At 37.4% G+C, this 56,119-nt stretch overlaps 1 protein-coding gene across 5 annotated transcripts; it reads left to right on the forward strand.

The window, feature by feature from the left end:
• The first annotated feature begins 429 nt into the window (after positions 1–429).
• On the forward strand, positions 430–52,455 carry RPGR (retinitis pigmentosa GTPase regulator). Of its 5 annotated transcripts, none has more exons than XM_044763547.2 (18): positions 430–693; positions 2,435–2,560; positions 3,024–3,116; positions 4,548–4,610; positions 6,661–6,819; positions 8,175–8,324; positions 11,238–11,396; positions 15,695–15,850; positions 18,851–18,975; positions 19,977–20,162; positions 21,085–21,256; positions 26,099–26,199; positions 26,536–26,601; positions 29,206–30,144; positions 40,050–40,217; positions 41,691–41,748; positions 43,150–43,238; positions 51,646–52,455. In XM_044763547.2, the coding sequence occupies exons 1-18, from the start codon at positions 666–668 to the stop codon at positions 51,850–51,852; spliced, it is 3,045 nt and encodes a 1,014-aa protein (XP_044619482.1). In that variant the 5' UTR covers positions 430–665; the 3' UTR covers positions 51,853–52,455. The 5 variants fall into 5 exon arrangements, with proteins under 5 accessions (XP_044619482.1, XP_044619483.1, XP_044619486.1 ...); XM_044763548.2 differs by having other exon boundaries at positions 40,050–40,196; XM_044763551.2 differs by lacking the exon at positions 29,206–30,144.
• Positions 52,456–56,119: the final 3,664 nt, after the last annotated feature.

Below are 56,119 nucleotides of genomic sequence, written 5' to 3' on the forward strand. Positions count from 1 at the left end.
CCTTACAGGGCTGTAGTAGGACTCATTCATTCAATAAATATTTAATGAGCATCTAGCATATTGCCAGGTGTTGGTTTAGATGTTGCGGATACAAATGTGATTTACACGTTTAGCAGAGTACCTACCTCATTTAGAATTATAGATGGTCACTATTACTAGGATTATCACAGTTGTGTGTCTACGTTTGCCTGTGCCAAACAACTTGAGTGCCAGAGTATGTGGCATTTGTGACGTTTGTCACTATTCGGACCCAGTCTCTGCCGGGCCGGGACAGCCACCAATGTACGCGTGCGCATTAAGGGGCATCACGGCTCCGCCTGGCCGCCCCTCCCCTCCGGGCCACCAGAGGGCGCGCGGCTTCCAACGCTCCGCTCGCTGCGTCTGCGCCTGCGCCGCGCCTGCCGCCCGGCCTCCCCTCCCCCCACCTGCGCGCGCCCCGCCCCGCCCCCCCCACCCCCCGCGCGCACTAACGCTCCGCCTCCGTTGCCCCTAGCGGCCGTTTGTTGACGTGCTGAAACGCGGTCGTCGCCGACGCCGGAGTGTAGCTTTGAGGGCCGAGGGGGCTTTCGCGGCCCGCGTCGGGGCTGAGGCGCTGCCTTAGGCCCCGCCGATTCGACCCGGCTGTCTTCCCGGCCCAGGCGCAGGTTTCCTTCGCCGTCTTCGGCATGGAGGAACACGAGAAGGTGGTGCCCGGTGAGTCGCGGCGGTGGCGGCGGGCCGGGAGGGAGGGTCCGCGGGCGGGCGGGCGGCCAGGCCCCGCCTCCGGGCCAGCCCCGTCTAGGGACAGGCTCGGGCCGAGGCCGCCGGGCTGAGGCTGGAGCTCGGGCCGCGCCCCCGCGAAAGACTGAGGGGAGAGAGGGGAAGGGGGACAAGAAGGGAGGGGGTGCCTTTCTTCTTCATTTTAAATAAACTTTCGATGAACTTTCTCGAAGGCAGGGGCGGTTTTTACCTCCCTTTAAACTCCCCAAAGTGCCCCCTTCGAAGTCCCTAGTTATGTACTGAAGGCCGTAAAGAGTGGGTGCCCGGGGCGCGTGAGGTAAAAGAAGGTGGGGAACCGACTTGCAGAAAAGGCGAGAAGAGGGTCGGTTAGCGACGGTTAAGACTCTCCCCTGCGCTCCAGAAATACGTTTGACATTGTGACCCGGTACCGCCTCCATACTGTGTAACAGAAATAGACATTTCACGAAGCAGTAACTAACTCTAGCTACTTGGGATGCGCTCAGATCTTTTCTATAGTATGTTCCTTTAGAAATGGTAATCTTGACCCACTAAATTGATTTTCTGACCCGCTAATGGGTCTCGCCCAACGGTCGTGGATTAGAGCAGAATCATGCGTTCGCTGAAATACCTGTTCCGTTTTCTGCCATGCTCTTGGCTCAAACATGATTAGATTCCTGCCTCCTGGAGTTCAAAGCTTAGTGAGAGATATAAGAAAGTAAACAACGTGAAAATGCGGTTGATAGTTGATTCGGGGTCGGGGTGGGGAGGTGTGGCGGGGGTGGGCCCAGAGCAGAGACGCCAAACACTGGCTTGGGGTGAGGTTATCAGGGAAGGCTTCCTGTGGAGGAGCAGGACAAAACAGTTAAAATTATTCATTCTAGAAAAGTTCAGAGCCTCTTCTGGCCTCCTGGATCTCAATTATCAGTTTGAACTGACATGCCTCACAATTGTTCTCAAAAGTTTTCCATAGTGACTAGTTTTTTGCACCTTAATATTTGTTATTAATACTTATGTTTGCTGTGTTTTCCCTTCTCCTAACCCATTCCTTTATTTACGCGTGATCATCCTCCTTGAGATTTCCTCAAAAGCTGGCTCTGGTCTCCTGTTTGGTGATGGGGGTGGGGGGAGAGTTTAAATGGTTATTGGGAACTGGCCGGGGTTTTGGTATCTCTCCAAAATGGTATGGGACCAAAACAGTTTGTGAATACTACTCAGATCAAGTAGTATTTAATGACTTAATCTAAGAATGTTGAGTCTCCGCATCCTGCATCCTCATGGTGCTAATGATGAAACTCACTACTGTGCTGTTTCTGTATGTGGAGTAAAGCCCTCAGTCAGGGGCTAGACCCTGAGGTGTTAACCTGCGGGAGTGGGCACTGATTCTAACAGCTCATTCAAGGGAGCAGATGGTCTCCCTGGTGACAGCAGCACTATTGATAATCAAGGACTTCCTTCCTTGTGATAATATGAAATATATTATCTTACTTTACTCTGGTAAATGAATAATACGTGTTTATTAGATTTCATTAATCTAGAAAGAAGTCTGAGCAGTAAGACTGAATTAAGATGGAAGAAGGAAGGCGTAAACGGTGCTAGAGCAGAGACAAAGGTGTCACGAGACATGGAATCTGTATAGATAAGTGACTTGAAAAAATATTTGAGTAACAGGCAACATGGTAAAAGTTGTAAAATAGAAACTGTTGTATATTTGCAGATTCGGGTGCTGTGTTTACACTTGGAAAAACTAGATTTGCTGAAAATATTCCCAGCAAATTCTGGTTTAAAAATGATATACCTATATGTCTTGCATGTGGAGATGAACATACTGCTGTTGTTACAGGTTAGTATTAAAATCCTAAACGATGTTAGTAATACTTAAAGAATCCTAAATATTGTAGATGTACTGTGTTTGAAACATGTTGAAAATATACAGAAAGTGTTTTCTTTACTTTGCCAGAGAATTCTTGACAAATTGATTTATCAAGAGAGTCTCTTAAATTTTAAGTTCCCTTAGTAAATATACTAGTTCCCTTAGTAAATATAAATTGTTTTCTATACACCTTACTTTCTTGGAGTAAATCTATTTTAATATATCTGTGTAACAAAAAAAACCTGTCCTTGTATAATCTTAGAAACTTTTTACACCTAACAGAATCTGGCTACACATGGATGGACAAGGTAGCTTGTTTCAACATGGAAAACCAATGACAGCTTTTAAGTATAGTTTTTTTATTGCTTTGTGATGGCTTCATCTCACATTATGTTGAAAATGCTTCAATTTATTATTTTTTTCTTCCCACCAGGAAATAATAAACTGTACATGTTTGGCAGTAACAACTGGGGCCAGTTAGGATTAGGATCAGAATCACCTGTGAGCAAGCCAACATGTATCAAAGGTTTGGGGTCTTTTCTTTATCACTTTAAATACTTAAACTATATAAAGTACTTTTATATTAATTGTGTGGTTCTTTATTATCATATTATAAATAATAAATCCTTCAGTTCTTTATTTGCTGATATTTACTTGAATATTATTGACATTTAACTCTATTGTTTATGATATTCAAAACTACTTTTATGTTAGAGAGTAAAAATCACACTGATTTTAAACTCAGACACCACAAAGGAGGTAATGGTTCTATGGTATTGCACTTGGACATCCTTTTTTTGTTGTTGGCCTGTTTGTAAACCTTCTTAAATATTACTGTTATTGTATATCAAAGAACAAACAATATAATATGTTAGAATTTTGAGCTCTGTGTCATTTATTAGACTTGTGGACATCATGCTTCTGTGTAGTTGCTAGTTTTATAAAACACATTTTGCCTTGCTGTAATGTAGTGAGTAGATGTGCTGAACAAAACATTGGGACTAGGGGTTGATTAGTACTAGTGTTCTTACAAGAACAACGGGACAAAATATTTTAAATCAGAACTATCCCAGAAAATATGGGATGTACAGTACCTTTACAAAGCTTTCTCACTATTATGTGCGAAACTTCTGTTTGGTTGTGACCTATGAACATCAACTAAACTTGAATGGCGATGGAGATTCCTTAGGATGTAGCAAGAACAGTGTTTTTTTATTTTCCTAGCCAAACCCTTAATTTCAGCTCAGAATTTCAGTGTAATTTATCATGTCCATGCTAATTATAGATGTTGTTATGGAACTTTTGAAGTATTTCACTTGGTCAAAAAGTATTTATTGAGCACAGTCTACTAATCCCTTGGGTTTATTCACAGCTCCTATGATCCTTACTCTCCAGTATCTAATAGGTGAGCTAACTGGATTGTCTAGACTATGGGATCCCTGAGACCAGGGACTCTGTCTTAGTGATCTTTGCAGCCCCTTTGCTAAACACTTAGGAGATGTTCTGTGAATGTTTCCTGAATATGTAAATGCATGAATGAAGAACTTTAACATAGATGTATGCCTATGAATACTGGCCTTACAGTGTTTCACTGCATAAAGTAGCAGACTAGGAAAAAAATCAGATTGATGAGGAGGCAGCATAACAATGCAGTGGATCTCAGCACATATCAATTACCTCTGGAGTTTTTAAAAATATATAGATGCCTATGTCTTACTTCAGGTCTACTGACGTAGATTCTCCAGGGGTGGGGCTGAACTATCTATATTTTTCTCAAAGCTGCACTGCTTATGATGCATCACTAGTTCTGAAAACTTTTGATTTATTAGTTGAGCATTGACTTTGAGGTCTGACAGGACTGGATTTAAATCTCAGTGCTACCACCTAGTTAATATTTGACCTGATTATCATTTTCATAACCATAAAATATTTTAATTGTCATATTTTATATTTTTAGCTTTAAAACCTGAAAAAGTGAAATTTGCTGCCTGTGGAAGGACCCACACCATAGTGGCAACAGGTATAGTACTCAATCTGTATGACTTTCTGCCACATTTGAAGACTGAGGTCTCACTCCACTAACATTTGCGGCTTTGTCAAATTGATAGAAATAGTACCTTGGCGATGGTAAGATTAGGATTTTTAAAAATGTAAATGGTTAGAACACTTGTTTTCCTTTGAAAATATGCAGACAAATGTTAAATGGCTGAAGAAAAAGCTTCTTTTCTTGGATTATGTTGAGGGACAGCATCTCCTTATCTGTGCTCACACCTCTTGATCTTACTCTTCCCTCTTCTTTTCTGAGGATAAGTGGAAGCCACCCCCAGAAGGCTATTGATGTGGATTAGCACAGTTCCAATCAAAATCCAAATAGGTTTTGTGTGTGTAGAAATTGACAAGGTGATTCTAGAGATTATATGGAAAAGCAAGGGATTCAGAATAGCCAAAACAGTTGTGAAACTAACAAAATTGGAGGACTAGTACTGTCTGATTTCAAGACCTACTGAAAAGCTGCAGTAATCAAGACTGTGTGCTCTTCAGCAAAAAGACAGACAAAGACTAATGGAACAGACTAGAGTCCAGAAGTAGACCCACACGTGTATGCCCAACTACTGTTTGACACAGCTGCCAAAGCAATTCAATGGAGAAAAAGTAGTCTTTTCAACAAATGGTGCTGGAGCAGTTAGACATCCAGGCCCTGACCACCAAGCACTCTTCCCCACTTCCTTTGCCACACACACAGCTGCTTCTGGCTTCAGGCTGTTCTCACTGCCTGGGCTCCTCTTCTCCTTTCTGCCCTCACTCCTACTTTTTCCTTGCTGAAATGTCTCCTCTTTGTATTCAGTTTCTTTTCTTTTAGGATCCAAGATGTGTCTTACTTCTTCCTTGGAGCTTTTTCTTCTATTCAACTTTTTACTAAACTTTTTACTACTTTTTGTTCTAAAACTATTCAACTTTTTACTCATGTAGTTCTGTGAACTGCTTTAGCATTCCACCAACTGTGGTTTGCTCTGTATGTGTTAAATTGTGCGGTCCAATTCCTCATGGCTTGTAGTATCTTCCATTTGAAAGCTAGTCTTGTTTCCTCAGTTAGGTTTCATTTTTTTCTAAAGTGTTTACTTATTCAAGTTGATTTTGCCCTCAGTTTCCCCTATAATTTAGCTAGGCTTTAACTTCATGTGCATTTTTATGACAGATATAACTAATTTTTAATATGTGTGTATTTATTAAAATATTCATTACTTTAGAACCTACTGGCAATGTTTATTATCTAAGTATGATATACTTCTTATTTGATTAAGAAAGTACTTAACAAATGTCTATATAGTGCTTACAGTGAGCCAAATGCTGTTCTAAGAATTTATAACGTTAACTAATTTAATCATCATAACAATTATATGAAGTAGGCACTATTATTATCCCTGTTTTACAGATGAGGAAAATGAGACACTGGGAGGTTAAGTACAGCTCATTCAAGGTCACACAGCTGATAAGTGGCAAGCCAGAATTTGCACCCAGGAAGTCTGGCTCTGGAGTCCTCTCTCCTAAACACAATGCTATACTGCCTTCCTATTTAGCTAGAAAATTAAAATAATTATACAACATAGAATTTTTGTGTTTCTAATTATGTTCTTCTTGAATTTGCCTTATTTTACTTATTAGTTACCTATTGTATCTTAGTTTTAATGGGTATTGAATTTAAAATTAATGAACCACATCTCTTTTTAAATAGTTTGATTTGGATTATAAACTAATTTGGAAATTACTTTCATCTTTTTTGCTCTGAATTAATAAAGTGCTGCATGAGCAAGAAAATATATTCCACACATTCTGTAGATTCCAATTGCTACTTAAACTCTAGCGTGTTTTATAAAAATCTCACAAAAATGTATAGCCTTGCTTGTTTTGCTTTATTTTTGACACTGAAATGAAATTGTTCATCAAATTATAGGATAATGCCAGCTTTCAACTTTCTTCGCTGTTAATAGAGGAAATACCTGGTATACACTGGCCTGTCTCATAAAGATGGTGACTACAGTATACTGATGTTTTCTTTTTTCTGTGTGCAGAAGGAGGCAAAGTATATGCAACTGGAGGAAATAGTGAGGGACAGCTGGGACTTGGCGATGATGAAGATAGAAATACCTTTCATCGAATTAAATTTTTTACATCCCAGCATAAGATTAAACAGCTCTCTGCTGGATCTAGTAGTTCAGCTGCATTAACTGGTGAGACTTTTCTCTATCTCAAGCTGGGACACATCTCTTTCCTTTAGACTAGGGTATACCAACTCAGGAAATTGAAGATGGCGTTGATGTTTAGTTTTCTTTCATTGACTATGTGTTTTCAGAAGACATTTAAAATAGAACTTTAAATCATGACATATACTTCAATTTTATTCTTATTTAGAGTTAGAGGTAAACATACATTTAGAAGGTAATTTTTAAATAAATTCTGACTTACACTGTCCATCTATTCCTTTAGATATTCTTAAATATTATCTTCACCGTGTGTTCTGAAAGTTATGCTTACTTTAATGAAGTTGCTATCAGAAACACCATAGCAATCTGTTGGATATATGTTGTTAAAATATAATTTATAATGGTCTTCACATCTCTCTACCCTCTCTATCAAAAGCCCATATCAGTAATTTCTTTAAAATTTGGAGCCAAGGTAAAGCTGGTCTCACTGAAGAAGCTGCTGGTGTGCTTCTTTGTTCCAGTCGGGAGAGCTGTGTAACTTTCGGTGTTGCTCTAGCTGTCGGGAGAGCCAGAGTTGGAGCTACAGCTCTCTCCCTTAAGTTCTGTCAGCCATACAGTTAGCATTTTCACATCCTTTTTTGGGTTCTTATTTTTAATTTTCCTTTTATTTGCCTTATCATTAAACCACTTCAAAGATTAAAAATTTTAAATTAATTAAAAGATGTAAGTCTTGATAATTTCTTTCTAAAATATTTTTCCTAATTTGACTTTTTCTGACATTGAAACTCTTATCAGAAAGAACATAAGTTAGCCTATTTTTGAGATGATATATATTTTAATTACCTCCTGTTCTCTGAAGCTAAATTATGTGTTTTCAAGAGTAAATTGTCAAAAAAAAGCTAGTGAGAGGCGTTTATGTTTTTCTTCCTTTAAAGCATCGTTTCCACGGTGTTCCCAGAGCAAGGTCTTCTAGGCTGTTTTGGCCTGGAACTTGCCCAGGAGATGTCCAGTGTGACTCATGCTGTCCTTCAGTTCAGTTGCAGGCAGCCTGCTCGAAAGGAGGAAACCATTTTCTGTTTAGAGACATTACAATAAGAAAAGGTTATCATAGGAAAAGATATTCTGTCTTTGCTATTGAGATAAAAATATGGACATGACTAAAGTGATTTACATCAAGGTATTCTCTGTCCTTTATCATTATCGAAGCATTTCATAATAGAAATTGAACTCTTAAGTAGCTAGCTGGTATAAATGACTTAGTAATACTTTTCTTTCAAGACGCACAATTTTTCTAAATTAAAAAATAGTCTGTTGGAAATATAATAACTTGATAGCCCTGCCACTTTTTAAAAGCTTTTTTCCTCTTTGTGTTTTCTTTATAGAAGATGGAGAGCTTTTTATGTGGGGTGACAATTCTGAAGGACAAATTGGTTTAAAAAATATAGATAATGTGTGCGTCCCTCATCAAGTGACCATTGGGAAACCTATCTCCTGGGTCTCTTGTGGATATTACCATTCAGCTTTTATAACAAGTAAGGCAGAACATTTTGGATTCATCATGTTATCTCCCATTTCTAAGTTATTACTAAATTAATAATAAAATGTTATAAGATTCTACAGTTCTATAGAAATAATGCCATAATGGTCCATGTAATGAAATAATTTTGGTCTGCTTTAGGTCACAACATTTCTTCATTTCAATGAGAGTTTAGAATTTCCACCTCTCTGACATGTCACCTTTTTTAGTGAATATTAAGTCTGTTAGAAAAACAAAATTTATATGTTAAAAACCCTTCTAAATTTTGGTTCTCAAACTTCTTAGACTCTTTGGCATTAAAAACAAGACCTATGGGCTACTTTCTCCTGGATCCACTTGCCTCGGTACTTTGACCTACTCTACTCTTGTCCTGCTAATTTGCTTTTACTGTTTCTGTAAGTCATAGACTTTAATTGTGGGAACAGGGATGAAGATTAGATGGAAAAGGAAGAGAATTCAGTATGGGATATAATTTCCTTTGTTGGGACTTTTCTCAACATCTCCAATTTCTCCCTTTCCTGGAGTCACTGGCAACCTTTTCTACATTAGTTAAGATATTTGAAATGTTGTACTCTTAACTGTTATAGTGTACATCTACACTAGTAACAATAGGAGAAGTATGATCATGGCTTTTTATCTCATTGATGGTTTTTCTAACAGTAAAAACACCTAGGGGAAGTAGCTTTGTGGCCCCTCTTAGATATCTCTGTAAATCTTTGTTTTATATATTTACTCCTTATTCTGTACACCTCAGATTCAGGTTTAGAAAGTGCTGATTGACCCATTCCAGTGCTCCTAGCTTTACCAATGAATTGGTAGCAGCTTGGTACCAAGAGAAGGCATACTCCGACTTGGCTGGTATTGTTCACCACTGTATCACTTTGTGCCTTGAACAAACTGATAATCAGTATTGTCAAATGAGGGAGTAGGTGAATGAATGATCAGTTGGTTGTGTTCCTTGGAGCAATAGCACCCTACCAACTTATTGACAACTTTCAGGCTGCTGGGGTTGGTGTGGTCTGTGCTTACTTTGTTTATAAAACAAAAAAGACAAAAACACAAATGGAAGAATAAAAAAACCAAAAAAGGTCTCAAGCAAAATCATTGTCTTATATTTGGATTTTAATAAAACTATTAGAATCAATTTTATGACTAAACTCTGCTTTAGCCGGTAGAGAAACAGGTAGAATTGTCCATCTTAACCAACAGGTGTTACATTGAGCTTTTTTGTTTTTGTGCCTTTTAAAAACAGTTAAAAAACAGCTTTATTGACATATGGCTCACATGCCATACAGTTCACCCATGTTAAGGTGTGAGAAGTAGCAGGAATTTACAGACAGTAGTGGAAAGAGACTCATCTGGACTTAGTAACTCTCTTCATATGAAAGTCAAGAAACATTAGAAAAAAGGCAAAGGGTGCTGACTTACTGAGTGCCTCTTCTGTGCCAGTGTTTTCTAAACACTTCATAGAAAACTGTGGTTCAGAAAACTTTATTTTCTGTGCTGATCAATTCAGAAAATCAGTACAGCTGTGTTTGCAGTATTTGACCAAGTTTTAAGTGGCACATACCATGTGTGTTAGATGTCCCACAGCTTCCCTAAGTTCTGATTTGCTAAAAGGACTCTCAAACTTCAATAGCAGGTTATATTCATAGCTAAGATTTATTACAGCAAAGGATACAGAGCAAAACCAACAGGAAAATGATGTTTATCTTCCAGAGAGGTCCAGCATAAACTTCCTAGTCTTTCCTCTTCTGAGGCCACACAGGACGTGCCTTCTCTTTGGCAGTGAAGTACAGGGATGTGTGTACAATGGCTCTGCCTAGGGAAGCCCACTCTATCCTCAGGGTCTGAGGCTTTTATGCAGGGGGCTGGACACCTCCAGCTAGCAACTAGTCACAGAAACTGAAACTCAGGTCCCTCAACAATGAAACCAGGTGTACATCATCAATGTTGATGTTTGTACAAAGCCACTGTAAGAACCGAAGCTGGCATAATTCATTGTTCCAGGTGTGCATAACAAAATCATCAATCACCAACATAAAAAACACTCCAAGGGCCACATTCCCAGGGGTTGGTCAACGGTCAACCATGGTTCTATTAGAGACATGCAAACAATAAGCAGCGAGATATGCTGTGTTACCTCTTCCTTCACACCAATGGTGATATATTCTGTGTCATTCTTTATTTTAGGTTATATATTTACAAAAGTTTTAAGTTCCTGCTTTATAGAACTCATAGAAATGAATTAAAAAGTTCCTGCTTTGAAGAAGCTCATAGTCATAGGGTGATAAATGTAATAACAGAAGCAAATCAATAGCGTTAGTATGGACAAAGCAGTGACTAAATGTCACAAGTTCCTTGATAAAATCTTTCTGGAGGAAGTGCCATCTAACTGAGTAAAATCTGCTATCTTAAGGCTCTCTCAGCATGTTTACTTCACATGTAAATGAGTTTTCTAAAACAAGTTACATAAAAGCAATTATTCAACAAGTATTCATTAAATGTTTAATGTACTAGGCACACTGCTAGGTTCTTGCAGTACTGTAGTGAGCAGGACAAAATCCATGTCTGCATGGGGGCTTAATGTCTAGTCATTTTTCTTTATTAAAAGTAAGTAGGAGTAAGATCATCTTCCCTATGTATTGTGAGACAGCTAAAATAATTTTTTAGCTGTTAGTAGTGATAGTTGTGAATTCTTCATGAAGATTTTGGATTAGAATAATCAAGGGGAAAAGAAAATTTAGCTTTATTTCCTTACCATACAGTAAAAATATCTCAAGAAAGCTCACATTTATTAAGTTGTCATTGTCTATATTTTTTATTGAATGTACGAACATATACCAAAAAGACCAGTATTTTGTTCCTGTTTATGTGGTCATTGATCACTGTTCCTTTCCTTCAATAGCGGAGGGAGAATTGTATACATTTGGAGAACCCGAAAGTGGGAAGTTAGGTCTTCCCAGTAAGCTGCTGATCAATCACAGAATTCCCCAGCTGGTGCCCGGAATTCCCGAGAAGGTGATCCAAGTAGCTTGTGGTGGAGGGCATACAGTGGTTCTCACAGGTATGTGTGAGCCTTGCTGCTCTGTTCCTGCTTCCTGTGGTGGCTACTGACAAAATTGTTTTTATATTCTTTTTTTTTTATTGTGGTAAGAACATTTGACGTCTGATTCACCCTCTTAACAGATTTTTAAGTGTGCAATACAATATTGTTATCTCTAGGCACAGTGTTATTATGTGGCAGATCTCTAGAACTTAGCTTGTGTGACTGAAACATTTGCCTGTTGATTAGCACCTCCCCTCTCCCCCATTCCAGCCCCTGGCAACCACCATTCTAGTCTCTGCTTCTATGAGTTTGACTGTTTTAGATATGCCATATAAGTTGGCCTTGCATCCTTTTCCATTAAAAACCCCACTTTATATTCCTGTAGTTAATATACATTTCTTGCCTATGGAAGAAATTTTTAAGTAGGAAAAAGATGAATCTTGTTGAATTGTTTTTGCTAACGTAGTTGACATTTTCGTGATCTTAACATGTTTAAGTGCCAGAGAATAACATTTTTTTAGCTCATTTTCAAGAACAAACTGTTTTCCTCATATATATGTATTTCATATTTATCTAGAATTGACATTTTTTCTGAAATACTTTCTTTTGGAGAAGTTCCCTGTTGGTACTGTTTTCTACACGTCATTGATAATTTTTTCTTTGTGATATTTACAACGTCTAACTTGGTGATTTCTTTGTGATTTTTTATATTTCATCATAGTAATTCATTAAAAAATTTTAAGATCTTAAATTACAGATAATAAAAGAAAGAACCTTAATAGTAATGTCACTTTTGGCTTCTGAATTTTGTATTTGGTATGACATGTCATTTTCAGGATTCTAGTCAATATATTACAATACGCTTACTACTTGAAAATATGCTTGCTAAATTGAGGCTCCCAAATTTGTTCAGCATTGGATTTATTTTAGATGAATAGTGTCGAGGTGATGCAGTTAGGTAGTGGATTATTATGATTTTTTTGGTCAAAAAGAAATTAACAGTTTCTGAAGTCACCACTTAATCTTTAGTAACCCAAAGCTAGAAGTGTTCTAGACAAATTTTTAATAATATCCAATTCTCAGATGATAATCCTTGCAAGGTGATTGAGCAATGTTTTATCTTTCAATTTTCCTCTCTTACATAACTTTTCCTTAACTTCTTGTTCTAGTCCTAGTCATGCTTATTGACCTGTGGTTTCCCAGAATTACAGTTTCCAGATGGAATCTTTTTGAAGTTAGAAATAATTTTTTCAAAGCCTTCACTCTAAATTTTGAAATAATTCTGAGGTTTAAGATTTTTAAAAATTTCTTCTAATAAAATAATTTTTCATATAATTTCAAAAAGATTTATTCTAGGAAGTAAACTTTAAAATTAATCTTTATAAATTATCTGAAAATTCATTCTGTAGGCAGAAATGCAACTTATTCTTTATGTGCTATGTATTTTCTATAGTTTATACAAAGATTATAGAAAATTATTAGATGACTGGAGGTTATTTTGAAGGACACAAATGTTATATAATAATAATGTCATTCAACTACACATTATAAAATATTTTCATAGAAATAGGCTCCAAGATAATCCATGATACTTTTAATTATACTTAAAAAATGCACCTGAGTGATATTTTCTTGTAATATTATAGACATTTAGCTTACTGCAAACTTTGTTTTGAGATTGAAAACTGTGTTGCCAGAAATTGATTGTTTTCTCCAGATTTTTGCAGCCTTTGGGATCTTGCAGACTAGTAAAGTTTTTATATTTTTTTAATTTTGTAAAAAGAATATGAGGACCAAAAGATTTGCCAACTTCCACTTTGCATTTGATGGACATTACAGAAAAAAGTGCAATCTGTTTTCACCATTATATCATAAAATAAGGGGCATCTTCAAAACAAAAATTAAAAAGCTCTTGGTTTTATAATAAAAGACACACCTTCAAATTGTATAAATTTATCTGTATGGAAAATTCACCACTTTGCCTATTTTTCACATTTCTCCATGGATCTGTGGGAGCTTTATTATGAGCCAGCCCTGGTGAGAAACCTGTGTTCTGGAGCACAGTGTGGACAGAAATATTAAATGTTTAGTCCTAACTGATGAAGAAATGGACCTGAAGAGTGCATTGATCATCAGTTTGGCTAAGTACTAAATTGAATACCTAAGAGTTATAGACTACTTTGCAAGACCTTAAAGGAAAGAATAGCTAATCATCTGCTAATCATCTGTTCTAGACATCCCCTTCACTAAAGGAAAGGACTTGGATTAGATGATTCTATGGAGGCCCTCCCCAGCTTTGTTTTTCCTTATGTCTGTAACTCTGGTCTTAAAATCTGTTTGGGTATCATTCATTAAAATACTTTAAAGATAAAATTAGTTAATTGCTGATGAATTTATTTAAAACATAATATTTACACTTGACTGTGTTACGTTCGAAAATACAACTACTGGTTGTAGTGATGGTTGAGGAAACAATGGACTGCTGTTGAGAAAAGCTAAACTAGAACTTAGCACACACTAACTGAGGCAGAGTGATAGTCGTAATTTTGTATGTCATCCACGGCAGTTACCAAAAGACAAGAAAGTCTGGTCATGAGTTGGAGTCCACAAAGAAATCTGCATCCCAAGGAAAATAAGAATTTATCTTTTCCAGATTATGTCTGGACAAACTTAAGGTCTCCATGGGGCAAGAGGTTATAATTGTGAAATCAAACGTATTCTGTGAAATTAGAGCAATATTGATCTGACGCCAGCTAATAAATCTGTTTTCCTAATACAGTATTATTTATTAACATTGAATTGCATTGTTAAATGTTAAAAAGGCAATATGACGAAAAATTATATTAGTTGATATGTGTAATGTCCTTAGATAAATGAGTCTTAGGTCATTTTAAAAAAAAGAAGGTGTTATTACCAATTAGCTAAGCACCTGAAAGCGAACCTAACAAGATAAGGAACAAAACTTTTGTAACAGGATTCAGGCTGCCTAAAGGGCCTAATTTCACAGGCTAATATAAGACAGCCCAAGAAACTTAGAGTAGTTGTTGGCCAGCAAGCGATAGACAGTTGTTTTAATTCATTCAACATTCTACTCTTAAGACTGAACATTCAGAACTCGAGATATGCTGTGTGATTATTAAACTAAGAGAGGTAGTTTTTACACCAAAAGAAGGATCTGTTTTACCATTGCCTCAGTGTGGTTTCATATCCTTGACACAGCATATTTTCTTTAAGAAGTAATATCTATGTGTCTTATTTATGAAATATTCTTTAGACAGAAAAAATGTAAAATTATATGACAACAGATAGTTGTGTGTTCATCAGTATCCTCCATTGTCAGAATAAGATGAGTTGATTAATTACTTTTTAGAAAAATGTTCTTTACAACTGAATGTTCTATTATGTTTTAAAATCTGCCTGAATGTTTTCTCATTTAGTCTTCACAGCAACTCTGTTAGATGGGAATTATAACATCAGAGAATTTAAGTAACTTACATACTTGCCGCAACTATTAATAGTGAAGGTTTGGGCTCCTGCCTGAATCCAAAGCTTTTGCTCTTCCCTCTGTAGCAGGAGAGGCAATGTATTCAATTATTGAGAAGTAGACTAATAAATACTGTGCTTCCTAATGCAGGGGCCAGCAAGAGTTGTGTGTCTGAAAGAACCCCTTCATCACTACTCATTTATCCTGTTGTAGTGCCTTTCCATTTCTCAAGAATACAGGAGCTAATATTTATAAGTTATTGGAGGTCCTTTGGAATCATTTAAAAAAATAGTAATATAGAGGAAAGCTTCTTTCCCGCCTTTCATTATTATTGCATTTCCTAGTAAAAATTCTAGCATATCTAGTGTAGGTTTTAATTCTCATGCAAATGCTCCTCTGAAATTGTTCTATAAAATAAATTATTCTGTTAAACTACTTTTAAAAGTAAGGAGTTTTTCTGTAGGAAGCACTATTCATTTTTTTTATTTAAGGCAGTGAAAGGAATTAGCTTAATGACAATTGATACTTTTTAAAGAGCTGAGTGATATTTTAGGTAGTTCACTGACTTACCTGTCTTTAGCAATTCCTTTTATGGTTATATGTAAAAGATAAAATCAGACCCATGCCTTAATTCTTACAATTGTGTGCCTTGTCATTTTTCTCTCATTCTGGAGAAATGTATACCTAAATATTAGGTATTCTTACATGGGTATTTCTTTCAGAGGCACTTAACCCTCATTTTAAAGGTTGAGTATCAAGTTTTTCTAGATATGCAGGTGACAGCGTTTGCTTCCCCACAATGCTTCTCTTCTGTTTGCCCATTCCCTTGCAGAGAACGCCGTGTACACCTTTGGGCTGGGACAATTCGGTCAGCTGGGGCTTGGCACTTTTATTTTTGAAACTTCAGAACCCACAGTCATTGAGCATATTAAGGATCAGAAAATAAGCTATATTTCCTGTGGAGAGAATCACACAGCTTTAATAACAGGTACAGATCAGAATCTCTATTATATGTTTATAGAATTGGGTATATTTTATTACAAAATAAATACTATATGGAATGAATGTATCTAAATTAAGCAAAAGAATTAATAATAGAGAAAATGGAATTTCTTGTCTAATATGCCAAAATATAAAGTTGTAAACCCCTTTTTAATATTTTAATTCAATTTAAAATCAGTGTAAGTGATCCAAATATTTAGAACCTCAAAATATGTCAATACTGTCAGAGGTAAGACCATAGTAGTATACTTTGGCAGAAAGCTGGAATCTTTCTGAAATTGTATCATTTTGTAAGCTCTTACCTTTGCTAAGGCCAGAGAGAAAAGTCTTACAAGAAAGAGCTTACTTTAAAACGGTCTCCCTTTTCAATCTGACAGAGCTACATTCCAGCTGAGTAAATTCTTATGATGCTTTTGCCACCAGGAGGCGTTTTCAGGAGTGACTCTTTCTTACTTTCTCCACAGTGATAGAAAGGCACCTCAAAGACCACTAAGTGAATACCTGGGTCCTCTAGATCTTCCATTCTGTAGTTTCTCCTTTATCCAGGAAGATGCTACTCTGGGCCTACTTCTCAACCTCAGAAACTAGGTGGCCCAGTATAGGACTCAATAAAGATTCTCCCCTAAAAATGACTCACTCACTTACCTGTAGGTAATTGATATACTCCACAATTTTGATTGCTTCAAAACGAAAGGCTCTGTAATTTCACTATTTCTTGCTTATATTTTCTATCTAAAAATGAAGTAAGGCATTAAAAAGTCAGAAATCATATAGTATTTTGAAATAATCCAGATACTGATATTTCTACATTTTTTTTTCCTTCTTTCTAAAAAAGCTACTGCTACAATGTAGCTCATCTCTAATGGTATCTGGTTAGGGGAACTAGGAGTAAGCAAATATAAGGTATTACCATACACTGTTCCTTTTTCACCAAAGAACCTTTCAGAGAGAACTACTTGCCCGTTTTCAAGTGTTGATGTCCTTGTAGCATGAAATAGAACTATAAAGAATTATTATTCATTCACAGTCCCAGAAGAGTTGTTGATATGTATCCCTTACTACAGAGTCTTAATCTCAGTTTTTCTGTCCTTACTGCCATTTTTTCACAAACTCTAAATTGCCATTGATGGTAAATATGTACTTTTTATGGATCATAAAAAATACAGTTAGATTATTTGGTTAAACTTTCATAGTACCTTTCCTCCTGATGAAAGAAGTTATAGCACAAATAATTGAACATTAACTTTGTTTGCCTTATTTCTCATGAATTCTCTCCAGAGGACAGATGTTATGAATTTTGTTTTCCTCCAGGCCTAGTGAGAGGCATGTAGCAAGTTATCTGTAAGTTCTTGCCGGTTTCCCATTATAGCCAGTGGCTTGTTTTAAAAAGCTCTCTGAGGTTGGAAGTACAGTCAGGTAGCTTGGATCAGAGTTTATTTTTTCTAGTTAAAGGTAATCCAGTTAAAAGACAAACCTTAAAAACCATTTTAGATGAAGAAATCAGGGTCAGAAGGAGGAAGAAGGGGAAAAGGTGATAAGGAGTATGTATAAAGAAAGGAAATAAATACCTAATAGTAGGAATTATGAATCTAAATTTGGTGTCTAAAGATTGGTTATTGCTTATTTATAGGGAATCTATTTATTTTTGAATATTAATTTTTGAACTTGCCACTTTACTGAATTGTTAGTATTTCTAATCATTTTTCAGTCAATTCTCTTGGATTTCCTTAGTATGCAGTACTTTGCCATCTTAAACTCTTAAGTCCCCAAATGTGATCTTATCATTTCTCAACTTAAAACCATTCATTTAGCTTATTATTTCCATTAAGATAGAGTTGAAAAATCCTTCATATGAACTAATAGGATCCTCTCTGGTGTGGTTCCTTCTTACCTGTTCAGACTCATCTCATACCTTTCTCCCCTTTGCCCTCCAGGCACATTGGTTGCCTTTCAACTTGGCTGTACTGTATTTTCTCTTGATTCAGAGCCTTTGTATGTACTGCTGACTCTGCCTGGAAAATTCTTTCCTCCCTTCTTCATGTAGCTAAACTGTAATCATCCTTTAGGCTTCAGTTTGAAAGCCTTCCTTAATCCCTGGACTAGAGGGAGATCCCCTCCTCTGCACTCAGACTGGCACCCTTTCCTTTACTTCTCCTTACGTGGCACTTACCCAGCTTGAGATGGAGGGTATGAAGGAAGGGTTTGAGGAGTGAAGGTTCAGAGGAGTTCTTAGGGCTGTGGGAAAAAGGGTTGACTGGAGAAAAGCAACAAGATTACTCATCTTGATCATGGGCCCAGGTGTACAGCAGACCTTAGTATTGGTATAGGGACTAGTCAGCATGGTTGATTTATGGCATTTCCTTCAGCAGCATTCCACAGCCCAGGAGCAGAATTAGTAAAAGAGACAGTTGGATTGATCTAAGTCAGTACCTCATCACCAGTTGTGACTTTGTCCCCCCCAGGGGACACATCGCAGTGTCTGGAAACATTTTGATTGTTATAACTGCAGAGGCAGGGGATTCTATGGGTATTTAGTAGGTAGAGGCCAAAGATACTGCTAAACATTCTACAATGCGCAGGACAGACCCACACAACCAAGAATTATCTGGCCCCAAGTGTTAATAGTGCCAAGGATGAGAAACCCTGATTTAATCAATGACCTGAGGAAAAAAGAAAGTAAATTGTTTTGGGAAGTAAGGGGTCAGAATACAAAGATCTCCTTCCCCTTGAGAAGAATGTGTGTATCATGAGATCTCATGCTGGATTGCTGCTGTTCCACACACTGCTCACACGACTACGTTTCAACTTCACAAACCACCAGTGTGGGATTGCAGAGACCGTAGAGAGTATGGAAACATCCATGGATCAGGGTATATTCAATGAAGAATTTGAGGGGAAAATTACTGTGTAAGTTATATATTTGTCTATTTACAAATAGATCCATACAAGTGATACTTTAATAATTCTTTTCTTTTTTGCATTTTAGATACAGGTCTTATATATACTTTTGGAGATGGTCGACATGGAAAATTAGGACTTGGACTGGAGAATTTTACCAATCAGTTCGTTCCCACTTTGTGCTGTAGTTTTAGGAGGTTTATAGTTCAATTGGTAAGGGCATCGCATTCCCCTGTTTACATTTTCATATTCCTATATTTGAGTCTTTCAGTATTCCTAGAAAATAAGTACTTTTATGTTTGTATGAAAGAATGTTATGGCTATGTCTAATAATTATACTCGTTTCCTAAGAGCCAAATGTTAGACATCATGCCACTCTGAAAGTTTGTCCCTTTCCTAATTTTCTTCCTTTAACATCTTTTTTTGTTCCCTAAACTTCACTCTTCTGCTTCGTTCTCATATGTCTCTTGAGAGCCAGGACTGCGTCCTGCCTGGAAACTTTGTGTCTCCTGTAGCACCCAGCAGAGTGCCTTACTCACAGTAGTTGTCTATAAATATTTGTTGAATTAGATACTGCTGAGCCTCTCAAATCCTGTACAAGAGAAAATTTGATACTAAAGAGTTTTGAAAATATGTTTTATTGGCTAAATGTTATTTGGATAAGAAGGTATTGTTTCAGTGTCAGCCCCATCAGGCATTGTATCTCTATTGTTTCTAACACTTTTGCCAATTAAGAACTATAGACTTGAAAATTTTGTTTACTTGGTGATGATAATATCATTTGAAATTTGTTCTCCAAAGACTCAGTGCCTCGTACTATGGAACGCTTCCAGTCCTTCATTTGCCATCCATTTAATGAATCCTTGCTCTGCACGAGATACTGGGCTGAGTATGAGGAATACAAAGCATACAGTGATGAACAAAATGACCAAATCCTCATTCACTAAGCTTATAGTCTCATGGAGAAGATCATTTTAAAAAGTGCTATACCAAAAATAATATGTTTTAATCATAGTGTTTAAAGAATATATATTGTAATTCGTATATGTGTGTGTCTATGTATAGAAAGGGAGAGAGGGAGAAAGAGACACACACACACAGAATCAGTCTGTCAGTCTAGGAAGTCTACTAAATAAATGTAGCTGAAAACTGTTAAAAACCCACTTGTGTTTGAAGCTGATGTGGATTAATTTATCTGTGGATTTATGCTACAGGTTGCTTGTGGTGGCTGTCACATGCTGGTTTTTGCCACTCCACGACTTGGTGTGGTAGAAGAACTTGAGTTAGATGAAATAAAAGATCCTTACTTACCTGCAGCGGCTTCTCTACCCATCAGTGATCTGACCTCAGGAGACACACTTGAGAGAACTTTATCAGCCCGCGTGCGGCGAAGAGAGAGGGTACAGTTGTGGCCTATGCTCTATAATAGTACTGTCTAGCACTGCAAAGAAAACTGAAGGAGAACATCCATTTTCTTTTTAAATCAAGGAAGAGTCTTCTCATGAATTTACTAAATGACTAGAGTTGTGGGCTTATAAACTTTTAAAGCAAACTCAGAGTTAAGCTGTTAAACACACAAATTAGAAAATTCAAATTATGGCGAACCTTCACTTATAGACAGTGGTACTTATCTCTATCTTATCACCTCAGGTTAAATGCTGAGTTGCTTTCTCAACTGTATGTGGATTGACCTCTTTGCTTTTATCTGTTAGTTATACTTCATGTGCAGTGGAAGGCTATATACTATAAACAATGAAACGTGGAAAACAAAGAAATAAGGACTTCAGTTTGAGGGAGGGAATGTTTTTTCTCAGTTAAATTTAGAGATTCTCATTATGTATTTTAAAATTATTATTTCAATGACACATTTTTTAAACAAGAAAATACCAAATAATTTTTAAAGGAGACATTCCTTTTTTAAAAAATTCTAAAATTTATTCCTTTTGAAGTAAAGGTTAAGTTTAGCTTTTTATTATGAAAAAATGTATATGGAATGATTGAGAAATATCCCATAGGTATTTTGTAGTTGTTTGTTTGTGTCTCATGGGTAATTTTTTATCAGGGGAGGTAGAGAAAATACACACACTTTTCCCCACCATGTGAAAAACAGGCTTCCAAATTGACAATTTAGAGCAACTTAGATATAGAGACAACAGAACAAAACATTTTTGAGCCTTTGGGGATTATTAAAAAGTGAATGTTGTGGGATATTAGCCGACTTTGAAGTGTCTCTCTCAGTATTTTTAGCAAGTGCAGGGTAGTTTATGTCAATATTAAATATATAACATCATCTAACAATTTATTTAACCTGTTTATTTTAAGGAGAAATCCCCAGATTCTATTCAAATGACACGAACACTATCTACAGTGGAAAGGACTCCTGTACCACCTGTTTGTGTTTCCCCCCATCCAATTCCTTTCCATATGTCTGCAAAAAATCTGCCAGAGAAAATGATACCTGCAAAGGCGTGCCTCTTGCAGCCAGTGGAACCAGGTAACATTTGCTACTCTGCCTGATCTTAGAAGTGTACCTTTTATTCCTGTTATTTTCATGTTTATCTTAAGATGTTTTCTCCAGTTTATTAAATTGTTCCCTTCCTGGTTAGATACTGACATCTCTCATTTGAACTCAAATCCAGGAATACTCTTAGAAATAGAAAGCATCATCAGTGACCCTAAAAATCCCATATAACACCAGCAGTGTATCTTTACAGAGCAGTGCATGGCATACATAGTACCTTCTCTTACATTATCTCCTTTAAACCCTGAAGCAACTCCATGAAATAGCTGGGAGTTATAGTCTTCATTTTTATAGACGAGAAAATCAAGGCTTGAAGAGATTGAGAGACTTACCCAAGGTCACTCACCTTATAAATGAAGTGAACAGGACTCGAATGCAGATTTTCTGGACCCATGTGAAGTTCTGCATTTATGTATAAGGCAGTACAACATAGTGGTTAAGAGCACAGGATATGGAGTTAAATTGGTCTGAGCTCAGATGCCAGCTCTGACATTTGTTAACTATGTGACTGACTTTGGGAAAGTTAATTTCTCTGAGACTCAGTTTCCCTATCTTTGAATCAAGTTTAATAATACCTATTTTAGAAAATGTTTGTGACAATTAAATGAGGTAAAGCGTATAAAATACTTAGCATTGAGACTAGCACCTCTAGAAACCCCTTAATAAACATGGTCATGGTTATTATTAACACCTCTACCTCACTTCCTACTTAGACATAGATTTCATATTTTAAATTGTAATCACAGCTCTTTAGCTATTATACACCTCTTCTAAATAATTTTGTTTACAGACATTTGTGTATCTTAGGAGTGTATAGATGTTACTGCAGGGCATGTGCTCAGATGATAGGGTCAGGACAAGAAGCCAGGACCAGGAGATCAGAATAAGCAGTAGGTTTGGAGTTAAGAAGCTATCTGGGCATCTGAGATTAAGAACCATGGCACAGATAAGTTTTGTATCTTTGGGATTAGGAACCTGGACAAAAAGTTGTAGCAATAAAGGATCAGGAATTCAGGCAAGAATTGTGGGCCATGGGAATGAAATATTATCTACAACCAGGACCTTCATAATGAGCCAGTTTCCTGCATCTCACCCACAACTTTTGTATGTTTCCTTCTGAGATAAAAATCACTGGCCCTCTTCAGCCCAGTATGCAGGAAAAGTAGATTCTGACAACAGTGTGTACAAGGAAAAGAGAAGTTTATGGGTTGGGGGAAGTTGTTTCCCACTTCAAGAGATTTGAATGTGAAGATATACAGAATTTTGTAGCTAGATCAAAAGGAAAAGCCATCTCCTGGCTTTTTGTGACTTCTAAAACCATCTTAATAAAAAGTAATTTGAAAGTTATAGCCAACATATAATGTGACTTTTTCTAAATTCTTTGCAGACCTCAGTGTTTATCTTGGAGGGAAGGAGGTCAGGGAAGACCTTGCTGAGAAGATGACATTTAAGCTAAAACAAAGGATAAGAAAGATAGTTACACAAAGAGAAAGGATACATGCATTCCAGGCAGAGAAAATAATATAGACAAACACTTGGAGGCAGTTTATAAGAAAAGGAAAGAAGACCACTGGGGCTAGAGAGTGAGAGAAAAGGCAGGACAAGTTGATGTTGAAGAAAGAGACAGTGAAAAATTATTCACGGTTTTATAGGCTGTGAGAAGCCTATCTGATTTGTTTTTCTTAAGTGCAATAGAAAGTCATTAAAGAGTTTTAAACTGTGAAGAGATGTGCTCCAATCCAATTTACATTTTAAAATGATCACTTTGCCTCTGTGTGGATTGTAGGGAGGCCAGACTAGAGGTAGGAAGAATACTTAGGAGCCTTTCACAAGAGATGATGGTGTATGGACCAAAGTGTTGAGATGGAGAGAAAGGGGCAGATTTTAAATACATTTTAGACATAGAACCAACTGAACTTGCTAACTCTGTTAATGGATTACACATAGATGTGAAGGAAAGGGAACAATCAAGGATGATCCCTAGGCAGGAAGATGGTTGACTGGTTTGAGGGAAAAAATTAAAAAGTGAGCTTGAGATAGCTGTGAGACATCTGAGCAGAAATATCAAGCAGACAGTTGAAAATGCAAGCTTAAAGTTCAGAAGAGTGGTCTGCATTAGAGATATAAATTTGGAAATCATCAGCATAGAGATGATAGTTACAATCCATGGAAGTTGGTAAGATCACCTATTAGAGAGTAGAGTAGGAAGAGAAGAGAGCCCAGGATTTAGCCCTGAGAACATCTAACATTTAGAGGAGAGGGAAAGAAGAGCCAGCAAAGAAGCCTTCCTCAGGGTTAGCCAGTAGGGTAGGAGGAGGGAAATTAGGAGAGAGTAGGGTCATGAATTCAAAGTACTACTCAAAGTTCAAGGAAAAAGAGCTCAAAGAAGCATCCCAGTGATTTCGCGTCATGGGGATTACTGGAGATTTTGACAAGAGTAGTTCCAGGGGAAGATCAAGGCAGAAGCCAGTGTTAAGAGTTGAGATGTGAATGGGAAGTGAGGAAGTGAAGAAGAGAGAGGGTGTGTAGATAATTCTTTTGCATATTTTGGTCATGAAGAGGAGCAGAGAAGTGGGCAAGCAGCTAGAGGGAGATGTAGGCTCAATGGGAAATATTAGAGCTTATTTGCATGCTAATAGACATGACCCAGTAGTCCTAGAGAGGTTGATAGCATATGAGAGTGTATAACTAGAGGTGTAAAACTCTTGAGGAGACAGGAGGGGCTAGCATATAGAGCGTCTTTGGTAAGAGGAAAGATGCATCCTACATTTTAACAGGAAAATGTAGGTAAATACATACATTCGTTGATGAGAAGATAAAGCAGATCAGGTCTGATGACTTCTGTTTTCTCAGTCAAGTATAAGGCAAGGCCATGAGCTTAAATGATCTAATTTCTGTTTTCCAAACCTCCATTCTCTGCCCTCTCCAATCTATCATGCTTAGCACTTTCTATGTTAATCTTCCTCAGGTACAGCTTAGTTCCCGTCTGCTCCAGTGTCTTCAGAGGATCCCTAATTTTTTGAAAATAAGTATAAATTTCCCCATATAACTCCCACCTGCTTTTCTGACTTTGTCTCTCGATAGTCTTTTTCTTATAAACTTAATTTAGGTTACAGGTCTGCAAACCATGGCCCGTGGTCCAAATCTTGCCCAGATGTCTGTTTTTGTAAATAAAGTTTTATTGGAACCCAGTCATGCACATTCCTTTATGTATTGTCTCTGGCTGCTTTCACACTGCAGTCACAGTTTGAGTAGTTAGGACAGAGACCATATGGCCACAACGCCTAAAATGTTTGCTGTATGGCCTTTTACCGAAAAAGTTTGCTGACCCCTGATTTTGATCAAACTGAGCTCTTCACAGTCAGACATAGTAGAGAGCCTGTGAAGTCAAGACAGACCTGAGTTTGATACTTGGTGCCAAAAGGGTCACTGAACCTTAATTTATTCATTTGTGAAATGGAAATGTAATACTTACGTCTCTTGTCATGGGGTTAACCCAACATGTATAAAAAATATATTTCTAGCACGTGGTAAGCCATCAATACATGCTATTCTGCTGCTTCCCTTAATACTGGGCTTCATTTTCTTCCCCATCTGCCTCCATCTCTGCCTCTCAGAATTCTACTCATCCTTCCCTGCACCTCCTTAGGGAAACATTTCCTAATTCCCGACATTCAGATGTGATTTCTCATTCCTCTATATCATGTATTTTATATTCCCTTCTAGAATATAAATTCATTAAGAATTAGCGTCACTTAAGTTGATATCTCCTGCATAGTACCTCACATGGAATAAATGCAAACTGATGATTTGCTCATTTGAATTGAATGAATTTACAAGGGAGAGATCAGTGTGGACTGGCATTTTTAGCAAAGACTTCATTAAGGAGCTCCTCTAAAATAAATATATGGCTGCTAAACGGGGGAGTATAGTAATTGAGAAAAATGTAAGGTCAAGTAGAGCTTATAACTCTTAGTTATCTGCTTTATGATGTAATAGTTTGGCAGTTTTCCCTGAAAGTTTCTAAGTGCTTGTGCTCATTATCTGTTGCTAGATAACAAATGACTCTAAAACTTAGCAGGTAAAAACAACAAACACTTATTATCTCAGTTTCTGAGGGTCAAGAGTCCAGGAGCAGCCTAGCTGAGTGGTTCTGGCTCAGGGTGTGGCATGTAGTTGTAGTAAAACTCTCAGATGCAGCTGCAGTCATCTGAAGGCTCCACTGGGGCTGGAGGATCCTCTTCTGTGTTCACTCACACGGTCATTGCCAGGAGGCTTCTCTTTTTCAGCATATGGCTTCTCCCTAGGGATGCTGACAACATGGCTTCCCCCAGAGCAAGTGATCCAAGAAAAAAAGAGAGAGTGTGTGTGGGGACCAAGACATAAGCCACAATAATATCACAATTATGTTTGCTTTATTTTATTGGCCATACAGACCAAACTGATAAAATATGGAAGGGAACTACACAAGGGTATGCATACCAGGAGGATGTGGGTCATTGGGGTCCTTTTTGGGGACTGCCTATCACAACGTTTGATACCTGGGTAGTATTTATCCCAAAGTAGTGTTTCCCTGTTCATATGAATAAAGTAGTTATCTCATCAGCATCAAAATCTTTAAACTTTCAAAAAGAGATTTTAAAACCCATTGTCATTGTGAATGAATTCTGTTCAATTCCCTTAACATGAGGTTAAAGGACCTTTAGTAAAATTATATCTGTACTTTATATTACAGAATAATTTCTGTTTATTGCCCAGTTGTCTTTCACTTTTCCACTGAAATCTCATTTTCTCTTTTCCCTTTTAATCATTCAGATTATTTTCAAGATAAAATGACCAAAGGGAAACAGACAGACAATTCTTCACCAGCAGTGGATTTGGGAGGCCTTGGAGAAACTACTGATATCCTAAATATGGTAATTGTTTTCCTATTTGTCTGTCTAGATATAAGTTTGCATTTTAGTTCATCGTGTATTTGTGTGTGTCTATGTGTATATGTACTTCCTATACTGCTATATGCATAAAAAAGCTTTTTTTTGTTTTGGTTTCATTTTTTTATTATTTTTAAATCAGCTTTGTTGAGGTATAGGTTACATACAATAACATTTATTTTGATCCTCACATCAGAAGTATCCAATTAAGAGTTGATTATATTACTACCTGAACTGTTTAAATGTTTAGAATGCATAAATATGTAATCTCATATATAGTCTTTATTCCTTTTAGAACATAATTTTTTTTATTTATTTCAGACACATATGATGAGCCTGAATTCCAATAACAAGTCATCAAAATTATTGCCAATTCAGAAACAAAAGGTATATTGAGAGTAATTTTCATTATGGTGGGTAAGAACAGTTTAAATTGTTTTGTTTTCTTGAAAGGTTTCTGGAAAGAACATAAGAAAGGTAAGCATTCACTTACTTTAGAATTTAGAAGACAGAGGAATGCAAGGTAGATAGCCTCCATTTGGGCTTGTTTGGTTGGTATGTATTTTCCGTGATGCAACTAGAGTGACAGAATTTCATTGCTGAAATTTGCTCTTTGGAGTCACTAACAAGTCATAATAGCCATGCTTTCTTACCATCAAGGCAAAAGATTATTATTACAGTTTGTAAGTATTGTTAGAGGCTACTGTTTATCGTAAGAGTGGCTCTCAGACTTCGGTTGAGTATGACTTTGGGTAAGTTACTTTGCTGACCTTACAGGATGATATTAACATCTTTTCTAGCTCTAAAATTTTGTGAGAATATTTGATAGTTGCTTTTCCAATGTTTAGAATGAGCTTTAATTTGTCAAGGAATTGATAGCATAAAAACGAGATTAAACGTTTGGAAGAAATTAGTTGGAAACTGCAGGGGTGATAAAGAGAGACTTGAATAACAAATGAATAGCAAGAGGAAGGAATAGTCTGTGGTTTTCACGACCCTGGAGAGATAAAGGCCTGCCTGCCCTAAAATTCTTTGCTTTTCCTGGCTTTAACACCAGTGGGGTGAAAGGATGAGGGGTTTGGGGTTAGAAAAATAAAGTGGAGAAACGTAAATTGAAGGAAGAAGGCTATAGACAACATTGTTTATTTTTCTAGTGCCTTTGCCACATTGTTAAGCTAAAATATCCTTAAAATCAAAGTCACTGAAATGTGAGAGAATCTTTCTAAATTATAAAAATTTAGCTCCAATCCTCATTAGTCCTATCTATATTTTACTGAGAGGCATGGTGAATAACAGTATTCCTTTTGAATATAGGAGAGCTGTTTTCCTAACACAGTTGTGGAAGTTCAGTGAATGCTGAGTGACTTATTGACTGGCTATACTTACAAGCAGACATCTTTCCTCTGTCTTTCCTTCCTCTCGTCTTAGACTCTGCCTCTTCTGTGCTTCCTTATTGTGCTAGGGAAATAAAGGCACGTACTTAGAAATCATTTTTGGCAACTGGGCCTCTGTCTCTCCTAGGGCTCTTGAAAGAATCATGACTTTTTAAAGAATAGGACCTAGAACAAACAGAAAAGGAACACCACTTCCTTTTATTCATTTTTTATTTTATTTTTTAATTTTAATAATACATCTTATTATTATTAACCCACAGTAGGTAAAATATTATCATTTCATATAATCAGTATGAAAATTATTAATGAGATATTTTGCATTCTATTTTTGGTAAAAAGTCTTTGAAATCTGGTATGTATTTTATTTATAGCATATCTCAGTGGGAACCAGACACATTTCAAGTGCTCAATAGCCACAAGTGGCTAGTAGGTACCATATTGGATAATTTCAGTCTAAACTACCACTCTTGTTCATATGGAATGCACTTCCTTTTAAACTGATATGTATTTTATACTTCACATGGTCCTTTTAGGTAGAAGCCCTACCAGGCCTACTTTAGCAAATAAAAAAAGATTTATTATACTATTTTTATATATTAATTTTTAACTTATGCTCTTTTCGTAATTTCTTCAGCAAAAAATGACCTCTTCCCAGGCCTGGCGCTCATCACAATTTATAAAACTTGAGTTAGTGAGGTTTTCCTATCCAGAAACCCAAAGTCATTAAATAGTTCAACCCATTACCTTGTAGAATTTAGGTCAACAATTTGATTTTTGCCTTATTTTGTCCAGCAGGAAATTATTTTCATATTCTTAATGTAGCATTCAAATCTCAATGTTTAATTTCATAGTTTTTATGAAGACCTTACATTTTACCTTAAGTATTTTTTCCTCATAGTGATTTTTTTCATGTATGCAAATTATTATAATTAAAGAATATAATGGATAAAAGAGGGTCAACTCAAAGATTTTGTTTTGAAAAGACAAATATATTATTATTTAGTATACCAATAAAAAGATTTCATTTGTAGTTTTCATTTCAGACTTTTTCCCTAGAAATAAGCTATTCATTTTTTCAAATTTTTAAAAATTTGATATTTTCATTAATTTTCTTCAATTTTGTAAATTTTATGGAATCAAAAGACCAATCAAAATTTGACAATCAAAACAATAGAGAAGATAGAAAAAATTAAACTGGACTGCACTGCATGCAAGGGAAGTGTACATTTTTTAGCAGTATTTTGCAAAATCAGTTGGGAATGTATTATATTTAGGAATTGATTCAGATTAAGAAAAGAGGCAGAGAATAAATATTGATGGTACTGTGAGTAATGGCAAATTTAAGGCAGGTAGTAAGAATTTGTAAGTTAAACACAGCTACCTGTTACTAAATCAAAATTAGATGTACCATAGACTGAGAGAGTGGCATAAATTATCCCCAAAGAAAACAAAATCTGAGCAAAATGTCTGGTAAAACTGGATAGTATTATTCTCCTAGTGAAACTTATAATAATGCAAAATATTGGCAGTATTTTGTAGTAGATAAGTTACCTTTGTCAACTAATAGTAGTATGACGATTACTTCAAAAATTTACAGAAACAAGAAAAACTTGAGGAACTGAAGCATGATACAGCACATACTGAAACTGATGATAGTAATGAATCTGAAAGTGAAGCGATACCCAAAAAAGTGCAAGAAGGGAGACCATATAGACAGTTTTTGGCAAGAGGAACATACATGATTCAAACAACTATGAGTATGGAAGCATTTCCAGATGAGGACCTAAGTGATGACTCAGACCAGGCTGGACCTCAGTCCAACACCAGTGCACAGGGTTTGCAGGGAGAGATATGTAGGTGTGAAAGTAAGCATAGTCTTTATCCATGTGGTGGTAAGAAAATAAAGAAAAGTTATGGAGGACACAGTCAGAAGGATTCAAAAGCAGAAGAAGTAGTCCCTGAAAAGGAAACTAACCTGGCTAAAATGTCAGGACTGAAGAATATAAGAAAAAGTGAAGAGAATATTAAAAATATTAATGCATTCTTTGATAACATACCAAATAGAGACTTTAATGTTGAGGATGAAGAAAAATATTTTATTAAGAAAAGTAAAAGGAACAAGCAAGATGTGGTTTGTGACAGTGAATCTTTAGAGGAGTCAGACAGTTACTTGGAAGGTGAAAGTGAAAGTCAGCAGGGTGATGGCTTCGATCAGCCTGAGTCGGTAGAATTTAGTAGTGGAGAGGAAGAGGATGATGAAGTGGAAACTGACCAAAACTTGTGGTATAGCAGAAAATTTATTGAACAAGGACATGAGGAAGAGACTGAACACAAAATATGCAGATTCATGGAAAAATATGATTTTAAGTGTGACCGCTTGTCAGAGATCCCAGAAGAACAGGAAGGAGCAGAGGATTCAGATGGGAGTGAAGTAGAGGAGGAAGAAGTAGAGGCAAGAAAGGAAAACGTGAAGGTGCCTCGAGGAAAGGAGGAGGAAGCAGAGATCCTGTCAGATGACCTTTCAGACAGCGCAGAGGTGAGTGAAGGCAAGGGAAAGTCAGGGGAAGAAGCAGAGGATGTGCCTGAAGGTGGAGGACATAATTCAGGAGTGGAGCAGAGGCAAAGGGAGGATGGGGAGGAGGAGAAGGACAAGAGAGGAGAAGGTGAGAGCCCGGGTAAGGAAGAGAAAGACCTAGAAGAGGAGGAGGAACAGGAGCAAAAGGAGAGGGAACAAGGCCATCAGGTGGAAAGAAACAAAGGGATGGAGGAAGAGGAAGGGGAGGAACAAGGAGAGGGGGAAGGAGAGGAGGAGGAAGGTGAGGAGGAAGAAGGAGGAAAAGAGGGAGAAGAGGAAGAGGAGAAGGGAAAGGGAAAAAAGGAAGAAGGAGAAGAGAAAGGAGAGGCGGAGGAGGAGCAAGAAGGAGACGGGGAGGGGGAGGAGGAAGGAGAGGGAGGTGGGGAGGAGGAGGAGGAAGGGGAAGGGGAGGGGGAGAAAGAGGGGGAGCAGGAAGGAGAGGGGGAAGAAGAGCAGGAAGGAGAGGAGGAGGAGGAAGGAGAGGGGGAGGGGGAAGAGGAAGCAGAAGGGGAAGAGGAAAGAGAGGGAGAGAGGGAGGAAGAAGAGGGTAAAGAGGAAGAAGGAGAGGAGGAAGGGGAGGAAGAAGAGGGGGATGGGGAGGAAGAAGAGGGGGATGGGGAGGAAGGAGAAGGGGAGGGGGAGGAAGGGGAAGGGGAGGGGGAGGAAGGGGAAGGGGAGGAAGGGGAGGCGGAGGAAGAGGGGGAGGAGGAAGGAGAAGGGGAAGGCAAGGAAAAGGAAAAGGAGGAGGCAGAAGTAGGGGAGAGGGAAGAGGAAGAAAATGGGAGGAGAGGAGAAGAGGAGGAGGAAGAGGAGGACAATGAGGAAGAGGGGAAATACCAGGAGACAGGCGATGAAGAGAGTGAAAGACAGGGAAGACAGGGTGAAGGAAAAGAGTCTAACAAAGTGAGCAGAATCAAAGGATCTGTGAAATATGACAAAGATAAAACGTATCCAAAAAAGTTTACTACTAACACAGAGGGAAAGGGGAAAGAGTGTGAAGTACAGAGGTTCAAAACGCCAGTGCAGTCAAAACAACTTTTAGAAAATGGGCCACCAGGTTCAAAACAATTCTGGAATAATGTATTACCACATTATTTGGAATTGAAGTAACAAACTTTAAACTTGACCTGATTATGTTCAGCCAAACAATTTGAACGCCTTACACATAAGAGGCACTCAATACATGTTATTAAATTGATTTTATGTCATGGTTACTTTACATGTGGTACAATAACGACTGATAAAGACAACACAAGACACTGGTAAATTTTGGCTCCTCTTAAACTAATATTTTGGTGTATTTTTCCTCCAAATTATAAATCATAAGTACAAAATATCAAAAGATCATAGCAGATAATTAACATATGTTTCTCATTAAAGACATTTAGGAAACAGGAGTGCACTATAAGAGTATATTGTTTGTGTGTACAAATCGGTCCCTTTAAAAATGGCACAGATCCTTAAGGGCTATAAAAACATCTAATTTCTTATAAATATGTTAGCACAATATTTTTAAGTCTATGATTACAATTTACCTACCACATAAAATAATTTTATAAGAATGGATGGTATTCTAAAGTTAAAATAAGGAATTCACATTAAAAAAAATAGTGCTGTCTTTTTAACTTTTATGTGTCCTTTTTACGGCAATCTACCAAGTGACAGCTGGATTCAGAGCTTAGATCCTAATAATGTGATCTCTTTTAGTTGTTGTCTAGGCAAATGGCAGTATATCTAATGACATAGAGATTAACTTAAATGTATGTTCTGGAAGTATGTAAAACTTTAAGTATTTATTGGCTAGGCACAGTTACTCATTGGGCCTTAGTTTCCTCATCTGTAAAATGAAGTGGGTCAGATGATATAACTATAGTCTCTTGTAACTCTTAGATTCTTTCATTCTAACAGACTGATTTACTCTATCATGTTTGTTATGTGTATAAGAAATGTTTTTAAGGAAGAAAAACTGCACTAAAATTTAGCTTTTTATAAAATATTGTTCTTAACTCTTAAAAAGTTATGACAGCTTTCATGTCTTTTGTCTTCTGTACTTCTGTATTTCTAAACTCTTAATTTCCGAGCTTTAACTATACTGTCAGAACCTTCCTTCCCAGTATCTCTTGTGTGCCTTCAATGTATTCTTCATGACTATTCTGTAATTCTTTTTTTGCTTGTCAGAATGTTTCAAGTAAAATAAAAATTAAATGTATACAGTCATTGATTGTGAAAAAGAGAAACTAATATTAGATATTGAATTTTAGAGAGACTAGATTTCCACCAGAGTAATTTCAGTCTTTCCTTAAAATTTTCATTGTACATAATGCAGCTAGTTTGATTGTCATTTATTCATAGCTCCCTTTTCAACTGAGTTCCTTCCCCAGTCTGTTCCATATCTTGGACACGAAGGATTTCTTATACTGTCTTTTATCGAGGAGGATTTTGATGGTAAATTTCCTGTGAATTTTATATTGTTGAATTCTTTACACATTTGATTCTCCATGAGTGAGAAGGAATATGAGGAGAAAGACTAGAATATGAAGTGGAGAAATCCCTAGGAGCAATTGTCAGTTCTGTGCTTGCTGCAAGGATCTCTGGTAGCTTCCCTCAACTAAGCAAATATGCTGATTTGGGCGTTGCAGTGTTCTACCAAATTCTACCACATTCATTAGTGTCAGTAGAATTGAACTAATATTTTTTTGTTAATTCTTGTGCAAAACGTGCTTGTTTAAAAAGTAGACCTAAGATGATTAAATAAAATGGATGACTGAGGGCTAAAAGGGAGAACTTCCAAGGAGATGAGAAACTCTTAAATTCAAGTTATTAATCTTAAAGGTGTGGGCGTTCATCTTCCACTGAAGAGATAATTAGCCAGCAATACTGAAATGATGTTCTTAAAATATGCCCATCTGGGTATTTGAACTGGTCTAGACAATCGTTTTTAAACAGCATTTCTTCACATTTCCCTGGCCAAAAGTTTTTTGTGCTCTTTTGGAAGCAGTAATTCCTGCAGGCGTAGTGTTCTGATCAAAAGAACACTGGCCTAGTCATTTTGAGGCCTGAATTAATACTTGGTTAAATAGATTGGAAGAACTGGTTCCTTCTTTATAGTCCCCATCTGCCGATTGATCAGGCTTTTACTGTAGTTTATCAGTGATCATTTCTGAGGCAAGTGTGAGTAGTGTATGTAGAATCCATTGAGTTACAGTTCCGAATGAGGACTCTGGCAGAAAAATACTTTAAGGTAAGCTACAAAGGAGTACCACAGAAGCATCTACTGCTGCTGAACAGCAGCACTCGAGGTGAGTGCAATTGAAATGTTTTCTGTTATTTCACTATAGAAATAAACTTTCTGTACACGTGTATATTAAAAATAAAATGCCACCATGGAGGAAGGTGCTGTAATTCTTTCCTTCTTTCTTTCCATTGTGAAAATTAAATGTGATATGATATGCCTAGTACCCAACACCTTAATATTTGGTACATATTCATTCAACAAATATTTGTGTACCAAGCACCAAAAAGAGAACAGAAGCTTCCTCAAATCAGATGAATCTCAAGAAGTGGGGGCTGCTTATGGTCAACCTCCTGTGACCCTCTTACCTGTCAGGGGTATTAGGTAGGTCTAGATTTCTTGAAAGAATACCAAGTAAAGAGAGTTCCTGTGACTCTGCCTTAACTAGTGCTTAACAATGCCCTATTGTTTCTTGATACCCCAAGTTCTTAGCCAAGACTGCCCAAAGATAAAAATGTAATCTGAAAACAAATTTGTCTTTCCTCCATTAAATCCTTTAATTAATAAGAAGAAAATGATTTTGTGCTTTGGGTATGCAGAGAGTAAGATATGGTTCCTGATGTCAAGAAACTCTTGGCTATTTCTATAGGCTGACCAGAAAACTTAACAGCGCCATAGAGTGCTTCAGAAGTGGCGCTTCAGCTGCCACAGAGAAACACTAGGAAACGGCTTCTAAGGAGTGATGATGAAACGTGAACTGAGTCATGAAAAGTAAAACCTAACCAGGCAAAGGGGCAGCAGGCTTTTCAGGCTGATGGGCGCCATGAGAGTGGTTTCCTGTGACTGCAGCCTAGAGTATTCTTTGGTCCTGGATAGAGAGGCAAAGGGCCTTAGCTGTTTGTAAACAATGTTACACAACAAGAGTAAGATGATCACACTTGGGCTTTTGAAACATCATTCTGGCAGCAATAGAAAAGGTAGACTGGAAGGGAGTGGGAGCAGAATCAGGGACACCAATTAGGAGGCAGTTATAGTAGGCCAGGTAGAGCCTGAAGAGGGGCTGGACTCGGACACTGGGGATGGAGAGTTGGGGACGTGTATTGATTTAGGGATAGAACTGGAGGGCTTAATAAAGAGATGTAACTTGGAGGGAGGGAAAAGGCCAAGCCTTTCTTCTCTATGGCCTGGAGAACTGGGTGGAAAGAGTGCCATTCATCAAGACTGAAAACAGAGGAGTAGGGGCAGGTTTGGGAGACTGCTTGGCGCTTGTTGATCCAGGCGATGTTCTGCAGGCAGGAGATACACGTCTGGGTCTGGAGCTCAGGAGAGACTGCTGAGTATCACCAGCTTATGTGTGTAGTTAAAGCCGTGGAGTTGAATGAGAGGCAGCATTCATAGTGTGACGAGAGAAGAGGACTAAGGACAGAATTCAGGGAAACCAGTAGGTAAGGGGAGGTTGAGAAAGGGAAGCCTGAGAAGCAGGTGGAGTAGGAACACTTTCTAGGAAAGAGAGGTGCTGCCCAAGCCAAGGGAGGAGCAGCGAAGGGCTGCAGAGAGGACCTGGGAGAGACCCAGCAGAGGGCCTAGACAGAGCCCACTTTGCCAGCAAAGAGTGAGCTCCAGGAAGTCTGCTTTGCAGAGAAATAGAATCAGAACTAGACTTTGAAAAGTAAATATCAGACAAAGAGTGCTGCTGGCATATTTCTCGATTTAGCAAGGGAGATGTATATTCTAGAGACTTTGGTGCTCTGGGGGTAAAAATCCTAATTTTTATTTGCTATTAATATGCACAGTGGTACATAAGAATAGGATGTTATTGAAGTGAGCTTATCAACAAAAAAGAAATCTGCAATGCTTTAAATATCAGTGCGGGGGGTGGGGGGGTGTCAGGGGTGGGGAGGGACTCTGTGGGCAGACATTATGGTCTTCAAATTATTTGGGCAGAGTTGGGAAAGCACGTGGGCTCTGGAGTCCAGTAGGCCTGAGTTCAAGTTCTAGCCCTTCACTGATAAACTGTGTGGAAACTTGGAAAAGGTGTTTTTTTTTTTTTTTTTTTTTTTTTCAGTTTCTGAGTCTTATTTCCCTCTTTTAGTAAAGGAAGGGGTCTCCTGATAATTAAACTAGTTAGCACATGAAACACATCAGGGGAACTCAGCAAATGGCAACCTGTGAGACTAATTATCCTCTCTGATCATATTAAGTCAGGTGCAGTGTTACCCTCATGACTCTCCAAGTCACTGGCTGATGTGCATGAGTTTAGTCCTGTGAACCTGACTTTTGTTTAAATACAACATAGCAACCCCCCAAAAATTGGCATATGGAAATAGATCTGTGGGAATGAAATGAATTACAATAACGCAATAACCCTTCAATAGGAGGTAGAGTGAAACTCTACTACTACACACCATACATGAGCCAAATACTGCCCCTCCACATTTGAAGTGTGATGCAAGGCTGATCGCAGTCACATGGTTAGCCTAAAATTTAGATGTTAGTGCTCTCATGGGACCACAGATTTCCCCTCTGTGTGCTAATGTTTTTATCAAAATAGTTTAAAAGTTCACACATAAAGTGTAGTCATGGATCATACATTTGTTTAAGGTAAGGAGGAAAATTAATTTTCTAAGGGAAAATAATAGAGTAAAACTGAAAATGAGAATAAAACTGTATGCCAGCAAGATACTCTGTACCCTGATCATTACATTCATTTTTGCAGGCATGCTTATCAGAGTCAAACTGGAATGTATTTAGTGGTGAAAAGACAGGATTAGGAATGAAGTAAGGGACTGGTGCCTAGAAAGAAGGAAAAATTTAGAGATTGTAGAGTAGTGTCATTAGAAGCCAAGAACTGGGAAGTCACAACTGGCAGCCCATGGGTGCAATCTGGCCTGCAGATTTATTTTGTTTGGTATATATCGTGGTTTTCTAAACATTTGAATCAGTTGCCAACATTGAAATATCAGGAGATTTTACATTGAAAAACTGTTTTTCAAACTTCTCTGGGAAAACCTGAGAGTCTGGGAGCATCGTGCCCTGTGGCATCACTGGCCTGCAGCCCAGCCAGGTCACCCCTCCACTTCCCTACCATCCCAGGGCTGCTCCTGACAGGCATCTTCCCTCGCTTGCTCTGGCTACTGGGCTCCTGGCAGAGAATAAAGGAATGTGTACAAGAGGGTAGAACAAATAAGTGAACACTTTAAATGAGCCATTTTTAGTGATAAGATGTGGGACAATATGGCAAAAAGTGTCCAAGCTTCTTTTTTCACAGTCCTCAAAGCACACCAGGGATTCTATCTTACTTTTTATGGAGAGGCCTTTACAAAATCACTTATATTTATATACAAATACTTATTGTTTGCTCACGTTATTGTCTCTGTAAATAATCTTTTTAATCTTGATGTAAACCCTCCAAGGTAGGTGTTGCTAATGTCCTTTTCCCATTTTACAGGTAGACGGTAAAGTACATTAATTAGATGCCTTGCTGAGGCCGTGAGTAATGGAGCAGTGCTTAGGTCTTTGAGTTTAACGCCCTTCCCACTCTCTACTCCTGCCTCGCTCATTTCTAGTGTAGTCAAAACATGAACTTACATATTAACTCTTCTTGTCCTAAAAAAAAAACCCTTCAAATTGAGATTTAAAAATATATATTTTCCCACCTGATATGACTTAGATAAATGTTTTATGCTCTATTAACCTATTTGGAAAACATTCTCTACCCTATATGATATTGAGGCATGTCATGAATCCAGATTTGTAGCACAAAATTTTACACTTTATAGTCTTTTTTTTAACTTTTAAAAACTCTAAGTTAATACGCACACAGAAAAGTGTATATCTCATACATGTATAGCTCATTGTATTTTCCGCAAACTGAACACATCCATAGAGTCAACATCCAGATGAAGGAAAAGCACAGTGTCAGCTCCCCAGACGCTCTCCTTCAACCCCCTTCCAGCCATTTCCCATCCCCCCCTTGGTGACCACTAGGCTAACTTGTGATAGCAATCTAGTTTTTAAAGTATGCAATATAGTTGCATTCTTAAGCAAACTGAAACCTCACGAGGAATTTTCGGTTTCTTGATGTCTCCCATAAGAAATTTAAAAAGTGTTCCCTGGGCCAGACCAAGGACTGCAGCTCCCTGTGCTGTGTCTGGCCAATGAAACAAGGGTCCTTTTGTGGGAGCCTGGCCCATTCACTTCTTTACTGTGGTCCTAACCTAAGATGCATTTCCACGGACCACTCCAGACTGCCTTTTTACATCTTTTGTGGTTCTGGTGATGAGAATGTATTTAAACTTTATCCTTTCTTTTTATAAAATGACAGTATTCTGCCAGTCTCTCCTAAATTGTTTTGGTTTGAAGGTAAGTTCTATATGTGATTTAAAGTAGTTGTCCAGCTGTGTATAGGTTAATTTTAAGTGTGCTTAATTAGTGCAAAGTCATGCAGTTGATGTGATTGCTAGTGAAAAATGTCATTTTTCTAAGAGCTTTCTCAAATTTAGAATATGGTACAGTTCCAACAGTTCTTCATTGTTATAGATTTTCCTAAAGTTAATGAGTAAAACTGTAGTTCATTATAAAAGAGATGAGTGTTTTGCTTATTTCTAAAATAAGATAAAACTCCATGTTCCTTTTTACAATAACATGATATCGTATGATTACTTTAATACCTTAGTTAACTAGCATGATCAGAATTGACCCAAGTGCTAGATTAGCCAAACTCTCCAAGTAATGACTTTGCCAGAACACAGCTCATTGATGCTCCCTCTGGGAGATAGATAGACGGAGTCTGTAATTCTGTGTCTCAGGAGCACTGTTCTTTCTAGTTGGTCTTCATTTATGTGCATTTATTAATATATCAACATCAGGCATAAGTCTTGAATCTAGTAATCTTGCTTCCCATTCCCTTCCAAAGTAAAGTTGTCTCTGATCATTTTAGCTACCTATAATGTGCATCTGGCTAGGCATAATGTACAATATAAGTCACTTAAAGGGGAAATCATGCAGAAAAAAAGAAAGCTTTAGAAGTTCTTGATAGTCGCTACCTTGTAGTTAACCCTACCCAAACTAAACATGCAACACATCCTTTAATATAGCTGTCTACCCTGCTACCTGTTCCCCTCTTGTGCTTTCCCCTCCCACGTGCACTGTCTCATGACCTTTGATTGACCTAAGTCAAGCCCTCCCAGAGTAACTTCTGAAACCCTTTTTTAAATCTCAAGGCTTCACTTCTGCATTGCTTGTCCTCAGTGGGAATGCTATTAGGCCACACCCTTAGTGCTACTGGCCTGAGGATGACACTTCACGTCTGTTAACTAAGGTGTGAAATACAAACGTATTCTCTCTCTAGCCTAAACTCTCACATTTTGTATTTTTGCCAGAAGAAGGTGAGTTAATTAGTAGAGGCATTGTTTTCAAATCACCCACTAAAGATTCTGTTGGATGTTAGGCTTATCCTTACACAGACAGTCACTAGGAAGGTGACCACGATAAGCCAGTTACAGTATTGAAGCGGTATAAAGGGCATATATGGTCTGAGGCAAATATGGCCAAGGCGAACTTTGTAAAAACGTTCCTCAAGGGAGTGAATGGCACTGATTACTTACTGTCTCACCTATTTTAGGGGCCATTATACCTTTAGTGAAGCACATAAATGAAAAGCATAGGAAAAAGTCCAATAAGGAGCCTAATTTCTTAATGACAAAAAAATAAGCAATATTCCACCCCAAATATGAAACTTCAAAATAATCTTAGTATAGAATACAGGATTAAACTAATTTTTTTCTGCCTATTCTTAGTAAGCATTACATGATTTGCTATCACTTTATCAAATCGGTAGACTGGTTGTTATGTAATTTGTATTAGCTGGACAGGAGCCAGATGGACTAAGTTCTGCCTCTGTTTGGTTTTCCCTCTGCTTTAAATAACCAAGAGCAGACCACGTAAACTGCCTATATCCCTTTATCTTTTTCCTGGAATGTAAGTAATTATACTTTCCTCTCTCTTGTGAATATCAGTGAATTGTACTTCTGAAGTGATTCTAAATCCCTGTGTTTTGGAAATGAACATAATATCTAGATATGATTATGTTATAATGCTACAATAGATAGAAAGCTTTTTAACTTTTAAGTTTAAAAGCATTCTTTTTTTATTTTTTTTTAAAGATTGGCACCTGGGCTAACAACTGTTGCCAATCTTTTTTTGTTGTTGTTCTGCTTTATCTGACGAGCGGTGCCATGTCCGCACCCAGGATCCGAACCCTGGGCCACCGCAGCAGAGCACGCGAACTTAACCACTCGGCCACGGAGCCGGCCCCTAAAAGCATTCTTTTGAGGCAGCCCAGAAAGCATATTTAATTTTTTTTCCATTTTAACCTTGACATAGATGCTAATAGAATTTTGTGAATCCTCATCATTGAGAATGTTGAAATAGAGCAACATGCATAAAGTCCTTGGTAATATAGTAAGTTGATATGTGGCATGGACTATGCAATATTTTATTTCCTTAACTTCAGTATTTGAATTCATATTCTGTGTGTTCTTCGAGATGGTATAAATTATTTATGTCAGCAATATCAAATCTGTTTTTTAAAAAAGAAAATCTTAACTCTTCCCTGATATCGATTTTGTCACAGAGTCGTGAATTTTCAGAAAATGAGGACCTAGAAGACGTGGATGAGGGAATTGGTGAATGTGCGGAAGGTGGGAAGGAAGCTGAGAGAGAGAATAAAAATGTTCCTGCAGACGACCCCAGTGAAACCAGCGACAGCTCGGCTGAAAAGGTATTGGCAACCGCTGAACAGGTATGAGGACTTGTACTTGAATCCTGAGATCCTGCGTTAAGAGCAAGTGTCTGAGCCCCCTGGTCCCTGCAGAGGGCAGACTCTAACTTCCTTTGGGAGCAGAAACACTTCTGTGACTGACTGTGTTCATGTGCTGTAGAGAAAGCTTAGGTAAACTTAGGAATCAGGCACACTTTGTTTCTAGCACCCTTTCTACACTTCTTGGTAGCATTCCGTTCCCCAAAAGTGAAAATCAACTGATAGGGGGCAGAATAGTACACTGTTGAGAGGTTAACTGAGAAGGTCAGCACTGGGTCCTTGCAATGATGAAATTACAAAGTTAGCAGCCCTTCCTGGTGACAGAAATGGGATATGTAGGGGCCCGCATACATGTGTATATTTACATGCACTCGGATAATGAAAATTGTTCACAGCAGTATTTGAGGTTGTGATCAGTTCTGCACAGATGCAGTCTAGAAGAAAGTACAGGAGGAATAGCAAGAGGTATCACTGAGGAAGAGAGAATCATCCTGAAAGTGGAGCTATGGGTGCCAAAAACATCATCTCTATTTGGCAGTTTTGCCTAAGAGTGAGCCTGCTAGGGGACAATTGGTAGGCTTGAAATCACTTATTTGCTAACACTGCTCTGGGTTAATTGCAGAGGTATGGAATTCAGAAACCCAAACTGAATGACACTGCATTGATTCATTTCTGTTTTCATTTTTTGAACCTTTTGCTCAGAACACTAAGTTAATCATACCTTCTTGTTGGTGAAACACTATCATCATAGGTCTGTGCAAGTCTCCTCTCTTTATTTAAATTGATTCTCTCTTAGTCCCATTCCCCTTTTCCGTAATATAGACAACCATTGAAACATACTTGTCTCTTTTTTGGATGTGTACTTATAAAACATGTATTGTTTTGTGTGCATATAGTTTTGATTTACAAAATGGTGTTGTGCTATAGAGTTCATTCTCCTCCTTGATTCCTTCTTTATCCAAGACTCCTTCCTCTCACTGAGAAGAAAAATGTTCTGGCAGTTACTGTTTTCTTTCAGACGGAGAGGAAGATTCTGTTTATAAACAACGTTTATGAGTTCCGGTTAAGGTGGTCCCTAAATTCTTTAACATAGAATTCATTAAACTCTAATTTGACATTGTAAAATGTTGGGCTAATTCATATACCAGTTAATGTTCCTGAATGTTCTTTGAGTAGAATTCTTGAGTCACACAATTTTTTTAAATCATACAATTTTAAGTTAGGAGGGACATTAGCAATCACTCAGCATCTAGGCAAGAGCCCAGCTAAGTGAAGTAATTGTCACGTGTTTGTGTTGTCAGCTAGAGGCCAGCTCTGGAACCATGCTTAAAACCAAGACTGGGTTTTCTACCACAGCACAAAGATGTTTCTTAATATATTATATAATTATATTGTATTTATCTACAATTACAATACAAAATATTTATTATATTGTATATTGTTTATTGTTTATAGGACAAAAAATCCAACCAACAGAAACGGGCCCTTTATGAATACAACGAAAATCCAAAAGGTGTGAGCACATTCAACTTTAAAAGTATACGTTTAAAAAGGCTAGATACATAGCGTGCATACGTATGTACATACATATGTGTATATATATGCTGTAATCAAGTAATTATAGCTTACACACGTATTCTCTTTTATACTTTCTGCTGTCACATGACCCTTGTAACAAGCTATAAAATATGCAACATAGGCTTATTTGTTTTCATTATAACCACCACAGCTTCTTCACGTCAAAATATTCGCATTACTCGTGCTGCTCCTGTGTCAGTGTTAAGTGGTTTAGGACAGCCTTTTTACTACCTTTTTTCTTCTTTTAATCAGTAGTGTTAAGTTGGACTTTTGCCCCAAATCTCAATTTGTATCTCTCGTAAGCACTGCGAGACCCCAGTGCTGGTGACCAGGCTGGCCTGGAGCCACAGTGGGCCATCCAGGTATTTCCCTTGGAGCCCAGACCTGAGTTTTTGATCTTACCTCAGGCATTTAAGAGGAGTCCTGTCAGAGAACAGGTGCCACAGAATAGAGGAGACTGTGCTTGCCCTCGAGACCTACATTTTCTACACCCAAATATCTATATTTTTGCTGTATGACCCCTGTATTATGTCTCCACATCACCACATCACAGTGTGCTTTTTACTGTGTTCTCATTAAAAATAGCTATCACGGGGGCTGGCCCCATGGCCGAGTGGTTAAGGACCCACAACTAAGAATATACAACTATGTACCATGGGGGGCTTTGGGGAGAAAAAAGGAAAAATAAATAAAATCTTTAAAAAAAAATAGCTATCATGATAGTGGATATCTGATCCGAACTTAAGCAGAAGAAGGAATAGTTCCCTTAATCCTTTTTCCTTATAACTTCTGCAGAAAGAGTAGTGAGTTTTAGACTATGTTAAGCAAAATGTTAAAATATTTATCATCTCTATTCTTAGCATATAGCCTAAAGTGTTAAAATTAAGTATTGGATGATAGAAAATTTAAAAAGTGCATATGCCTCATGAGTATACTTTAAAGATCATTATTTGACTATATAACACGTGGGTTAATTTGAAACACCAAAAAATAACATGTCCATTTGAGTAGAAAGAACTTAGTTATAACTAGGTTAATTTTTAAAAAAAGGTCATTTATGTTTTACAGAAGTCTTCCCTAACGTTTACTGTTACCTTTATAGCTCTATTTGGATGTTGGTTGTCTAAATATTTACGACATTGGTCAGGTCATTCTGGGCTTTTTGCCTTAACTCAGCCCTTCAGGAAGTATGCAGTGTAGACCTTGTCCACTACCCGAGTGGTATGTTCTTTTAGTATTACCCTGTGATCAGGGTTGAGAGAGTTTCACGGAAGCATCAGGACTTTTCTGTTTCTCATTAGTTAGAAAATATATTTCTAAATATATCCTATTGTAGGAAGCATGTGTAGCCATGCAAAGAGCAGTTCTTCGGAAGTCCTGGGATATAGTGTAGCAACACCCAGTAAAGAAGAGAAAAAATCAAAGGTAAGTGAAATGAATTTTTCATTTTAATGTTTAGACCAAAGTATTGAATTACTCCTTCTACTTTTTATATGGTGATCCACATAATTTAATCCCCTTAATATGGGTTTTTATGTCCTAAAATGTGAAGAATTTCAGGTGATGTTTCACATTTTTAGGGTACATATTTATTTATTTATTGGACTTTAAGATTACGAGTCACGTTGCTCTGCCAAAATTTAATAGCATGTTCCTTTCTATCATCCTGTTTATGCTGATTCAACATATAATACCAGATACATAAAAGAACTGTTGCTTAAATTATGAGTATAATAATCATGAGAGTCTAAAAGAGAGTAGAGCAAAGCCAAGAAATAGGATGAATTAAAAAATAGAGACGATTGTGCTTAGAAAATCCACTTGAGAAACTATTTTCTATTTTGCTTTCCAGTGTATCCTTGGTACTTAGCATAGTTCCTGGTACATGGTAAATGCTCAGAAATATTTTTGGTTGACAATGAGTTGCAGAATGTAAGGGAATAAGAAAGGGGAAAGGATGAAGGTAAAACCAGGAGCCACCCTTCGAGTAGTAAACAGCCTGTCTTTGCCATCTTTGGAGGTATATGCCACTCTGAGATTTCTTTCAGAATTACTTCAGAAATTTCAAAAGTTATTTTGGCCTAGATCCCCATATTGTTATCTTTTACTAAAAGTTATTTCATGACCATTTTTATCTTTATAAAAATTATCTTATAACTTTGGATTATTATACCCCAAAGATAGTTGTGACCTGGCTCAAAGGATACTTTAGAATTATTATCCTTCTTAGAGTTTTAACATATGTATTGTCAGAACATTTGATCAAGGTTTAGGAACTTTTTAGATTTTCTGTCTAGTAGAACAGAACATTTAACGGGTATCTACTATGCTTCATAGCATTCCCGTGAATAGTTTTTCCAATTATAAGAGCTCAAAAAAGGCTCTAGAAAAAAAAAAAATCAGATGTGAGGGAGAAAGATGAATAGTAAAGGAGTCAGGAGATGTAAGAACCTAAGGAGAGAAAAAGTGAAGCGAAGCAAACACACCTCTGACCAAATGAAAATGCGTATTCTAGAATACGTGGTCAAGTTTCAGGACCTTCTCAGGCTCTCCTGTCTTCAGCATTGCCCACAGGTGTTAGCATTTAGATACGCAGGACAGGAGAGAGGGCTGAACCGTGGTCAAGTTTCAGGACCTTCTCAGGCTCTCCTGTCTTCAGCATTGCCCACAGGTGTTAGCATTTAGATACGCAGGACAGGAGAGAGGGCTGAACCGAGGGAAGGAATGCCGTGTGGGAGGCAGAGTGGCAAGCGCCTGTAGGAGCAGGCCAAGCCAGGAGCCCGAGTGCCAGTGCTAGTGGATGGGACACAGATGAGGTTGGGCCAGCATACAGAGGGCTGCAAGTGCCAGGCTGAAGAATTTGCTCTTAAACTTTGATTCTGCTTGAATCCTCATTTATACCTAATGTAAAAATGTATTTCAGTAAATACGCATTTCATTTGTTAAAGATGAGAAACAAAAAGTAATGGAAATTATATTTAAAAAGTCCAGCAGTAATCAGTGTATTTCCTACTTAAAGAATATGCTATTATTCTACATATTTTAAAAATGAAATAGATGACTTGGATGAGTTTTTTTCCAAGCATTCACACATGACACTTTTTTATCTACAGTGTCTCTAACCTATTTATACCTCCAAGCCAAACAAGTCAGACTGTTTTTAAATCTTGGAAAATAAAGGATGCATTAACTCATATCAAAGTAAACACAGGTTTAAGATTTTGCATCGCCCCCCCCCCAAGTTAGACAGTCACTCCAAAGATAATCTGAAAAAAAAAGAAAAGAAAGAATTGCACTCTTGGTGTCTACAAGACAGAATTCACCATTCACTTCTGTTTTGGTGATTTTAAATGTTTCAGAGAGCCAGGTTAGGACCTGTGATTTTAGTCGGCAGCAGAAATCTTTTGAGAGATGATTGTTGTATATGGAAATTACCAAATATTGCTTTTCCAAACTGTAGTCAAAGCTGATTATTTGAATCCACAGTTAGTGACTAAGAAAAATGTGTTATTGGCTTAAATTCCACCTAAGTAAGCTAATGAAAAAAGCAGTAAGCTTTTCAGCTATTAAAAATAACTTCTTTCCATCATGGAATTAGTTCATTCATGTATTTATTTAGCATACATTAATTGAGTATCTCTTGCGTGCCAGGCATAAGGCTAGAAGCTGCAGATACCGAGGTTAAAGATCCAGTGCCTTCCCTCAGAAACTAGCTGGAACATGGCTGATTCCCTGGATAGTTCCCCATGTCAGTTCACAGTTCATAGATTCTTATCATTGCCACTGCCATAAATAAACGAGGCTGAGATGAGAATTTCTCCACCAAAAAGTATGCCTGTGGATTCTTGCCTTTCCTCATGACTACCTTTTCTCTGATGCTACGCTTTGTTCACCCTTGCAGCCACAACTCAGCACGTTCGCCTCAAGTACACAGTTAGCTTTACTCTATATTGTGAGGTAGATTACATATATGCTCTCCTGTCACTGGCGCTTTTTCCCAGGCTTCAGACCTGAGACAATCTCTTTCAGGCCCACCCAATAATTACTCCCCTGCTTTTTAAAAATAGCTTTTTTGAGGTATACTTGAACTATAATAAACTGCACATGCTTAAAGTATATCATCTGATTAGTTTTGACATATGTATACACTTACACAACCATAATCACAATCAAGAGAGTGAACAGTGCCATTATTAGCGGAAGGTTCTTTGTGCCTCTTTGTGATCCCTGTCAACATTCCCCACCCTCCTGCCATCCTCAGCAAACCACTGATCTGCTTTCTGTCATCATACATTATTTTGCAAGTTCTAGATTTTTATATAAATGAAATCTTACACTATGTACTCTTTTTTTTTTTTTGGTTTGGCTTCCTTCATTCAGCATAATTATTTTGGGATCCAGCTATGCATGTATCAATGGTTCATTCCTTTATATTGCTGAGTAATATTCTATTTTGAGTTAATGTTTTAAGGTACGGATTAAGGTTCTTTTTTTTTTTTTTGCATATGGACATCCAATTGTTCTGGCACCATTTGTTGAAAGAAAGACTACCCTTTCTCTACTGACTTGCCTTCACACCTTGGTCAGAAATCAGTTAACTTTTCATGTGTGGGCCTATTTCTGGATTCTGGATTCTGTTCCTTTGATCTGTCTGTCTTGTGCCAGTACCACACTGTCTTGATTACTGTAGCTTTGTAATAAGTCTTGAAATCAGCAAGTGTTAGTCCTCCAACTTTGTTCTTTTTCAAACTTATTTTGGCTATTCTAGACCTTTTGCATTTCCAAAAAATTTCTGAAGTTTTAGAATCAGTTTGTCAATTAACTGAAAAAAAAGTACCTGCTGGGAGTTTGATTGGGATTGCTGTGAATCTACAGATTAGTTTGGGAAGAATTAATGTCTTTACCATAGTAAGTCTCTTAACTCATGAAGGTGATATTTCTCTCCATTCATTGGTATCTTCTTAAATTTCTAGCAATGTTTTATAGTTTTCAGTGTACAGGCCTTGCACATATTTTGTCAGATTTATTTTGTGTCTTCTGGTTTTTATTCCCTGATTAACTGGTTAGAAGTTTATCAATTTTATTGATCTTTTCAAAGAATCAATTTTTGGTTTCATTGATTTTTCTGTATTTTCTATTTTATTTATGTCCACTCTGATCTTTATAGTTTCCTTTCTTCTACTTACTTTGGGTTTAATTTGCTTTTCTTTTTCTAGTTTTTTAACATGAAAGTTGAGGTCACTGACTTGAGATCTTTCTTATTCTCTAGTAGAGGTTTTTCATGCTATAAATTTCCTCTGACGTACTTGATATATTGTTTTTTTCATTTTAATTTAGTTCAAAATACTTTCTGATTTCCCTCTTTGATTTTTTTTTAAGGTATGCTTTTTGGTGGGGAAGATTGGCCCTGAGCTAACATCTATTGCCTATCTTCCTGTTTGTTTTTTCCTCCCCAAAGCCCTATACATAGTTGTATATCCTAGTTATGTGATTTCTTTTTTGACTAATGAGTTATTTAATTCCAACATATTTGGAGATTTTCCAGAGATCTTTCTGCTGTTAATTTCTAATTTAATTATATTGTGATTGGAGAACATACTTATTATGACTTGAGTCCTTTTACATTTATTGAGATGTGTTTTATGGCCCAGAATCAAGTCTCTCTTGCTAAGTGTTCCATGTGCACTTCAGAGGAAGGTAGAGAAGAATGCTGCTGCTAGGTGGAGTGTCCTGTCAGTGTCATTTAGGTCAAGTTGGTTGATAGTGTTGGAAGTCTTCTCTATCCTTCCTGATTTTCTCTCTGCTTATTCTATTATTCTATCTGTTATTGAGAGAGGAGTGTTAAAATTCCTGACTATAATTGTAGATTTGTCTATTTCTCCTTGTACTTCTATTAGTTTTTGCTTCATGTATTTTAAAGCTGTTATTAGGTTCTGTAATGTTTAGGATGGTTAAATTCTCTTAATTGACCCCTTTATCATTATAAAATTATCCTCGATAATATTCTTTGCTCTGAAATCTACTTGGTTTGATATTAAATAACCACTCTAGCTTTCTTTTGATTAGAGTTATCATGGCATATCTTTTTCCATCCTTTTAACCTATTTGTGATTTTATATTTGAGGTGCATTTGATAGTACCTCATATAGCTGGGTCTTGCTATTTTGTCAAACCTGAAAATCTATGCCTTTTAATTGGAACATTTAGACCATTTATATTATATTTAATTTAATCATTGATGCAGTTAGGTTTAAATTTATCATGTTACTATTTATAGTATTCTTCTTTATCCCTAAAAAATGCTAAAGTTTATTTTTTCTGATATTACTAGCTTTCCTTTGGTTAGCATTTGCCTGATATATCTTTTTTCCTTCTTATACATTTGCTTGTGTTTTAGATGTATCTCTTATAAGTGGCCTATAAGCTGGATTTTTAACATGCATAGCTAAAATCTAAAGCTTATCAATGTTCCTATCTTTTTTCCCCAAAAATACCAGGATCTTAGAAGAAGTTTCTCTCCTATCATCCCTTCCTTCCCATTTTACATGTTATTGTATCCAGTATATTAATTTTTTTAACCTCACCAATCAAATATTATTATTTGTTATACCACTTTCTTTACTCACTGTTCCTTTTTAAATTTCAAATATCCTTTCTGGGATCCTTTCTCTTCTTCCTGATGAAATCCTTTGGAAGTTCCTGTCAGAGATTTCTTTTGTAGTTAACTTGTTCACTTTCTGTTCACTTGAAAGTGAATGATAGGATAGTATGGCTGGTTGATGGTTATTTTCTCTTACTATCTGTTCCCATTGTTGCTATTAATAAATTTGCTTTAGTATAATTACTGATAACTTTGTGTATAATCTGTCATTTCTCTCTGGCTGCTTTTTACATTGTTTGTCTTTGTGTACTTCAGTTCACTATGAGATGCCTAGGTGTGAATTTTTTATTTTAACTTTCTTCTAATTTATTATCACTTTTTTTATGAGGAAGATTGGCCCTGAGCTAACATCTATTGCCAGACTTCCTCTTTTTGCTTGAGAGAGATGGTCCTTGAACTAACATCTGTGCCAGTCTTCCTCTACTTTGTATATGGGAGGCAGCCATAGCATGGCTTGATGAATGGTGTGTAGGTCCATGCCCAGGATCCGAACCTGCACACCCTAGGCCACCAAAGTGGAGCATGCGAACTTAACCACTATGCCACTGGGCCAGCCCCTATCCTCTTCGTTTTTGCTTGAGGAAGATTAGCCCTGAGCTAACATCTGTGCCAGTCCTCCTCTACTTTGCATGTGGGATGCCTCCACAGCATGTCTGATGAGTGGAGTAGGTTCACATCCAGGATCCGAACCTGCAAACCCAGGCAGCCAAAGCGGGATGCGTGGAATTTTAACCACTCAGCCATGGGGCCAGCCCCTATTATGACTATTGAATCTGAGAATTCATGTCATTCATCATTTTAAGAAAATTCTCATTTATTATATATTTGAATCTTCCCTCTCTCCTCTTTGGACCTCTGATATAATAAAACTTTTCATTCTGTTGTCCACATCTTTTAATATTACTTTCATATTTTCCATGTCTAAGTGATATTCGGGGGAATTTCAGAGCTTTCATCTATTTCAGTTTCTTTTCAGCTGAGACTAATGTATTTAAGCTACCTATTTTTTAATTTCAATGATTATACCTTTCACATTTAGAAGTGAAATTCTATTTTTATTCTTTTTCAAATCAATCTGATCTTTTAAAAGCTAATACCTTGTTTTGTGCTTATGTTTTTTATTCTAGTCCTTTAAATAATTTAGGCATATGTATTTTATATTCTGTATTTAGTTATTCCAATGTCAGACACCCTTAGGAGTCTAAATCTGTTTGTTGGTTTGGCTGACTTGCTAATACTGTCTTGTTTCCGTATGTGTTTTGAAAATCGAATTGTGAGTTCATGTTCCACAGGGACATTTTGTGGAAATCCTTTAAGGCTTAGATGAGGGTAAGTCCATTCACAGAAAATTTCTATTAGCCTCTCTTAGCTCCCTGGTGTGTTACCATTCCAGGATCACTTTCAGTTAATTTCTCAGTTAAGGCTGTCCCACCCCCACCAGTAATAAAATGTGAACCCTAAACTCACATTAGGAAAACATTGTTCTCCTTCCCTCAAAGCCTAGGCTGAGAGAGGCATGTGATTTTGTTATCTCCCAATGTTTATAGGTGGACTTACATTAAGGGCATAGTCCTTAGAGGGTCCCCACTTGATATAGGGGTCTCAGTTCTAATTCTCCACATGTCATGAGACCAAATCTGTTACAATCCAAGGGTTTAAGTTATGACATCAATAAATGCCATTTCAGTGCTCACTCACCTCTGAGGCTTCCTATTCCCTCTTCATTTTTTTGGCCCACAGGGATTTCCTGTCATTTTTTGTGAGCTTACCTACACATTATAAAATTATAGTTTTTACGCTTATTCAGCATTTCTTGATATTTTGTAGTGGCAGAGTTTTTCACGATAGGTATTCCTCCACAATAGCAGGAACGAGAGTTCTCCCATTTTAGTCCATAGACCGTTTTTCTAGGCTCTGACTTTTTCAGTTACAACTTTTCACCTCAATTCTTCCATTCTTTAAAGATAAATTAAGGTAAACTATTATTAGTAGTACCATTTTGATTTCTGAAGGAGCCAAGTTCTCACCTGTTTTTTGTTTTTGGCATCTTGTCAAAATCGTTGTCTGTGTTGTCGGTCTTTAAGAATCCTATTTTATTGCTGGCTGAATCCTCAGAGGGCTTAAATCAAATGGAACTTTTTTGGGCCAGCCCCCTGGCACAGCTGTTAAGTGCACATGTTCCACTTCAGCGGCCTGGGGTTCGCCGGTTCGGATCCCGGGTGCAGACATGGCACTGCTTGGCAAGCCATGCTGTGGCGGGCGTCCCACATATAAAGTAGAGGAAGATGGGCACAGATGTTAGCCCAGGGCCAGTCTTCCTCAGCAAAAAGAGGAGGATTGGCAGCAGATGTTAGCTCAGGGCTAATCTTCCTCAACAAAACAAAACAAAACAAAACAAACAAGCAAATGGAACTCTTTAGTCATCATCTTCCTTGATCTCTCCTGCATGTGCCCTGTTGGCCACTCCCTTCCTGATGTATTTTTCTTCCCTGACTTCTGAGCTAGCTGCCTCTTTTTCCCAATTTTGTTTCTAAAAGCTCAGTTCCCAATGCTGGCTTCCCATGCTCTGCCTGCCTCTCACACTTGCCTCTTCCTCAGTCTCGTGTCTTCTGTTCTCTCTTCCACTCTCCTGGAATCCCTAGGTTATGGGGTCTCCTTTCTTCTCTTCACCTATTATCTATACTCTACCTATTGCAGCCCTGGCCTCCCCCAAGCAGCAGACCCATATATCCAGCTACCTACTGAGACCCCTGGGGTTCGCACTGCCATCGTTTGGCAGCACTTCCTGAGAAGTTCTGATGTAGAGGAATGGGAAGTATGTTGTCCTCTGCCAGAGTATGGTAGTTTTCATCTTTTTTCCTCTTATAACACAACAAAGTGGAATACTAAATTTGTTCTTTGAAGAAAAAATGATAATATATTACCAAGACAGTGATAGTGTTGAAGGTTAAACCCTAAAAGATCTTGTTTTAGGAAAGAATCATGATTGCTGTTGGTAAAAGATAAAAGGCTGACAGATGCTAAGAATGTACCATTGTACTTGTGGTTCCCCATAAAGATGTGATGAAATGAAGTTAAGACTTGTTGGAAATTATACCCCCTAAATACTATTAAGTGAATATTTCACTTACTGAAATGAATTGTTTGTGTGTGTGGTTTTTTTTTTTTTAGATTTTCTTCTTTAAAAGGATGTCATTGACGTGTCAGAAAAGTATGCAGAATAATAATGAGCCACTCCCAGTGATAAAACCAATAGGAGATCAAATAGCTTTTAAATGCAATACCAAAGATGCCCAACAGAGCGACATGGGGCAAAATCATCAGGATACTTCACGCCCAAATGGGGCAAGAAGATCAAAATCTTGTACAATACTCTAAATATATATTTATGTTTTCATGGTCACCAAGCACATTGTACCAAGCATGTTGTAATTTATACTTGAAAAACATTATGACTTCTGAAGGAAAGTTTCTGACAAACTTTTAAAGATATAAGTTAATAATATGTTTTATTTGATTTGAATATTACGACCAGTTTTGATATTTATTTACGCTAATATATTTTTGACAAACAATTTCAAAATATGTGTATCTCAAACTTTCCTTCAAGTGTTGTGGCCTTAACTGTTCAGTGTTGCAGTGAAAAAATATATTTTTATATGTGAAAGTTAAATTAAGATACTTCATAGCTTTTACTAAACAATTTTACTTCTTTGTAATTTCAGAAGACAATATTTGCAATTTCATGACACTAACAGTTTTTATGTATTTGCAATTTTTAAAAACTGAGTCAAAATTGTTTTGATGAACATATTTTAATAAACTATATCTGGTCGGTTCTACTGTTTAAATGGGTGAATATGAATAAAATTTGGAGGTACTTGGAGTTATCAGTTGATAAAATGGGGGCAAAAAAATCTTATTTCAAAATATTGAAAGATGCGAAATACATTTACCTCTGAGTAAAGAAAATATCAGTGCAGCTGTGTACACAGTATATCTTTGTGGGGAAACTGTGTTGAAATTTCTTGACTTCCCGCTCCTTTTTTAGGGAGGTGATTTGGCATGAAAACATTGCAGATTATATGGCATGATCTGGAGTGTTTGACCATGCCACAGATCATCACCATAGGAGAACCAGACACAGCCAGGCTTGCTCATTTCAGACGTCCCTAGCATTGGCAGTGATAACCAAGGTTGGCTCCATCACACAAGGCTCTGCCACAAAGAATAGGAAGGGTAAAGCTGTTAAGTCTACTCTGATAGAAACATTGCTTTTCTATGCTCTCACATACTAATTTAATGGCACATAATACCTTCATTTTCCCCATTCTAGCTTCTGACTAAAACATTTTATTCTTCAATCACAGCAACCATTGCTCCATTTAAACAAAGAAAAAGAAACTCCATCTGTGTGTTTCATGCCCAGGGGTTGTAAGGATGTTAGTCTAGAGTAGATGTGATTTTGAAATCGTACAAAATAGCCTTCTAAATATTACGTTTAGTGGAATTCTAATTTTATTAAAAGTAAATTCAATGAAAGTTTTTACTATTGCCACTATAGCACTGGTACAATATTGCAAAAATACTTTGCCAAAATTTAAACTACAGGAGCTAAGTGGAAGTAAGCTCACAAATAGTACTAAGACATGCCAGTTGTGGTAGGCAGAATTCTAAAATGGCCCCCAAAGTTCCCACCTGCTGGTACCTGCCCTGAATAATCCCTTCTCCTTGAGTGTGGGTGGGACCAGTGAACATGATGACATATCACTCCATCGCGTAGGTTACATTATATGGAAAAGGTGAAGGATTTTGCAGATGTAATTAAAATTCCTAATCAGCTAAATTTAAGCAAAAGGAAAGTAATCCTAGGTAGGCCTGCACTAATCAGGTGAGTTCTTTCAAAGAGGCTCTGGAATCAGAGATGGAAGAAGTCAGAGTGGTTCAAAGAAGTAGAGATAGTCTCCTGTTGGCCTGAAGAAGCAAACTGCCATGTTATAGAGAGGGCCGTGTGCCAGGGAATGGTGGGAAGTCTCTAGGATCTGAGGGCCTCCATCCTGCAGCTGCATGGCACTGAATTCTGCCAACAACCAGTGAGCCTGGAAGAGGAACCCAGTCCTCAGATTAGACCGTTATCCTGGCTGATGACTTTGATTGCAGCCTTGTGAGGCCCTGAGCAGAGGACCCAGCTAAGCAGTGCCTCAGCTCCTGACCCATGAAAACTGTGAGATGATAAATATATGTAGTTTTAATCCACTAAGTTTATGGTAATTTGTTATGCTGTGATAGAAACTGATACCAGTTTTCTTCTGGGTAAGGGCCTTTCTATGTGGCAGCTTCCTTCATCAGAGCCAGCAAGGGAGAGAGTCAGTAGAGTTGGCTAGCAAGACAGGGGTCATAGTCTTAGGTAACATAATCATGGAGGTGACATCCCGTTACTTTTGACATGTGTTGGTTAAAAGCAAGTCACAGGCCCCATCCACACTCAAGATGAGAGCATGACACAAGGGCGTGAAGACCAGGAGGCCAGGATCACAGGGGCCATCTTGGAGCCTACTTGCCATACCAGTCCTTTGGCCAGTCATTGAAAAAGAAAAAGGGACGGATTAGAGAACAAAGAAAGGATTAAGTCAAAGCACTTGGAAGAGGTGAAAATGAGATAAGCATAACCAAACTGATAAAGTATTACTGCTTAGTCAGAGGTGTCAGAGCAAGTCAAACTTTTCAATAGGGTGGTTTGTTGAGGATCATCAACACCAAGAGTCAATTTTAGAGGTACAAGTAAATACTTTTATAAAAACATTATACCAGCCATCTGCCCTTGGGCTATGAATGCTTGTATTTATTTTCTAAATTTGGTTTTATATTTGGCTTTTACATTGAAGATGTACTTACTGAGAACTTCATATGTTCCAGATACTGTGCCGGAAACTAAGAAAATAGAAGTCACGGTTATGTGGGAGTAAAATGAAGAAAATACATTATCAGTTGGCGATATTAGGGCAATTTAAAAACCCAAGTTTCCTAATTGGATGGAAAGGTGATTACTGGACCCTAAACTTAAACAAATAAAAAACTAAGCCAACATATTTGAGAACTCTAAAAAAAATGGTCATTGATAGAATTGAATAGAAAGATCAATTTGTACTAGTTTCAAAAATAAAAGGAGTTACATTTACTGATAACCTTATAGCTTTAAAAAAAAAAGGTGAAATGATTTCTTTTAATCCCAAAACTACCTATCTTCATTATCTTTTCCATTAATTCCTCTTTCCTTTCTATAATACTGTTGCTTTGGACATTTTTTGCTGATCTTTATGGCACCTGAAAATAGAATGTGTTGACTTGAACATTAGGGGTCATTGACATTGTTCAGATTATTATGGATCAAACATTAAATGAATATTAATTTACAAAACATCAGTAGTGATAGGATTTTCAGATATTATAAAAGAGCATACAAATCCATGTCAAAACATTAAAGATAAAGGAAGAATTGGTAGTCAGTAAGACCCTCCTATATGTGAAGAAGAACCTGTACGGTTCTGGAAAGGTGCTTTTATTAGTTTCCTAGAGCTTCTGTAACAAAGTACCATAAACTGGGTGGCTGAAAAACAACAGAAATTTATTGTCTCACAGTTCCGGAGGCCAGAAGTCCAAAATCAAGGTGTTGGCAGGGTCATGCTCCCTCTGAAGGCACTAGAGATGTTCTGTGCCTCTCTCCTAACTTCTGGTAGCCTCAAGCATTCCTTGGCTTGTAGATGCATCACTCCAGTCCTGTGTCCTCACATGACATTCTCTTTATGTGTCTTCACATTGTCCTCCTCCTCTGCATATCTGTCTCCATTTCTGAACTTCCCCCTTTTATAAGGACACCAATCATATTGGATTAGAACCAACCCTGATGACCTCATTTTAACTTGACTACCTTCTTAAAGACCCTATTTCCAAATAGTATCGCATTTTGAGGTACTAGGGCTTAGGACTTCAACATATGTTTTAGGAGAGACACAATTCAACCCGTAACAGTGCTTCAGTTTGAGAGCTACAGCTCACACAAGAAATAGCCTCAATTGTTTATAGTCTCTAGTCTCTTACATTCTTACTGTTGCTCTCCGAAAATGTAGAGACTCTTGCTAAATGCTAGATCTTTAATGATAAAATATCTTTCGTGGAGATACTTTGTGATGTTGAAACTTCCATTTAATGTATCATCAGTTACATCAAAGCAGGAATTGTAGTGGGGTTATCTTTTCCAGGATCCCAGACACAGGCACATATTAAATGTTAAATGATTATCAAATAAATTATCATATTTACCGCTGTAGAATTTGGACAAGGATTTTTTTCTTAGAAATTTTATACACACATACTCTTAAGTTTAAACTCATTTTTTGAGGAATTTACCATATGGTTCATTACAGTACAATTCTACTACCCATAGGCTATTATAAAACCATAGAGGGAAAGAAAGTCTTTCTGTGAGCAGGAAGGAATCTTCCAACAGAAATAGTGGACACCATCAGAAGCATCCCAAAGGGGGGAAATTAGGCCAACTAGTTTTACAATCATCAGGGTTGACAACAAGAATGAAACCAAAGTTATTATCACAGACCTCTACCCACAGGATACCCAAGTAAGAGCA

Source organism: Equus asinus, chromosome X (assembly GCF_041296235.1).
Source record: "Equus asinus isolate D_3611 breed Donkey chromosome X, EquAss-T2T_v2, whole genome shotgun sequence".
NCBI classification, from domain to species: domain Eukaryota; kingdom Metazoa; phylum Chordata; class Mammalia; order Perissodactyla; family Equidae; genus Equus; species Equus asinus.

What these genes read in the sequence shown, in the direction of transcription:
- RPGR (XM_044763547.2), top strand. Translation starts at nt 666, where the DNA reads ATGGAGGAACACGAGAAGGTGGTGCCCG. An exon ending in CCACACCATAGTGGCAACAG is followed by an intron (nt 4,611 to 6,660) that starts GTATAGTACTCA and finishes TTCTGTGTGCAG; the next exon opens with AAGGAGGCAAAGTATATGCA. An exon ending in GGAGGTTTATAGTTCAATTG is followed by an intron (nt 18,976 to 19,976) that starts GTAAGGGCATCG and finishes TTTATGCTACAG; the next exon opens with GTTGCTTGTGGTGGCTGTCA.